This window comes from Acomys minous, assembly GCF_964271855.1.
Source record: "Acomys minous genome assembly, chromosome: 17".
Taxonomy (NCBI): Eukaryota; Metazoa; Chordata; class Mammalia; order Rodentia; family Muridae; genus Acomys; species Acomys minous.
This window is the reverse complement of record NC_140500.1, coordinates 53,003,429-53,073,419: the sequence shown is the minus strand read 5'-3', so window position 1 is coordinate 53,073,419 and position 69,991 is coordinate 53,003,429. Positions and strand designations below refer to the sequence as shown.

General features: G+C 53.3%; 1 protein-coding gene across 4 annotated transcripts; it reads left to right on the top strand.

The window, feature by feature from the left end:
• Nucleotides 1-10,352: 10,352 nt before the first annotated feature.
• Nucleotides 10,353-68,608, top strand: FBLN2 (fibulin 2). Of its 4 annotated transcripts, XM_084766768.1 has the most exons (19): nt 10,353-10,511; nt 14,168-14,228; nt 30,365-31,657; nt 47,081-47,192; nt 48,981-49,110; nt 50,990-51,170; nt 52,771-52,980; nt 53,480-53,593; nt 54,163-54,264; nt 56,060-56,200; nt 59,688-59,822; nt 60,922-61,059; nt 62,262-62,405; nt 62,522-62,650; nt 62,908-63,033; nt 64,673-64,789; nt 65,203-65,331; nt 66,392-66,515; nt 67,689-68,608. In XM_084766768.1, the coding sequence occupies exons 3-19, from the start codon at nt 30,379-30,381 to the stop codon at nt 68,044-68,046; spliced, it is 3,669 nt and encodes a 1,222-aa protein (XP_084622894.1). In that variant the 5' UTR covers nt 10,353-10,511; nt 14,168-14,228; nt 30,365-30,378; the 3' UTR covers nt 68,047-68,608. The 4 variants fall into 4 exon arrangements, with proteins under 4 accessions (XP_084622894.1, XP_084622893.1, XP_084622896.1 ...); XM_084766767.1 differs by lacking the exon at nt 14,168-14,228; XM_084766769.1 differs by lacking the exons at nt 10,353-10,511; nt 14,168-14,228 and adding an exon at nt 15,021-15,580.
• The last annotated feature ends 1,383 nt before the right edge of the window (nt 68,609-69,991 follow it).

The window sequence follows — 69,991 nt, the reverse complement described above, 5'->3', positions numbered from 1 at the left end:
TGGTCCAGCCTAAGGTGGTCAAAGACCATGGGAGATGCGGTCCCTGGGTTCTGATTGGCTGGTTTGCTGGTGAGTAAAACTCCCCTGCTGGGAAATAGCCCCCCCCCTCCCCCACTTCCCAACCCGAGGAGCCTGCTGAAGTCCTTTGTGCTTGTTGGGAATTTTACAGAGACTTCTAAAATGTGCGTTAAAATATAAATGTCCTGAAACAGAGACGGTACCACCTCAAAGTCAGGCTGCTGATCTCAGCATCGTCAGGACCATGCATAGATTCCTGCAAAGCAGCTAGCATTTGGAGGTTCATCCCAGCTCCAGCTCTCTGCCTCAGGTCTTCGGAAGGGCAGTACTCTTGGACTGAGCTAATCAGCACAGCCCATTCCCACTGAGGTGATGGCTTCAGGCCTGGGTACCTTAAGCCTAAGACTGTGGTTAGTGCTTCAGGCTGATTTTTGTCATCAGAAAGAGTGGCCTTGGTGGAAAGTGGAATGAAGATCAAAGATGAGAGTAGAGAACTGCATCCTGATGACACATTTGAGCGTCTGGATCCAGCTGCACTTGAAGTCCACCCCCTACTCTCAGTACCGAAGCTCTGTGTCCCGTTTTGGCATAAGCACTTTTGAGTCAAGTGCTCTGTGATTTGCAGTAGAAAGTTTGAACCAGCCACTTTCCCAGCTCATTAGTGATGGCTCTGTTCCTGAGCTGAGGAGTCCACCCCTGCTCCTCTCTACCCTAGCTTCCAGCATCACTCCAGTGTGTGCCATCTCTCTCATCAGTGTCTTCCCCATCCTTCCTCTTCCCCAGAAGCTGCCCTGATCTGAAGTCCATAGATTGTCTTTACCTGTTTCCTTGAACCAGCCTTTTCCCACAATTCCCTTGATGCTCAGAAGAAACACAGTGCAGGGGCTACCTTCCTCCTCTCTTCTCAACCCTCCCTCCAAATGACTGGCCTTCATCTCCCTATCCATGGACCTAGCTACTTCCTAGGGTACCTTCTGCAGCTCCTCTTCTAGCTGGCTCAAGATGACACTGGAGGACGTGGCATCATTGCTCCCACTTCCTAGAGGCCTGGGGAGGACAGATGTGTCTAAGGAGAGACTTTTGGTCCTCTGGGTTGGCCCACCTTGATGCTTCCTGGTGCCTCTCACGGCTTGTTTGAGCTTCACATGGACAGAGACAAGCCCTGGTTATTGCTGGTACCCTCAGGGCTGCACAGAGCCAGGCACAAAATGGCTGGCCAGATATTGCTTGATATTGAGCACTCACTATCCACAAGCTGTGTTCTGAGCAGCACAATCTCTCTCTCTCTCTCTCTCTCTCTCTCTCTCTCTCTCTCTCTCACACACACACACACACACACAGAGACATGCACACACACTCATACGCAGACACGCACACAGACACAGACTCACACACAGATATACACACACAGACAGACAGACACGCACACACACTCATACACAGACACACACACAGACACAGACTCACACACAGATATACACACACAGACAGACAGACACGCACACACACTCATACACAGACACACACACAGACACAGACTCACCCACAGATAGATATACACACACACACAGACAGACATGCACACACACTCATACACAGACACGCACACAGACACATACAGACACACACACACACACACACACACACACACACATACACACTCCTGAACACAGATCATTTTCCATGGAGGACCCCAGTAACTCAAGCACTTCCCCTGAAAACAACGTCTCCGGACCACAGGGTAGTGAGTGCAGAGTGAGAGCTCAGTCCTGTAGCCAGGTTGCCTGGCCACAGCCTTGACTGTCACTGCATGCTCAGCCATCCTTGTACAGATGGGTGGTAGGCAGATGCTGAGCCTATGCTCCTTTGGGAGGGGGTCTGGAGCAGACAGCAGGGTGTAGAGCAGAGACTGATGTCAGAGCCCAAACATTCAGGATCCTATGATGACCTGAGGGTGATGAAGGACTGAAGGACCTCACTAGGGGCTTCTTGGCTTATGGGGACTGGAGCCAGCTGGTCAGTGTGCTCCCCTGAATATGGATCCCTGCCTGGTGCCTAATTTGGGCTTTAGTAGGAGGCCAGGAGGAAGAAGAGGTTGAAGCAGCTTTCAGAAGGAAGCTAGTGGGAGTAGACCAGAAAGCAACTTAGTACAGACAGCCAAGACAGATGGGTGGACCCATATGGGTTGTTAAGCCAAGGAAGGCCAGCAAGTCTGGTATGTTATCATGGCCCGAGAATTGTGAGGGGAAAGACAGAACCCACGATCGTCCAACTGAACTTAGCTTTATTAAATGCTGGCTAGGAAGATGGACACTGGCCAGGTCCATACCTAGGATTCCTAGAGAAATGGCACTGAGCTAGATCAGTAAGGTGCCTCCTTTCCACCTTTGTCCCATCAGGGGCAAGTGTACATCCTGATGTACTCCTGCCAACATGGGATCAAACACATCCTGTGTGGTTGGGGCAACCAACCTTGTTTATAGAAGTGAAAACATGTGGCTTGTTTTCTTACATGAACAACAGCCCCAGCATTCCAGGAAGTTATCTGTCCTTGGGCAAGTGGGGCTTACAGGTTAACCTCAGCCCTTGCAGGTCACCTCCAATAACTACTACCAGCTTGGCTCCTATTACCCTAAAGCCTAAAGGTTGCGGTGTGGAAGGAGAATCTTACGGGCTGTGCAGGCCATGCCAGAGCCCTGCTCTGCTCAGACCCTGGTGTTGCTCTGGGTCAGGGACAGGCTGAATGGGGGTTATGGTGGCCCATCCAAAAGGAAACAACCTTAGCGTCCAGGCTGGGAAGGATACAGATCTGAGCAGCAGGCAGATACAAAGGGTAAGAGAGCATGTCTGGACCCCAAAACTGAGTAACCTCTCTGTGTGAAGAAACTGTCTCCTATCATTGGGGTTACCGTATCATATATGAAAGTGGCCCTCCAAGCCCCATCTGACTCCTTCCTCTGCGCTTAGTTGGGTTAGGGAGCCTGAGCTTCTCCCCAAGCCAGAGAAGGGGCTTTGCAGCTCTGTTATGCATTCCTGTGGTCCCCAGGATCCCAGGGGTGTCAGAGTTGAGGAAACATAGCTTGCTGGGTTGGCCTAGAACCCAAGGAACCTGAGACTCCAGAAGGACATGGGCCATAGCGCCTCAGTTTTGTCACCTGTGAAGTGGGGCCATGCTCTTTAAGCTCCGGTGTGGTGGAGTGAGACCTGAGGTGCCTGTGCTCCAACATGGACCGTATGAGCTGCTGATGTTGTCATTGAGTGAGCTTGGCTTGCGGAGCCTGAGGAGAGTTGGCCAAGTGAGTCAGGAGGTTCAGAGCATGTGAGCCTTGGGGAGCAGAGGAGCTGCTGCCAGCTACATAGTTCTGACACTTGCTGGGATGGGGACAGACACTCAGGGAGGAAGGTCAGGAATGGGGCTCAGTTCCAGAAAGCTCTGGCCAGGATGCCCAGGCCCCCAATGCTAATGGTACTGTGTTAGTGGTACCCTGCTAGCTATTAACTGGCAGCTGCTTATGAGGGCCTCAGCTCAACTGCCAGTGTGGTCGTTTAGAGTCCATCACCTCTGTGGAGATAGATGTAGTCTTGTGGCCACTGTAACCTTTAGATGCTTATAACCCCAAACTCATCAATTTCCAAAGGTAAGTTGGGTAGCCTGGCAGGCAGAAGGAGGCTGTTTGTAGAAGCCTCTGTTTTCTCATATTCTTGGCGATTACTTCCTGTCATGCTCAGGCAGCATGCTAAAGGATAAACCTTAGCATGCAGAACGCAGCTGGAGAGGCTGGGGTCATGTTTAAGGGCAATTGATTGATGGATGGTTGAATGTATGAGCAAAACAGCTCACCATGTCTGTCTCAGAAGGAGGAAGCCACTCTAAGCAGAACCCCAGAACCTGAAGCCTTAGAGCAGTGGTTGGTTCTCAACCTGTGGGTCGCGACCCCTTTGGGAGGTCAACTGACCCTTTCACAAGGGTTGCATATCAGATATCCTGCTTATCAGATCTTTACATTATAATTCATAACAGTAGCAAAATCACAGTTATAAAGTAGCAACAAAAATAATTTTACGGTTGGGGTCACCACAACATGAGGAACTTTTTATTAAACAGTTAAAACATTAGGAAGATTGAGAACCACTGCTTTAGAGGGAAATATTGGTGAGTCTGTCTTCATCAACTGAAAAAAATCCATACATTAAAAAAAGCAAGCGACCAAAGTGTAAGAGGGTCTGCAGAGGAAAGGGTGAACCCTATTCTGTGCAAAGAATTTCAGAAAGGCAATCTGCTGCTGATGCTGAGGTATACTCCCCTGAGTGAAGGTAGCTTGGAGGCTGGTGGCAGGAGTGCAGGAGGAGTGAGTCGGCTCTTGGTAGGGTAGAGGAAATCATGCAACCTTCAGGGGTCTGCTGACACAAGTATCAAAAGCATCCAGGGATGCATGTGCTCTGTGCACCAAAAATTCTTGAGGGGTGGACAGGTGCCCAAATCTAAATCCAAAGATGCTCTTCAAACCATTTCTTTAAATAATAAAAAAACATTTAGAAATGGTCTAGGCTGTGTCAACAAACCAGTTGGAACAGAGGAGAATCCTGAAGAGTTGCTGACTGTAGCTGTGGGTGTCTGGGTGAACAATTCACAGGGAGTCAGTAAGCAGCAAAATGTTGTGACCATGGACAGGCATCCACATGCTCAGGCACAGACACACACACACACACACACACACACACACACACACACACACACACGGAAGCAGATGCCCATCTGTACACGTATCGATACATTCCTACGTACATTTGCTTGTCATACATACATTTGCACAAAACAAAAGTGATTGAAATAGATTCTTCTGCGAAGACCTTTGCTGGTACAGACAGTTTGGTGGATACACTCGAACGTATTTATTAAAGTCAGAGCCAGCCTCTTGCATTTTATAGGTGGAAAAACCAAGGCCTGGAGTGCACAGATGCTGGCCAGGACTTAGGGTTCCTGGCTCTGAACTCTCTGACTGGTGTGTTATTTGGTCTTTGGCAGATCACTTCCCTCTGGGCTTTTCTGGAAGGTGGTGGGGCTCCGGGCAGCGCCAGCCTGCTTTCTAGCCCATGGTGAGAGCTTCACTCTGAGTTCAGCACCATTCCCCACACCCGTTTCCCGCAAGCCAGGAGAGCTGGCCTGAATGGCCAGGCTGGACCAAGTCTTGTCCTGGATGACCAGAACTTCTGATAAGTTCTTCTAGAAATTTCATCACACTAGGCAGCTGGAATGATGAGATGAATCAGTAAGGAGCTGAGCCACAGAGGTGGAAGCCTACCATTCCCAGACAGAGGCGTCAGGCCGTCATCAGCTTTCCTGGACTGTGCAGTGGACTCAGGGAAGAGTAATGGCTCCCCTTCCCCAGGGGGTCCATGCATTTCAGACTCTATGAGCACGTTGCCGAGGGGCACCTGGTCCCTGTTCACAATGCCTGGGACTGTGGAGGAAGGACAAAGTATGGTGCTTGCATGGGGCCCTTCAAGTGTAAAGCAGGAACAGTGCTGAAAATCTGTACCTTGTGAAATGTGGGGAGGGGCCTGGGAAGGTACATGGGGTGCGGTGGGGCTGCACGTGGTAGCCATTTTGCCTTACGGAATCAAGTTTATCAGCCGAGCTTTTCTGAACGAGAATTTGTCAACAAGGAACTCCTGGTCAAATTGGCCAAAGCCTCAAATGAAATAACTGTTTCCAAACATCACCTCAGAGGGGCAGAAGCTTCCAGTAGCAAGTATTTACTGGTTCCCGTAGTGAAAGCCTGAGATTGTATGGCTCTAGGCTGAGCTTAAGCATCTGCTATCGGGAGTCACTCCAGAGTTTCTGGGATGCTTAGAGCTGATCTCTGTTCATTCCTGGCCTGTCACATGTAAGGTAGTAGCCACAAGCTCAGTCTCCAACAAGCATCGGGCATAAGCGTTTTCTTTGGGGTCCCTGCAGAGCCCTTACTTAGTTACTTTCCTTCTCTGATTCAACCCTTGACAGCTGGGGATAAACACCTCTAAAAGGGCACACCTGGGCCAGGTGCCCAGCCAGGAAGTTGGGGATTCTCTCAGTCTGAATGCATCACGTGGACCCAGGATAGAGACAGGAAGGTTCTGCAGAGGCCCCAGCACCTGGGCATGTACTCAGGCAGAAAACTGAAGAGCAAATCGCAAAGGTCTTGTCGGATCCACAAGCTCCGCCTCCAGCTCCCCCCAACCACACTGGAGACTCCTGTGTGCAAGTACTGCACTTCTGGGCTCTTTAGCAGAGATCTTAGTTAGGTACAGGCCAGGCTGCTATAACAAAGGGGCCTGTGCTTGGTGCCCAAGTGAAGGGCCAGAGCACGGAGGGCAACCTGTGTTATCCAAGGTCTCCTTCTACCCAAGCAGGGCATGGCCTGTGTCCAGCTAGCTGGAAGTAAAGAAAAGAGCGGATTTGTTCTTTCCTGAAACTGGTAATTGCTGTTTCTCTCCAGTGGTCCAGAACACTTGCGGCTGTGGTGGAAGGAAATAGGCTCGTGTGCCTATCTGAAATGAAAGACGGGGATTGGGGGGGGAGAGGGTTGAGGGGGGTAGGGTGTCTAGTTCCTGCCACGGGTGGAAAGGGTTGAGGTTGAGGGGATGTTCCAAGGACATCTGTTCTCACATTTTAGCCTTGAGGATGGGAGCATGAGTAGGTGAGGGGCTAGAGAAGTGACCAGAGAGGCCCTGAACCTGGGCCTAACCACTGACTGTGTTCCTCTGCGTCTAAGCCTTGCTCATGTCAAGTGCTAGTTCCTGCCCAGGCATCCCTGGGGCCTGAGACGCGCGTAGGCTGGCAGTGCAGCCACTCTGGGGAGGAGGCAGAGGGAGGGAAGGACATGCACAGGCAGGAATCCCAGGTGCTGGCATCTGGAAGGCTGACAGGATGGGGGTGGCGGGGGCGGGGGGCTCAGGGTAGCCTCAGGGGGGCTCCAGGTGGCCGGTGTCCTTTTCCTTGCAGACTCTCCTCTCTTTCAGAATGGATAAATCTGGGAAGGCCTTCTGCCCTGCAGTGGCATACCTATCAGGTGCGTGGGGATTACTGAGAATTCAGATGCTCCACTCCACTCGCTGCACTTAGGCAGTAGAGACATTTGTATTTCAGATAAAGACATAAAAGGACTGGAGTATTCTGTTCATTGTCATACATGGCTGTCTGGGGTAGTGGTGCCAAGTGTCTTTGGGGGACAACAGGATGGTGGGGGGATGGGGTGTCTTACCACCTCAGGTGGGTAAACTGGCCTCTGGGGAAAAAAAACCACCGGCCACCATCTCTGAAAGTTATTTCATTCAGCTTCTGCTGCTGTATGAAGAAAAGAGTTTTATGTACCTCAGAATCGGGGAGAGCCGAGATTACTGGGCCAGCATCCTGGAGAGGGCCCCTGGGCTACACCACATCATGGCAGAAACTCTGTGAGAGGGACGGATCACGTGTCCAGACGGGAAGCCAGAGGGGGTGGGGGGGGGTGGCAGGCAGGCAGGGTCTTAACAACAAAGTCTCACTGAGCAGTGCCTGAGAGAGACTCATTAATCCCATCTGAGGGCGGAGCCCCCACAACCTAACCACGCTCCACCAGGCCCCACTTCCTGAAGATTCTATCACTGCAATGCTTTAGCCTCCAGATCACCTCTCCCCGGGAGCCCCAGGGATACTCAGGGCTCATGAGCCCAAGGACACTCAAAGGGTATTCAAGCCACAAGAGAGAGCCTTTTCTGATCTGGGAGACAGCAGACTCCCCTGGAGAGTCATGGGGACACTAACATCTACTGTCCTCCTTGTCTGCACTGCAGCTGGGGAACCAACCGACTGGTGCAGAGGGGGTAGGGAGTATGGACGAGCGAGGAGGACATCTCTCCACAAGAGTCCTGGACCCATGCTTTCTATACCAGGATGACAGCATCTGGGTGCCCATGGTAGCTCTTTTCTCTCCGAGTCTGAGTCCTGATAACATTTATTACACCTTCTCTTCCACAAATGGCCCAGGGTGAGGGTTTAGGATGACTAGACTAGCAGCAAACATGAAACCGAGGGCTTAGCACGTTCGATCGCCACTTTTACCGTCATCTGCATAACTGCAGTGTCTCCAAGGGGACCACTGAAGCTAAGACTAAGGGCTACTCGGAAAGGACTTTAAGCCAAGGCTGTCTCGCCTCAGAGCCTGCCTTCCCAACCCTTAGATGGTGGCTTGTGGTCTTCCAGAGGCCACCAGGTATAGACGCAGTTTCTTCCCCCAAACACTCTGAGCCTTTTGTCCCTATCCAGTTGGCCAGGTGGTGTAGGTGATCTCCATGCCTGCTGGCTCTGGCGCCTCAGTGCCCAGGGAGGCACTGAGATCTACGCTGGTGTGAATAACACCTCTGCCCCCTGTGACACCCTGTCTGGGCCTTATCAGACTATAACTTCCTCCAACTTTGTGTCAGCCAAGCCCCAGCCCCAAATTCCTGGTGGGTGATGCATACTCTGTCTTCGATAAGAGTCCTGGCAGGCTCTCGGTGAGCCACAGTTCAGGCTCAGATGACGGAGATGGGAAACAACCTCTGCTTTATCTGGTGGAAAGACAGCCAGGCCCGGGCTCCTTGTCTGCTGCCTGAGCCTGAAGTTTGGCTGCTTGCCGTCCTCCCTGGACCCGGGACCTGTAGTGGGAAAAGGGTCCATGCTTGCTGCATTTTTTTTTTTCCTTTTGGCCATAGAAGGAAAGATTTCATCTGCTGTGTATTCTCATATGCTATTTACTGAGCACACTCCTCTGGGGCTTTGGGATTTCAGCTCAAACCCTTGATATAAGCTTTGATGTCTTCTTGTTCAATTTGCAGTTAAGGAAGTAAGTCAAAGCTCAGAGGGAAGTGACTTGCTCAAGAACACACAGATACATGCGACAGAATTCTTAGCTGATAAGTTATTCTACCAATGATCATTGATAAATCAATCTCAAAAAGGCAGCCAGCTTCCCCCACCTCTGTTTTTTTTTTTTTTTTTTTTTTTTGAGATAGGGTTTCTCTGTGTAGCCTTGGCTATCCTGGACTTGTTTTGTAGACCAGGCTGGCCTCCAACTCATAGTGATCTGCCTGCCTCTGCCTCCCGAGTGCTCGGATTACAAGGCTGTGCCACCGTGTCCAGCAAAGCTTCTTTTCTTTTTTCTTCTTTTTGGTTTTTTGAGACAGGGTTTTTCTATGTAACAGAGCCCTGGCTGTCCTGGACTCACTGTGTAGACCTAGCTGGCCTTGAACTCACTGAGCTCTGCCTTCCTCTGCCTCCTGAGTGCTGGGATTAAAAGTGTGTGCCACCTCCCTGGGCTCTTACATAAATCTCAAAGCAAGGATGAGCAAGCCCTGGGCCCCTGTGGGGAGGTGGGGGCAGGTGTTCAGGTAGAGGTTAATAGCACTTGTACATGCAAAGGCCTTGAGAAAGGCTTTGAAAGGACCCATAGAATGAAGGCCTGTCAAGTTTAAAATGAAACCGGGTCAGCCTGGGCCAGACTTTTCCAGTTGGCTTTGGTTCCTACATCCCACCCTGGTACCTCTGTCTGGCTCTTTCTGGCTTCATCTATGTAACCCTAGGCAGAGAGCCTCCCTTTTCTATCTTTTTATTTGCTTTTGCTTGCCTCACCCCTATCCTGGGCCACAAGGGTCTTACTCTTGGGCCACAGCTGCTGCTAGGATGAGGGGCAGTGACTGTAGGGGCATGCATCTCTGGCAGGTATAGGAGGCGTTTATAGTTTTGGATCCCAGACAGTGAGGCTCACTGACTGCTTTCTGTCATACACAGGCCCTGGGTTAGCTGAGAGTGGACAGTCACAACCAAACACTAGGATCTCTGCCTCCTTTTGGGGGCAGGGAGCCAAGGACCCAGTAATGATATGCTTTGAGTTTATATCTTTACAGAGCGTTGACCGCCTGTTGGGCACTGTGCTGTGGATGACAGGGTTCTCCACATCTCCCTACGCACATGGGGTCAAGGGCATTGGCTGAAGAACAGACTGGAGAACTGAGGTGGGGGTGCGGTCCACACTTAGTTTTTGCAGGCCTGTCCCTGGGCACCTCTGGCCAGTCCAGTATACTTTACGGTGCTATGGCCAGGAGGAGAAGCTGAAGGGTGGTGCAGTACTGAGAGATCTGAGACTTCAAATGTAGCCAAAGCGTGGAGAGGGGGCGCAGAAAGGGGGCTCAGAGGCTGGGACAGGAGAGCCCAGGCTCTTAGGCTCCCTATGCGCGCCGCTGGAGCCTTGGGCTGGGCTAAGATGTCTTGGCAAAAGCCGAGGCCCCGCCCTGAGGCGGGACCTATGGGGCGGGGCCTCAAGGCCTGGCTTGTCCCGCTCTTCTTCGCCCGCGCCGGCAGCGCGCAACCCGGGCTCTGTATTCACCGACAGCGAGTGCAGGGACGGGACGACGGACGGAGGAGCAGCGCACCGCAGTGCACGGGGTGAACACGCCCCTCCTCCCCCTGCGTTTCTACGCCGCTCTCCCTCCAGGTCGGTCATCTTCTCTTAATCTTTGGCTGAGTTCCCCCATCCTCCAAACCCCCTAGCCTTGTCCCTCAGGGTTTCCCAGGGTCACCACTTCCCCCCAGAGCAGGGAAGACAGGGCCTCTCGGTCTGGTACAACCCCACCGGCAATCACACACTGCCACACACGCACTCATGCTGGCAGAAATTACTACAAGCTTGCAGAGGCGCAGGCCACCCCAACCCCCAGTCCAGAATCTCTCACGCAGGGGCTGTGTGCACTCACCTCTCCCACATGCCTCTGCACTCGCGTGTGCTTTCACACACACACACCAGCCTATCATTCAGGCATCCCTCAGACATGCAAATGTGTCCGGGTTAAACACGGGTGTGTTCCACACCCATAGAAAGTTTGGCCCAACACTGCTTAGTGTGCTGTGCTTGTCTCCATCTGCTGCCTCACACACATCTCCTCCACAGGCCTGTGTCTGACACAGGCTCCACACTCAGGTGCACAGACAGCATCATGGTCCCTAGCACCTGTGTTTCTCTTGGTGAGTGGGAGCCTCAGCTTAGGGAGATGGAGGCGGCTGCTGGTGTTAGTCTTGGCTCAATCTTGCTGTGGCCTGGGGGGGCCCAGGAGGGGTTCAGTCTTCAGGGGTGGGCTTGGCTCCTCACCACCTCTCGGTTTCTCCACTCCGTCACCCCCAGTCTCCTAGGCAAGAGTCCATCTCTTCTTCCTCTGCTGTCCTGAAATTTTTTTTTTCCCATCTGCTTTGTAGTGATGGGCACTTGGGTCAGTCAGAAGGTGGTCGGAGCCAGCAGGTGTCCTGTGACAGGCCAGCGAGACAAAAAGAAATTTGTGGTGTGGGTGTGTGGTGTTGCTCAGAGGGTGCTGAAACGGGCCTCTCCAGGAGAGCCGAGGGCTGGCTCCCTGGGCTTGGCACTGAGGGAAGCTGGTGCATATTTGAGATGGAATGACTGACGGGAGCTCTGTGCCTCACCTCCCGGAGGTGCCAAGTGTGTGTGGGAGGGTGCGAGACCCCCAAGAGGAAAGGCAGGAATGGGAGTGTTGCCAAGGGTGGGCAGCCCTTTGACTTCCCACCCACCCTTCCATCTAGTATGCAGAAAGCATTTGACGTGAGGCACAGCCCCGCCAGCCTCGCCTGTGACTGGCTCTGCATGTTTTGCTTGGCTCTCAATATGCTATTATTGTTTTTAAAAATTTAATTAGCTGCCAGCATTTACTAACTGGCAGCTTTCACAGAAAAGTCCGGATTTCCGTCTTTTCTTGAAAAACACCAGCTCCGAGGGCTCCGGATTCATGTGCTTTTGTGGCGCGCTTCGGTTAGTCCTGCTTGCCTGCCTCCCTTAGGGATGGGCCAGGCGCACCTTCGGTCGTAGTCCCCACCAGACCCTCCTTCTGGGCTCCTGCCTGGCTTTTGGAGACCTGTTCTGCCTGTAGCCCCTTGGATGCATTGCCGCTTCAAGGGTAAGCCCAGGCTAGCTCTGCCGTGCCTTAAGTAAGCTTCCTACCATTCAGGACCTCGATCACTATAGAGGTAGGCATGTCCATGACTCAGGTCCATGAGGGATCCTTGTGATTGGGTAGATCTTTTGTGCTGGTCCACAGAGGTGATGGCCGGGTGTCCCCACAGGAAGAAGATCAGAGATCCTGGTGGAACTGAAGTTGGCCTCACATAGCATTTTTTCTTCTTGGATCCTGAGAGTTACTCTGTGAAGCCACATAGGTTCTCCTGACTGACACATGGAGAAGGGAGGCTCAGAAAGAATTCAGCAAGCAGGGGAGAGTTTTCATCCCTTGGGACAAAGCTTCCTGCCCTTCTAGGATTGACTTCTGAGAGAGGAAGACCTTGATGTCAGTGACTCGGAAGATTCCCGAGTATCATCCATAAGTGGCACACAATAGGTGCTCAATTAGTGCTCCCGGCATGCTTAGGGCAAGGAAACTTCTCCTTGGGGTAATGGTGGAGCAGAACCCAGGGCTCAGGAGTCTGGCCCTTTGATGTCTGATGAGAGTGACACCCTCCTTCACTGTGACTCCTGTGGCCATCAAGTGGAAATCACAAAGTCTGGGTAAATCCATGGTACCACTGAGGTGCACCCTCTTGGGCATCTGCTGGCCTTGTTCCTTACATTTAGAAGCTAGGCTGTGAGCAGTTTTTTTTTCTTATTCCCCTGGCTGGCCTTGGCAAATGTGATGCCACACAGAGAGGGACTCAGGATACCACACAAGCCAACCTCATGTGCCTGCAGGCAGCTGCTGGATGGATGGATTAGGGTGTGGTGTCCACTGTGTTATTCTAAGCTGAGATTTCTGTGGCCTTCCACACTCTACCTCTGCATGTGGCTGATTGTAGGTATGCTAAGGCCCCTGTGATATGTGGTTGCATGTCCACGGCTCCAGAGTGAGCAGTCACTCACTGGCCTCTCACTGGATTTGGAGATTTCCTGCTAGGGAAGTGGTCTAGAGCTGGGGCCCTGCACTGTCCCCCCTTCAGCACCCCCCTTCTCCCTACTCCCCCCCCCCCCCCCCCCCGCCACCTGAGATCCCTGGGCTTTGGTCTTCTCTCTCGTTGGTAGAGATTTCTTGCATTTTCCAGTGCTTGTGAGCTTGCAGTGAGGAGGCAGGGATGGGAATGGCTGTCTAGCATTTTGTCCTGGCCAGGTACAGATGCAGAGCTCATGGGAGCTGGGGGTGGGTGAAGCAGATGCTCTGCCTGTTGCTATGCAGCTGGTTTTCTAACTGGAGGGGTGGGGGTGGGGATTCAGCCGAGAACATATTGTGGAAAGAGGGAGAGACAGCCAGGTGTATACTGGGGCGGGGGGGGGGGGGTGAGCAAGAGAGAGAGCATGCGAGCTATGTAGAGGAATGGCCTAGACCTTACTCTGGCTTAGAGGTCAGGGTAAGGGGTTCTTTGAGGAAAGGTTTCTAAACTGAGATATGGTAGCAACGGTAACAGCTAGTGCAAGGGGCCTAGGGTGAGATTCCCTTTGATGTCTGTGAGGGAGGAAAAAGGAGGAGGTGGAGCTTTTGTGGGAAGGGGATGGTTGGGACAAAGAAGGTATGGGGTGTGCAGCGGGGAGTTTGAAGTTTTGTGTTAAGTTTGTTTTATTTTGCTTTTTGAGACAGGATCTTGCTATGTAGCTCTGGCTGGCATCAGCTCACTGTCTGTAAGTTGGCCTCAAAGGCCCAGAGATCTGCCTGCCTCTGCCTTTCTACTCTTCCAATTAAAGGAGTGTACTAACATGCGTGCCCCAGAAGTTTCTGGAAGTTTTGATCCAGGAGGCCCCAAGATGCAGGTCCCTGTAAAGGTGCTCTGGATGTATCCAGGTTCCAGAGGCTTCATGCCTCTGCAGAGTGGCTCCATGTGGCCGTTGAGCCAGGCCTGGGATTAGTAGGGCAGGTCTCATCTTGAGAAAATACATGCTGGGCCTGACAGGGGATGCTAAGCGTCCTGTGACATGCCGTGGTCAAATAGAGGGCAGCATAGTTTTTTTTTTATTATTATAGCACACTATGCAGCTGTAATAATTAGAGAGTAGGTGTGTGGAGAGATCTAGAAGGTCAGCTGTGGGATGAAAATGGGGAGCCACTGTGTTGCCATGCTGCCGTGCGTAAGGTCAGAATACACATTCACATGAGTCTGTATATGCTGTAGCCAGTACCCTGAGAGGAAAGGCGTGACCTGTGCTCACCCGGGAGGGGACAGTGCAAGAGAGGTGAGTCTTTCCACTGTGTGCCTTGCTATATTTGGGGTTTTGGGCCTTGTCAGTGTTGTAGGCTGAGGACATACAGGAGAGGCCGGGGGTGTTACCAGTAGCAGCAGAGGCTGTGGTTAGTGTGCATAAGGCCCCGGGAGCCACCCCGAGTGACACAGACAGTAGACCTCCAAACATTACACAAAACTGAAAGCCATTGAGCGGGTGTTCACTTGTGAGTGTTGGGTGACAAGTGAGAGTTGCTGCTCACATGCCTGTGTTCATGACCTCGTTGAACAGACTTGACTTCTCTCTGGCACAACCTGTGAAAGTTTCCACGGTGATTACATTGTATGGTGCCAAAGTCACACTTGGCAAAGTCCAGCCAGTGAGCAAAAAGGAAATCCCTCCCCTCTCCCCCTTCCTGATCTCTCTCCCCCAGCCCCAGCCCCCCTTTCCTCTTGCCTCCTTTCCTGGGGTGTGCACTCCTGCTTAATCCCTGAAGGCTGTCTGGAATGGGCACTTGGCATTTGATTGGAAGCCTGTGTCCTCACTTGTCCTAGGCACAAAGCCTAGCCTAGGGGGCCTGCTCAGATCCCACTCTTGCATGGTGAGAAGCTGGTGCAGAAAAAAAAAATCCCACTTGGCCTCCTACAAGGTTCACTCGCAGCTCTCCGCCCAATTGTATTTCTTCAGGCTCGCTGCTCACTCAGCATCTGACCTCGAGTTCCTTACCGGGAAGTGGGCATTGCAGTCCTTCTCGGTTTTGTCAGAGAAGACATGCCTTCATGCAGCAGGTGTTCTGGGGCACCCACTGCGTGAGGAATAATTCTGAGTGCTGAGGATAACAGTGTGACCTGGGACACTTCTTCCACACCTCCCACCACTTGATCTGGTGGGAGACACAGACAGGTCACAGATGATATACACGTCTCCATGAGCAGAAGGGTCGATGAGCATGCCCAGGACAGGGACTGAGGGTGGGCTCACCATTAGGGACGTCACCCTGGGTATTGCTGCCAGGAGAGACATTCACATAGAAAGCTGCAAGGAACAAGTGACCAGCATCGGCTACAGGATGAGACCTGTCCCTATTCCATGACAGACGGTTATAGAGCTGGACAGTCATGGGGGGTGGGCGCGGCTGGCCACTGGAGGTGCTGCACCGCTAGGGCGTTCAGATGGGTCAGTGAGAGGTCTGGTGGAAATGCAAGATCCCCAATGGCTGCAATCGGGAGAGAGGGCTGGAGGTGACGTGGAGATCATCTGCCCCTTCCCGCCAGCTTATCTCCTACTACAGTTGGAAGTTGGAGCTGGGACCACGGTGGTCATGTTGGAAATGAGAAGTGATGAGACCCTGGGCTCCAGTGAAGGTGAGGATGCTGGGATTCCTGCTGGCTCAGAAGTAGAGTGAGGGAAAGGAAAGGCTGGTACAAGACCCAGGGGCCCCCTGATGACAGATCAGAATCCTTGTCTCACTTGGGCCTACAGTGGTCAAGCTTCCTTTCTGAGGCCTGAAAGCTCCTCTCTATACTCTGTTTTTTGGTTGTGAGCCTAGCCTTTAATGGCTGAGCCATCTCTCCAGCCCTCTTCTGTACTCTATACTTTTCCAACGGCTGGAGCCTGGTGGTGGTGGTGGTGGTGGTGGTGGTGGGGAGACTCTGCATACTAAAGGGGTGAATGGAGACTAGGATGGGGGGCTTCAATGGAAGCAGCGAAAACTGGTAGGCTGTGGCCACGCTAAGGGATGGTTGAGGGTCTAGTGGGCATTTCGTGAAGATGTTCAAAGAGGTGCTTGCTGGAATTGGGGTTCGATGAGTTAGCTCCCCAAGCTTCTTTGCCAAAGCAGATGCACAGAGGGGAGGAAGACAGGAGTCCTCTTGAGGCAGACTGGAGGGCTGCGGGCTGCAGCACACACGGTGTGGGCGCACAGTCAGTCTGGAGGAGAAAGCGGGGAGTTGAGAAGCCGCAGACGCTGACAGCCAGCTGCCACATCCAGCTGAGCCTCAGGGAGCTGGAGAGATTCCTGGATGGGGTGGGACCACCATTTTGATGGGAAGGGAGAATGAGAGAGACTGGGGCCCTGAGAAAGTCTGACTTTTTTTAATGGAGTATATTAATTCCGAAAAGGAGGTAGATAGAACCCTGGGAAGGCGGAACCCCAAATTTTGGACAAAGAGCCAGTGACAGGCATCTCAGAATACCCTGAACTTGGGAGGGACAAGGCCAGAACTCTGAGATGACAGAGGCAGGTAGACTAAGGCTGCCACATTAAGGAGGAAGAATGGGCTGGAGCCAGCTCTGTCCACCTCCGTGTCCTCAGTGGTGGGTGCTACTGGCCTCCCTTTGGCATGCTCCCCGCCCCCCCCTCCCAGGGTCCCTTGAGGGTCAGGCTGTACGTGATTTACAGCCATTGTCTTCAAGCTACTGTAACCTGGAAGCCGTACAGAAATGCCTCCACATGCGGGCTGATTGTTGCAGAGAAAGTGCAGGTCTAGGGGAAGGCTGCTTCCTTCCTCAGGGCGGGAGCCTGACTGTATTGTCCTTGGCCAGGGTCCCCACCCACTTCTTCCAGCCGGTGAGGAAATGGTGCCACCCATCAGTACTGGGCAGAGGCCAAGGGGATGGTGGGATTCTCAGGAGGTGGGGACTGGGGCCCTGACACCATGTGCTGCACCCACAGGAGGACATCGCTTGAGGCAGACCTGGTTTCCCCAGGTCTCTCATCCCATTGGGCCTCAGCGGGCTCATCTCTAAGATGGGGGCAGCAACACTCTTGGCTCTGCTGACCTTTGGGCATGCGGCGGAAAGAGGCTCTAGAGTGTGAGGAGGGCCAGGCAGTTTGTGGAATGGGTGGGAAGGGCTGGCCACTTGCCTTTGGCCTTAGCCACAGGGCATCTCTCCCAGCGTCAGAGTCTTCATCTGGGGAGGGATTGAGTGACAGCCGCTCCTGGGGTTGATGGAGATGGAAGGATACTCATAACCTGCATGCCTAATCCCCTGCGCACGCTGGGTAGGTGGGCAGCACTTGTCACTTTTCACTCCTCTGGTTGCTGAGGTGTCATTACCAAGCTGATCTTTGGCCTCATGGCCCTTGGTGCCCCCAGAGTTCATTGTCCCTTACCTGTCTACCTCCAGCCTGAATGCCCAGCTCTTTTATCCAAGGGAACAAACCTAGAAAGTTCTACTTTTAGGGTTTTCTCAGCCTTGAAGCACATTGGAAAAACATTGCTCCCTTGGGACCGCTGAGCACCCTCCCTGCTGAGCACCCTCCTCGCTGTGCACCCTCCCTGGGTCTGACCTATATTCTGAGAACTGATTTTAAGGTCAGTGAGATGAGCCAGAAATGGGAGGGAGGGAAGGAATAAAGGAGGAGGAAGGGAAGAGGGAAGGAGGGAGAGAGGGAAGGAGGGAGGGAGGGAGGGAGGGAGAGAGAGAGAGAGAGAGAGACAGAGAGAGAGAGAGAGAGAGAGAGAGAGAGAGAGAGAGAGAGAGAGAGAGAGAGAGAGAACAGTATGGAACATGTGGAAAGATAGGCAGCCAAAGGTCCTCCTGAGATCCAAGGATCAGGGCATCAAGAAAAGGTGGTATTGAGACATAAAATGTCTTGTAGACACAACATGCCAATACAGCAGTCCACACACACTTACACCCCCCACACAAGAAAACACAGGAACACACACCCATTGTCACAATGTACCCATAGACAAACACTCCCTCTTTTTACAATTTACCTTTATTATTTTGAATTATGTGTGTCCCTGTGTCCATACATGTAAGTACAGTTGCCCTTGGAGGTCAGAGGTCAGAGGCATCAGATCTGGGGTTACAGGTGGTTGGGAGTTGCCTGCTGTGGAGGTTGGAAACTTGGGTTGTCTGGAAGAGCAGCAAGTGCACTTAACCACTGAGATATCCCCCCCCCCACTCGTTCGTTATACACAGACACACACATCTACAGACACTCACACACAGGCCCACATGTAGGTTTATGAAAACACCCATGCTCAGTTGGGGTACTCTTACACTCAGCACACACTCCTACACACAATACAGGCTCTCTCTCCCTCCCTCTTCCTCCCTCCTTCCCTCCTCTCTCTCCTCCCTCACTCCCACCCGCCTCCCCCCTCCCCCTGCAGAGTCACACACACACATTCACATGGAAAGATCCTGTGTGTTTCTGGGCTCCTCAGGCAGTACCCCTCTCCTCAGGTGATGCTCCTGTCCTCTGTAGTGAGTCACTGGGCTCTTCAGCCTCCGTACTACCTCCCAGTCCTCACAGGGTTGCAGGGAGGTTGTAGGGGATGGGTTTTTCTTCAGGGGAGAGTGTTGCTGGGGTCCTGGGTCACCTGCTTTGAGTTGCCTAGCACTCAGGGGTTTGATTTTGAGTCCTACTTTCAGGAGCACCCAGCTTGGTCCTGATCCCTTGTGTCTGCTTCAGCATGATGTCTGACTGTCTTGGCAGGGTGGGAGGTGCGGGTAGGGTTTCTCAGATTCTTGGCCTGATGGTCGTACCACGGCTGGGGCCAGATCTTGCCGGATTTTTCATACCACCTGCATCTCTGGCAGTCTTGAGAAAATACCCAAATTCCATGTCTGTGCCAATACACTGTTGCTTGGCAAGGACCCTTGGGAGTCGCAGAGGCCAGCTGCCCTCTCCTTTGGCTGGCTTCTCCGTCCAGCTGTGTTGGCAGCTGAGGAAGATGGGTGCAGAAAGTCAGCCAGTCACTGAACAACCCAGAAGGCTGTATGGGCAGAGAGGTGTGTGTGTGTGTGTGTGTGTGTGTGTGTGTGTGTGTGTGTGTGTGTGTGTGTGTTGATGGGGAGAGGGGAGTAGCTGTGCAGCCAGGGCTGGAGGGCTGGCTCTTACTCTGAAAGGGTGGGAAGTGCCCAGGTGAGGGGAGCCCGTCGCATGTGTGGCTATATTCATGACCCTGAAAAAGAATTAATCTTTAGGTTTCCCCCACAAAGGCCTTGGGAAAGAAGGAAAGACAAAGCACAGAGGGAGTGTGGGCAGGTGAGAGCCTGACCCAGGCCCTGAGGGGACTTTTTCTCCCTGTCAAATGTCTGAGTAGCTTGTTACATAGTGGGCTCTTGCTGGACCTGCCATGTGTGAGTGGCGGAGGTCTCTGGCCCTGCAGCCTCCTGTGGCCTATGAGAGACTATGGGCCCATGTCATTGGCTGCCATGCTGCTTCTAACTCCATCCTCTAACAGCCAGCCCATCCTTTAGGAAGAGATAGGCTGGCCCTTCTCAGAGGCTTGGATTCCACAGCATTGGATTTTATTGGTCTTTTTTTCCCCTTCAGGATCTAGGGGTGTTCGTGTTGCGTTTCCTTTCAGCTCTTGCCTGGCAGTTATGGCGAGCCATTACTGACTTCCAGCCTTGTGTGGCTTCTGGCATCTGACGCCTTTAGCGGGGAGTGGGCAGAGAGGAGGTCTTCTCTTGTAGTGTCTGAGTCTGCTTTAGATTTTAGGATTTTCCTGGTTTTATAATGGGAGGAGGGGGGAGACGCATTCCATTTTCAAGGCCTGGAGCAATTTTTTAAAAAACAATCTTTTAATAGGATGGAAATTTTGAGGGGCCCTGTCTGTGCTGTCTCACGCTGGCCTCTGTCAAAAGGCTTTCCACTGCGTTTTCAGTCTCTCCTGTGAGGACAGTGGTGTTCTCCTGCAGCAGGCAAGGGCACTGAGCCACAGCCACAGCCTCTGCCTGTGGACACACAGCAGCAGGGGACCTCTCCAGGGCCAGTCCCCTCAATGGCCTGAGCATTCCTGCTAGTCCCTAGGGCAGGGAGCTGTCTGAGGTGCTGGCCTGTGGTAGAGCCTCAGGCCTTGGTCTGGGGCTGTGCTGGGGGAAATAAAGACCTTTGAATCAGAACGTCCCTTGCTCTATGACATCCATGGGCAGGCCTGGCTCTTTTCTCACATCCATACGGCCACTGTCCCCTGGCCAGTGACTCAATCCACCCCATAGTGATGTACTCAGCCACCACCCACCTCCGTCCTCCATCTCCTCACCCACGCAGCTACCGCCCGCCTCTGTCACCTATGTCCTCATCTGCCCAACTGCCACCCACGAACTTACGGAGACACCCATGAATCTACCTTGTATACGTTCTCACTCACCACCACCAACCCGCCTGCCCTGCTCCTCATGATTTGCTCACCGGCATCCACTTACTTACTAATTTTTGATAAATTTATGTATCCATCCTACCTTTTCACCCATATATCTACCTTCCGATCCACTCACCTAACTAGCCACTCACCCATCCACTGATTCACTCATCTCCCCACCAAACTATCTTTCCACCCACACACTCACCTTTCAACCTGTCCACTCCTTCACTTATCTGCTTATCCACCCACCCAGTAACCCTTACATCTATCCGTATACCCACCCGACCATTCGCCCACCTGCTACCCATATATCCACTTATCTCTTCATTTGTCTACTCACCTCTCCAGGTACTCACCCACTTTCCCATCCCCCCATCCATCCACCTATATTCACCCAGCCATCCACCCATGCACCCACCTGCTCACTACCTACCTACTAGCTCCTCCCACCTCTAGCCACCTCATAACCGTTTGGGCTTGGCCCTTAAGCATGGGATGGGATTAGGGGATGTAACTTCAGAAAAGAGGTATCTCAGATTGAGGTAATGATAAGAGGAGGGTTTGGGAACCAGAAGAATCTTCTAGTTCGGTAGGAACTGGTTCTTTGCGGGGGACTCCAGCGGGAGACGGTTTGGGAGATATGACTGGCTCGGTATAAGGATAAAGGGCTTGAGAAGCGATCCTTAGAGTTTTTTTTTATTTCAGTTGGGAGGCCAGGCAGGAATCCTTGTCTCCACAGAATATGCCTGTACGTCTGTTAAGACTTGGCGGCCAGTGACAGGCTGATTGGAGTTAGCTAGCTTGAGGGTTAGCTCATTGCAAGGTTTGGCTTTTCAGTTAGCTTCAAGTGCCAAGTGGGCCCCCGGTAGGTAACCGGGAGGCTGTTCTTAGAAAGAGGGGGGTGTGCTGGATAGTCACACCCATCCTTTGTGTCCCACAGAGCCCTCTGAGGAGGATCAGTGGAGACACCCAGGGCAGGCGGGACCTTGAGATAACTACAGAGAGGTCAAGGGTGCACAGTCATAGGCTGGATGGAGCCCCAGGTATGAATGCTGAGATCAGCCTTGGCCCAGGCAGGCTCTTCTCACTGCCCCACCCTGAGACTGCTTCCGCTTTGTAGGCTAGTAACAGGGGAAGGCAAAGATGGAGCACCCCAGAGCCAAAAGCAACATTTTCTTTTCTCGAAGGTTAATTAAGAGTGCTGGGCGTTAAGCTGTGTAATTTTTCACCTGCTTGTCCTAGTTATGAGACTTAGCAGTTCATACCCATGGACCCAAGGGTCAGCCTTCATCCGACACTTGGCAGGATTCTATTCTTTTTTTTTTTTTTTTTTCCTTAGGGAGGAGTGGGAAAGGAGGGTAAGGCCCGGCTATTCCATTGAGAGTTTGTTTTTCCAACATTCTCATGAGCTCACCCCTTGAAGGAAAGCGCAGGGGGCTGGAGAGTGAGTGAGGAGCTGCCCGGCACCCTAAATCCCACATGAGCTCACCCCGTTTTTTTGTCTTGTTGTAAGGCTTAGTTTATTGTTACGTAGCCCAGGTTGGCCCCACGTGCCTGGGCTCCAGCATTCCTCCTGCCTCAGCTAGCTTGGACTACAGGCATGTGCCATCATGCCTGGCCCTGGGGCACTGATTTGGACCCAGCATTCCCCTCCTTCTCTCCTCAGGGTACTGGGGGTGGGGTGGGTGCCCTATTCCCTTTCACTCGCTGTCTTCAGCCTTAACAACACTTCTTGGCCTGCCTGTTGCTCAAGTTCTGTGTCCACAGAGGTCTCCAGACCCTTCCATGAGCCCCTGCTGTTTCTTCCCATGAACAGCCAGGCTTATCTGTGACCAATAACACCGTGCTGTGTTCTGACTTTGGGTCCCAGGAAAGGAAGGAAGTGTAGCTTCAGGTAGAGGCCAGACCGGAAGACATTTGGCAGTCATGAGGCTTCACGTCCCTTCCCGCCTGCCCACTCTTTTCCTCTGTTGCCTTTCTCTGAATGACTTGGCTCTCTTTCTTTTGTACAACATCTTGCAGAGGAAAAGCACATGTAGAAAACGCGCTTCAGCGTCAGTGCAGAGCAGGAGGGCAGACCCCTGGGTGGCACCACCTTCACGATTCAAGAGGATGTGGCTGTCCCTGGAAGGCATTGTGGCTCTGTGGACCCTTCTTCCAGACTTGGCAACAGGGAGGCATGGCTCCCAGTTCAGCCTCCTGCTTCATTCTATAAATAGGGGTGTCCAGCCTTTTGTCATTGTCACCTACAGTTGTGTGGGCTACAGCCACAGATCTGCTGGAACCATGTGGCCTGCAGGCTGGAGTCTGGACATGCCCATTTGGCAGTCTGGGTTTTTCTAGATTTCCTGCTTTCTAGGACTGGGATTGCCCTCAGACCTTGGAAGGGGATGTAGGCAGCTTCTCTGAATTCCAAGCCTGCTGTTACCCAATGCCCTTATGCAGAACAGTGCTCTGCCGAGCTTCCCACACACTAGACCTGTGGGTCTCGCTTCCCACTGCTTCTCTCCCTCGTCCCCTGAGCACCTGCTTTTTGGCTGCCTACTTCCCATTCTCTGCTGTCTCTCTTGCATGGCACTCACAGCGTGCCACACTGATCCACACCTTGGGGCCTTTGCATATGCGTTTCCTCTACCCATCGCCGTTTCCCAGACCTTTGGACGACTGTACATTTTATTTTATTTTATTTTATTTTTTGCTAGATCTCAGGGCTGACAGGGGTGGGGTGGGGAGGTGCTTGCTGAACTGAAGGTCATGGCCCCCCTCCCCAGCCCACCCCGTCACCATTCAGGTCTGGGTACGTGTCCTTCATCGCTTCCTGATTGCGGGTCCTCATTAGAGAATTATAGTTAGAAGAGATGAGCATGTCCGGACCCTCGCAGCCTGTGCCATTGTGTCTGTTCTGAGGAAGTCGAGTGGGTATAAACCTAACCAATGCTCAACTCCTGACTAGTGGCTCGTGCCAAGAACAAGCTTATTTTCCCAGGGAGCTAATGACTTCCTCTTATCAGACGAGGAGCGCCGGGTCACGTCTAATTTCCCTTTTGGCTCTGGCTGCCAGGAAGCTTACTACTAAGGGCAGGCTTCAGGGGTAGTACTTGTTTCCTGTTGGTCTTCCCTGTCTCCTTGCTGTGACTCCATCACTCCCTTTTGTCTTTTGACTTTGGAGAATTTTGTGAGAATTTCTTTTTGTAAGCATGCACACAATTGTTATCATTTTTGAGTGTGAGGAGCAGCTACAGTGATGTGCAGCTGTCACCACTTTCGCCTCTAGACCCTTTAATCCTGAACAAAACTCTGGCCATTCAATCCCGGCTCCCGCCACTCTCCCGTGTCCTGGCACCCACCGTTCTGCACTCTGTCTGAGTCCAGTTGTTCTATATAGTTTTGTAAGTGTTCATAGTTTAGTGAGTGTCCATTTTGATCATCTCGTCACTGGACCTCATGTCCTCAAGGGGCATCAACATGATGGCTGTGTCAGACTGTCCTTGCTGAGGCTGGTGGCTTGCCGGGAATAGTGGGCTGTTTTTAATTGCCTCTCTGCCAGTGGGCGGCATGCAGTGGTGAGCGTGGCCATGTGGGATTAGTTTTATAGACACAGTCTTAGCTTTCTGGGCTTTGCGTGAACCCAGGATAATCTGTGCATTAAAAGTAGGTTCTGGACAATTTTAGAACCAAGTCATTGTCAGTGATTTTTGCATTTGTCTGTCTGTCTGTCTGTCTGTCTGTCTGTCTGTCTGTCTGTCTCTCTCTCTCTCTCTCTCTCTGTGTATGTATGTGTATTTAACTCTGTGTGTGTGTTTGTCACTGTGTGTGTGCTTGTCACTGTGTGTGTGTCTGTGTGTGCTTGTCTCTGTGTATGTGCCTCTGTCTCTGTGTGTGTATTTGTAAGTATTCTGTGTGTCTGTGAGTCATGTGTTTGCTTTTGTCTCTGTGTCCATGTGTGCACTAGACACGGCTCTGTATGACTCCAGTTCCCTCTCACCTGGAGACCCCAATTGTCAAGGGTTATCTGCTAACATCTCATACCTGTACCTTCTCCAGCTGCTGGCTCTTGGCTGGCAGGTGTGTCCTCATCTTGGCATGCTCTAAGGTAGCTCTTTTCCGGCTTTGGTAGGCTGAGGGCGGAGCTCCGGGGCCCTTATTCTGCAGTGATTGTTGGCAGCCTGGGGCTGCACTGAGGCTGAGACCCCAATCCATCTGTTCTCTCCTCCCGCCCCCGCCCCCTGGAGCTCTGGCCTGGTGAGGTACATACACACGTCCGTATCGTAGACTTGAGGTTTGAGGCCAGTGGGAACATGGGGCACATTTCTCACCATTGAGGCTCTTGTGGAACTGTAGGCTGTTGTTGGATATGAAGAGACTGACATACTGAGGGTGACCAGTGGATGGACACAGTGGCCACCAGGGAGAGGGTAAAGCTGTCAACGTAGAGGAAGAATTAGCCTGAGGTTTAAGGCCATCATGGTCTACACAGTGAGCTTCAGGCTATCCAGGGTGACGTGGCCAAAACGTATCTCAGACAAAGGAGTTCTCAGATCTCATAGAGCTAGTGGGGTGCAGTTAGGCCAGGGCAGCTCAAGACAGTGTGGACAGCTTGGTGCTGTAACACAAAGTCCCATGGGTAGAACTGTGTATGGATGGGCTGGCCGTTGTCCTCTGGTAGGATGTGGGGATGGGTCTGGCGTTCTTCAGGGTGGCACGCAGGCCAGGTTCAACTGATTGCTCGTGTTCTAGCTAGCCAGAGAGAAGGGCTGGTGTGTTTATTTTCCTGTCATCAGCCCAGCTGTTTGCAAGCCCCAGGGTTTTCTGTAGCTGCCTGTCATTGAAAGGAGATTCCCTCCAAATGCTTAAGAAGTTTTAAGGCATTCAGCACTGGGCTGAGGTTTCCACCCAGAGCTGCCTATCTAGTGCAGGCTGCCAGTTAGAACAGGGTTTCAGACACACAGCCAGTGAGTGACTATGTCTTTCACACCACAGAGCTGTACTTAACTGTAAACTAGTATTCATGGCTGCTCTGGAGTCCCAGCATGACTGCGTGCTCTGGGTTTCTATTTCCTAGTTCTAGCAGGGTCTCTTCTTGTCAGATTCAAAACTGGAGAAGCAAAGGACTCATCTCACTGTGTAACTCGAGTCACATGCAGAAGTGCTCCTTTGTTTGTTGACAGTTTCATCTTCCATAACCAAAACACCAAGCAGAAAGTCTCAGGAAAAAAACATAACAGGTTTGAAATGAATTCTGGGGCAAGCGATGACATCTAGTGCCCTCCTGCCTGGGACCTGAGCCACTCTGTCCAGTTCTGTGTTCCCTACCCTCTCGATAATCACTTACTAGGTTATAGCATTGCTATGGAGCTTGTCCTTAAGTGGTCCCATGTCACTTAACCGTGGCCCCAAAGCACAGAATACTGACAGAAGAGCTAACAGTGGTAATAGATATGCCGAAGAGAGGCATGAGACGCCCGTTGAAGGGGAAGGAGTGAGGTTTGCAGTAGTGGAGGAAGGTGGCTTGCTGGTGAGGATACTTTCATCTAAAGTCACAACATGTAGGATTTGGAGGTGATAGAGGTCTCAGGCATCCCCCAAGGACCCAGGGGTGCTTTCCAAGAGATTGGGGGGTATTGCTAGGGACTGCTGTAGGGGGGAGGTCATTGCCCTTGTTGGGGCAGACCCCATTTTTACAATGGCAGGATACTATGTCTTCCTGGGGCCACTCTTGACCTTCCAATGCCCTTGCCAGCTCAGAGTCATGGAACAGTGCAGAGGTTAACTTGTCAATCTCTTCATTGGAGGACTGTGGTTTGTAGAGGGTCAGAGAACAGTGAGGACACAAGGAGAGGCTGTGCCCAGTCACAGAGACCAGCAGAAGTCTAAGCAATGTCCTGAGCATCTGTGACTGGTATGACAGAGACCTGTTCCTCTTGGGCATCCTGCTCACCCAGGGGCCTGTGGGAGAAGGATGTGGAGAGGGTATCTCCATTGGGTGCCCTTGGAGATAGAACTTTGCTGAGCGGGCCCTTACCCATAAGGCCCTGTCCATTGTCAAAGTGTGTATTTTATAAAAACAAACAGAAAAACTGTGTGTGCGTGTGGTATATGTGTGTGCACATTTGTAAGTGTGCTTGTGTATGGAAGCCAGAGGTCAGCAATGGGTGTCTTCCTCTTTCTCTCTCCATGTTACGCTTTGAGGCACAGTCTCTCAGCGAACCAGGAGCTCAGTGATTCAGCGGGGTGCGCTCAGTGCTGGGATTACAGGCATGTGTAGCTGCACCCAGATTCTTAGATGGGACCTGGGGGTGTCAAACTCAGGTTCTCATGCTTGGAAAGCAAGCAAGGCTGGCCCAGCCCCCGGCTTCCTCAGTGTGCGCCCTTCTGTCTCAGGAACACTTTTGCTTTGCGCATGTTTGGGCTGCCACAGTGACCGTCCTGTTCTCTTCCCTCCCCTCCCCACTTAGTGCTCCATTTTGAAGGTACACTAGGTCCCTGTTTTCTATGCTGTGAGATCTATCAAGGGGTGTGGCTCTCGGGCTGCAGGTGGGACAAAATGGATCTGGAGGACAAGGGGCAGCCAACAATGGCTATGACAGTAGCAGGGAGAGTTGAGGGAACAGGAGTTGTGGCCGTGGGGAAAGGAGAACTGCCACAATATCCCAGAGGGCAGGAGGGACCCAGCGAGGAGTGGACACCCCAGTCTTTCTGTACCTCCCTTTGACTGAGCAGGAAGCTGGAGAGCCAAGATGGGGTCACAGCAAAGTCCAGCCTCCGTGGCCCAGAGCTGCACAGCTGGCTTGGGTAGGGAGACAGTGACTTGCACAGTGGCTCCACAAACCCGCAGCCCAGCCCAGTACTCGCTGGCTGTGGAGTGTGTGTCAGCTGCGTGTGGTGCCTTGTAGCGTGGTGGCTTCAGGATGGAGCTGTCCTCACATGCTGTCCTAGCTTATGTCCCATCTGCATCTCACCTCTGGAGGGTGGGGCTCACAGGGGAAACTCTGGGAGACCCTGGCTACGTGTGCTTGAGACTTTACTGTGGGGCACTTCATCCATGCATGTAAAGAACCAACTGGGAAAGGCTTGTGAAGGGCCCTGGAGGCCTGTGGAGTCTACTGGAGGCTTGTGGAGGCTGGAGGCTGCTTGGGTCTTCCTTCCCTTTCCTGCTCTGTAACCTTTTTGAGGGATGAGGACTTAGTCGGTTAGGGTAAGCCCTCAGGGATCCAAAGATCCCTCAGATGCTGTACCTGGCATGCGCACAGGCTTCCTCTTCCAATGTCATCTTTATGGGTGCTTCCAAGCTTCCCAAACCCTGCCTAGCCCAAATAAGACTTCACATCCCCCAGGGTACCCGTGGCTTTCCATCTGTTGCTTCTTCTCCAGGCTTCCAGAATACTTACTCCTTTCGCTGCCTGACCAGCTCCTGTGTGTTTATAAACTCTGTCTTTGTGCTGCACTCAACACAGGGCATCCACACGGTCGTTGTCATACCCCTGGGCTGCTGGCATACCACATGTCCCTCCATCACTCAGCAGAAGCCTATCCTGCTTTTTGCCACTCTGTTCCTTGGTCACCTGTTGCCACCCACCCCACATAGCCCTTCCTGCTCTCATCCAAGCTCCTCACCTGCCTCTGGCTGCTTCTGCTTCAAGCCTGTGCACTTGCTGTCCCAAGCCTGAAGCACTTTGCCTCCAGCAAGCTATCCAGCCTCAGTGAGATGACACTTCCTATCAGAAACCTTTCCTGGCCTCGCAAGATAGAAGGCAGACTTCTCACCGAACCCTTCCCAATTTCACACACATACACTGTTTTAAAGAGCCACGAGTGCCTGGCACAGGTGGGCACATACCATCCCCCCCCCCATGGCCATCAGCTCTGGGAGGTCAGCCAGGTGGCCCATCTTATTGGCTGACAAACCGCAGTCCCTGGATATCCCTAGCACAGATTCCTGGGCAGCTGGTGGCTGTAGCTGGTGGTGACCAGCCTGCCATTATCCCATTGCTACTTTCAGGGTTCGGGCCGTGTTGATAGGCCATACTTACCCTGTTTGGAGGGTAGCTAGGCAGCTCAAGCATGTCCATTCTCTGGAGAGCTCAGCGCTCTCTCTGCTCCTCTCTCTCACCCCAGACCTTCAGGAAATCCCTATCTTCTTAATGTTTGAAGTGAGAGTTGGGTGTGATGGTGCAGACCCATTACTACCCCAGTACTTGAGAGGCCAAGAAAAGAGGATTCTCTTGTGTTCAAGGACAGCTGTGACCACCTGTCTCTAAATAAATAATAAGAAAATATCCTCTCCTAGAAAGAAAAATATTGAGGCTCAGGTACTATATCCTTTGTATGTATTTTCTAAAATATAGAAAACAGGGTGGGCTTGCCCATTCAGTAAGGCAGGGACCAGGACCTAGCCTCAATCCCTAAAGCCGTGTACAAATTCTGAGCTTGGTACCATGGCCCTGAAATCGCCGCTCTGGAGAGGCAGATGGGAGGAGCCACTGAGGGACCCTGTATCAAAGGGAAGTGGACAGCGTTTCTGAGGATAACATCTGAGGTTGTCCTGTGTCATTGCACACCTGTGCGGCAGGCACACTCATACATATACACACATGCCCCCACCAGGAACACACACAAACACACGCACGCACGCACGCACGCACGCATATGCGAGTACTCACACAGGCAAACCCACACGTGTGCAGACATCAAACAGGCACCATCACAAAGAACTGATTAGTGTGGGAGCCACCCCCGCCCCCCTTTAGGGATTCTGCCGTCCAGACGCTGGCTTGACTCTGAATCACTGTGCCTTTGGGGACCTATAACTTCTGTAGGAGTGAGGATTGGTGGAAAAAGATGGCACTTGAGTGGTTGTGGGAGACTTTGAGGAGAGCAGGGAGTGGGAGTGTGGAAGGTCCTGGCAGCTTCGTGATTGGTAGGGGAATCCTGCCAGTGCTGAGCACAGGGGCGGGGGGGAGGGGGGGCGCCTCTGGCCTCTTCTTGCTGGTAATGGAAGCCAGACAGGCCCTATGTATAGGAGTGGTTCTGAGATCACCCTAGTGTCCTAGGGAAAGACAGGGAGGCATGATGGGAGATGGATAAGCTTGGCATAAGGCAGGACAGGTGGGAGGTAGGGCTTGGGGCAGCAGAGCAGTGAGAGCTGGTCTTAGGGACGGACAGGACAGAGACAGCGAGATGCTTCAAGGAGGGGGCAGGAGAGTTACAGGTTGACTTCAAGTTCCCAGGGTTGCCGGGAGTGGTGGCGCACGCCTTTGATCCCAGCACTTGGGAGACCGAGGCAGGCGGATCGCTGTGAGTTCTAGGCCAGCCTGGTCTACAAAGTGAGTCCAGGACAGCCAAGGCTACACAGAGAAACCCTGTCTCGCAGAAACAAAACAAACAAACAAACAAACAAAAACCCAACAAACCAAAAACAAATTCCCAGGGTCTATGGGATAGCCGATCTTGAGTTCTGGAGTCTGAGGTCTGGGGAGTGCAGTATACACACGGTTAAATGGCTGTGCCATGCTGAAGGGGGTCTGTTCCTGCACAGCACCCCTCACTACAACCCCTGACTAGCAGCCATGACTGGGAACACACCCAAGTGTTTGGGGGAGGAAAACTGTTCTGGTGGCTGTGTGCAGACTTGGGTATGGGAGTGTGTGTGCAGGATGACCCAGGGGTGTGTCTGGGTGACTGGGAAGGGTGAAGTCACAGTGATAGACTGAGTGAGCATGCACTCAGGCGTACTCACTTACTTTTATCCGAGTGTGTATGTGAGATTGTGGGCCAGATGACTCAGAGGGCTCAAGTCACCCTGAGCACACTGACGTGGAGCCACATTGCTTCAGCATCTGTGGCACCCGAGTGACACATGCTCCCTGTCCCTGTATCTTCCCTGCATGTGGCTGTCTGTATGTGTGTGAGAGAGCAGACCTGAGGGATGCATGCCTAGAGGCGGAGTCGGCTGTGTGCTGGAGGATGCTGGGACACGGCATGCACATCACCTCTCTGTGTGTGTCTTTGGTGTGACAGGCTTCCTTTCTATCCTTCTAGGGGCCTCTTGAGACATGATGCTGCTCCAGGAGTCTGCAGGAGTGTGGCTGGCCCTGGCCCTGGTCATGGCCCTGACTCTGAGCCCAGGCATGGCAGTCCCATGGCAGGACTGCACAGGTGCCGAGTGTCCGCTGCTGGAGAACTGCATCGAGGAGGCTCTGGAGCCAGGGGCCTGCTGTGCCACCTGTGTGCAGCAGGGCTGTGCCTGCGAAGGCTACCAGTACTACGACTGCGTACAGGAAGGATTCGTGGATGGCCGTGTGCCAGCTGGCCAGTCCTACTTCGTGGACTTCGGCAGCACCGAGTGCTCCTGCCCTCCGGGTGGTGGCAAAATCAGCTGCCAGTTTATGCCGTGCCCCGAGCTGCCGCCCAACTGCATTGAGGCAGTGGTGGTGGCTGACAGCTGCCCGCAGTGCGGCCAGGTGGGCTGTGTCCACAGTGGCCGTAAGTATGCCGCTGGCCACACCTTCCACCTCTCCCCCTGCCGGGCCTGTCACTGTCCTGATGCTGGTGGTGAGCTCATTTGCTACCAGCTTCCTGGTTGCCATGGGAACTTCTCAGCTGCTGAGGAGGGGGATTCTGAGAGGCAGTATGAAGACCCCTACAGCTATGACCAGGAGGTGGCTGAGGCAGAAGCCACTGTGGCCATGGTGAGTGAGGTCCAGGCGCCTACAGAGGGCCCACCAGCTGCTCTGGGAGGTGGGAATCTGCCACCATCCTCCATCCGAGCAACGCCTTGGGCAGGTGCCCTCCCCAGACCCACGGCAGCTGCTGCCCTGGGTCCCCCAGCACCTATGCAGGCCAAAGCCAGGAGAGTGATAGAGGACATTGATGAGGAAGAGGAGGAAGAAGTGGAAGAGATAGTGGTCACTGAGCTACCAGCAGCAGGTGGTCCTGGCAGTCTGGAAAGCTTTCCCACACCATCCTCAGCCAGACCTGGCCTCCCTGTCCAGGAGAAGGAGGCTGAAGCCAAGGCAGGACCCGAGGAAAACTTTATTCCTGATGTGCAGGCCACTCCTCGCAGTGTTGTGCAGGGGGGTGATGCACTCCTCCCTAGGTCAGGCCTGGCTGCTCTCAGTCCATCTTTGGCCACAGACAGCCCTCCTGAGGATCCAGTGCAGTCCAGCAGTCACCCTACCCTATCCACACTGCCGCCTGACAGAGCCCAGGTCTCACCCTCTCCGGAGCTGCCTGAAGAAATACCTCAGCGTCCGCAGTTGCAACCTCGATCCAGACCAGAAGAGGACACAGATCCCAATTCAGTACATTCTGTCCCCAGAGGTGACCCTGATGGTAAGGTCCTTTCCTGTGTCCCTGTAGGGCCACTCGGCTTAGAAGGAACTGTCGCTGCCTATGGGCTCCTCAGAGCTTCCCATGGCTGCTCTCTTGCAGGCCAGAGTGGCCTGGGCCAGCGGAGGTCTCAGCAGCCGCCCTTTCATAGGCCTGAGACAGAGGAGTACAGAGAGGTTCTTGTTCTTGGAATTACAGGGTCCCTGGTGGGCTCTGGTTAAGGGCACAAAAGGTTTTCTTCATGAGAATAGAGCCTGCTCCTGCCTACCGGAGCCCAAGGGTGTCTTAGCAGGAATTAAAGGGCTCTGCTGGTCAGCTGCCCATGAATGTCCTCCAGCTGTGGGCTGGTGGCACAACATGTTCTATTGTGCCTCTAGCTCTGCTGCTTCTTCCAGCCAGGAGTCTGGTCAGCCTTCCTTCCTCAGTGCTACTACAGCGGCTCACACCTTATACAAAGTGGACGCTAAGGTCCCTGTGGTGTGACCTTCTCAGCTGTCCAGTGGCCTTCTCACCTCCTTTTCTGACCCCTCACATTCTCAGCTCAAGTCAACTAGGGTCTTGGCCAGGCAACCTCCATCTCGGGGACCTTTGCACTTGCCTATGGTGCCTGTGGTTCCATCTGTCTTCTGCTTGAGATGTTCTTGCAGGTGTCTGCATGACTTGGTCCTTTGTGCTGTGCCAGGTCACCTACCCAGGGTGCCTTCTCTGCCCCACTTCCTTCCTTCTTGTAGCTTTGATCTCTCTCAGCCAGAGCAGAAATTATAGCCAGAATTACTTGGGCCCTTGCTTACTGTTTTCTGATATTTAGCATCACACTAGCCAGATGTGGTGCTGAGCCCAAGGGCTCCAGTGTCACGTGCATACAGTCGGCACTATATAAATGTTGGATGATGGATGGAACTGGTGGGAGACCCCTGTCTACCTCCTCTCTTCCTCATTCTTCTTCACCCCAGTTGACTCATTGTCTTCCCCAGCATCCGCTCTCTCTGATGTTCTCAGTGTTTGCTAACATGGTTCCCAGCTCAGTCCCCGAACAGTTGAGCCTAGTCTCCCTTCCAACCCACTAGCTCTATTTCCTCCCCCCTTTCTCTGTGATGGTACCTGGGAAATCGTGTGCTTTCTCCGCACGGCCAGAGCCTCTTCCTTGTTCAGTCCCATACTGTTCCCTCTACACACCCTTGTTAGGGGTTATTTATGAGCAGGTCCTAATGGCCCTGGGAAGGCAGGAGTGGGCTGGTGTGGCTCTGGGCCCCAGGATTTGAGGGATAAAAGGGAGGGTCTGGGGAGACTCTCAGGCAGGGTGGATGTGAGAGACTCTGAGATAGTCACATTGTGACTACGTTCCTATCCTGTTGCTTCCAGCTGTGAGTGGCCTGTTCATCTGCTGGGTGTCTGCCCATCTGTGAGGGCTCCCATGGTACTTGCTGGTCACAGGGTGTGTTTGGAACCTGTATGTGGGCAGTAAGGGTGCCACTGGGAGCTGTGAGGCTCCTGTGGCCCTCATACCACTAGCATTTCTGCTTCCAGCCTGCTTTCCTTCCTGTGACTCCCTGCCCCCAGCCTGCCAGGGAGGTGTGGCTATAGGGGAGGCCTGGGACTGACTGGGACTGGGGCCCCAGTTGTTCTCCACCCAGTGCAGAGCCTGGAATTGCGGGGGGGGGGGAGGGGGGAGGAGGGCAGGGAAGGCCTAATGGAGTGCACGTGTGTGGCAGGGCTCAGTGCCCTTGGCCAGCGGTCTCCGGGTTTCCAGAATAGAAACAGCCGTGGCTTTCCTCAGCTTCTTGTTGCCAGTGGCTCTGTGGGACCTGGGACCAACTTTGCTCACCTGGTGGATCTATGTGCAGGTCTCTCTCAGCTGTTTGGGGTTATGGCATCGATGAAGGCTGGTGGGGGCTTGGCCTGGAGTACCCTCATCTACTGTGGGGCCACCCTAGCAGGGTCCAAGCTTGGGCAAAGGCCCAGAAGACCATAGTCAGCAGGACCAGGCTGGCGCTGAAGCCTCAGCTGGGGAGGGGGCCTCAGCCACTGGCCTCCGCTCAGTCTTTGGTTAAGCTCACCATTACTACTGCTTCTCATGCTGACTCCATGACCACGGGCAAATGGTCCTTTATGCCTCAGTTTCTCCAACTGCACACAGCATAGAAGCCCTGCATCGCGGCTGTTCTAAGGCTGCAATGAGCTCCTCTGTGGCTGTGGCTGGCATAAGCTGAGTGCACCGCGGATTATGAGATGGTACTGATTTTACTCCCGTCTGCTTTTCAGTCACAGCTCTCTCTTCTTCAGCAGGCATTTGTGGGGCCCTGTCTATGCCAGGAGCGGTGCTAGAGAAAAGGCAAGCTGTTCCCTCAGGGATCTAACAGAGTGGAGTGCATTAAGCAGATAAAGGCGCAGCCAGCGGGGCATGCAGCTGGAGAGGATGGTTGACAGCAGGCCTTATGGGTGGGGCTCTTGATGGCCTGCCAAGCATCTGAGGAAAGTGGGGTCTTCAGGCTGCTATTGGAGGGAGGGTTTGGGGAACATAGATAGAGGGGTGGGGGACGACATTGAAGAAACGGCTTTGCCCTACTCAACCCTCTGGGCTCACTGAGAGGCAGACGGGAAATGACCCCAGCCCTGTTGCCATGGCAGCGCTGGGGCCTGGGGAAGGTGGTTTTCATCCTTAGTCCAGGCCTAATTGGGGTGGGGGTGGGGTGGGGTGGGTCCTGCCTGGGAGTCATAATTGTACCAGGGATCCCCACTGCCTCAGCTGGGCTGTCCCTTCCCCTGAGCGTGTCCAGATGTGGACTAAATGGAAGCCACATGCCTGCCTCTCCGGGCCATGGAGAAGGAAGGGCTCTGACGTCTGTTTTTGCTGTCCCTCAGGGGACTTTAGGATGGGGCTGTCTCTGGTGTGCTGACGTAGCAGAGGGAGCCACAGAAACAGCAGGATGTGGCCCTGACCTTGAAGAGGCTGACAGAAAGTCAGGCAGGAAGGAGCCCGTTCCATGTGGCCTCACTCCTCAGGCCAGGTGTCTATACATTGGTGTTCAAGTTCAGGTGTCATCTTCTCTGTCTCAGGCACCATCTGCTGGGCACTCAGTGATTAGTAAACCCTTTCACCCCACCAAAGCCCAGAGGGTTCCAGAGAGCTGGACCTTCTGGCCTGTGGACACAGTGACAGGAAATGACAGAATCAGGGTCGTCTTGAAGCCTGCATTTCTCTGTCCTGTGATCTGCTTCTGAGACCAGATCACCTTCTTTAAGGCAGATACTGAGCACAAAGTGTTGAGCAAAATCCATGTCTCTGCCCTAGGGGAGCTCTGGGTGACCTGGGTTGCTGTTAGAGCCTCAGTGGCCACAGGTGTGAAGGCCTCAGGGAGGGGAAGCTGGGATGAGGTGGCAGGGCTCTGTGCCTTTCTGGGGTGGTGGTGGTGGTGTCTGACTTCTCTTATGGGTGAGGAGGCTTGCTAGGGGAGGGAGTGGCCTGTGTTAGCTTCATGGCCACTGGAGGGCTGTGAGACGAGAGGCTCCAGACGCAGGGAGGTGTTTATAAAGGTCCCTGCAGCCAGTTGGAATGAAATTTTGGTAAGAGGAGACCCTGTGGGGCAGGGGCAGGGGCAGGGGCAGGGGCAGGGGCAGGGGCAGGGGCAGGGGCAGGGGCAGGGGCAGGGTACCAGGATACCCTAACCAGGATACTATGCCTTTCCTAGGACACAGATCTAGGGCCCAGAGCCAGGTCCCATGGTGCAGAGCTATAGTCCTTTACTTGGACATTACTGGGGCAATGGGCCTGCAATATCAGGGCCAGCCATAGCAATGTATTGACACCCTGTTTCAAAAGGAAAAGCCAACAATAAAAGAGCATGGGCTGTAGCTTAGCGGTGGAGTCCTGCCTGGCATGTGCAGGGCGCTGCCTAATGCTTAACGCTCCACTTACTGAAAAGGTTTGGGCCTGTCTTAGCCCGTAGGGGTTTTAAACCTTGTGTCTCAGGATGAACGGCGATGTATAAATTGTCCCTTGAAGAAACTTGGGGCTCTTCTGATCCTAGTCCTCCCTATAGCCAGCTCATTAGGCCTAGACATAGGAAGTCCCAGGGTCGGTGGGGGTGGTGATGGTTCTGGAAGCTGGCCAGGGTTTCCCCAGTTTCTGCGGTCTCTGCTGTCATTGGCAAGGCCCTGACTGCAGCTCACCAGCTGCAGTGAGTGTGATGAGCCTCCTTGTCAGAGCTTCGGAGACACGGAGGACCTCATGCTTTGTGCTTCCACCAGCTTTGGATACAAAACATTTGAGAAAAGAGTTGGAGCTGTAGAGACCATGCATTTTGGTCTTTATGCTCGAAACAACAGAGTCACAGCTGTTCGCACAGCACAGTGATGTGTGACTGTAGTCTAGAGATGATTTAGAGCATACGGTGGCTGTGCGGAGGCCAAGCTGGCTCAGGTACAGGACTGGAGCCCCTGCTGTTTGGGGGCTCGGCTGGGGTCTCCTGGAGTCAGTGCCGTTAGGATCCTGAGGGCTGACTGAGCGGTATGATCCTGCCCCTGTTTTGCTGACCTGCCATCCTGGCCCTCATTGGTCCACCTGTCAGTTTCTTGACAGAGCACGCTTGTGATCATCAGGGACTGCAGATACTGGAAATGAGATGATGATGACAGCATTTTGATGTTGTCGACTGGTAGGCAGGTATGGCCATGCTGGCTCCTGGGTAGGCAAGGAGAGGCTGCCTTTCCCACTGAACAGACCAGTTGTTGCTGACTCTCCATCTCCTCTCTGGTGTCGCCACCAATGGTTAGCAGTTAGAGTTGGGCCTGTTACTCTGGGTCCCTGTTTGAAGCATGGAGTGACAGCTCTGGAAGACGCCATGAGGATATCCTCCATCTATGGAGCCGGAAACTGTCATCCCAGGTCAGGGGATTTCCTGGAGGTCATAGCAGAGGTGATGACAGGTAGACTCTGCCTCCTTGTGGGGAGAGTGGGGTCTAGAACCTGTGACGGACCCACAGGTAGCTCATCTGGGTTTCCTAGGCTCTATCCTCTCCATAGGCACTGATTACAGTTTATGGTTGTCCCCACAGTGAGGGTCTGAAACCAACACTGGGCCCTTGGTGGGTTCTTTAATTGTTTTTTTAAAAAATTATTTATTTATTTACTTATTTATTATCATGTATACAGCGCTCTGCCTGCATGTACACCTGCAGACCAGAAGAAGGTTGTGAGCCACCTTGCTGGGAATTGAATTCAGGATGCCCAGACCCACCTGCCTAGGGATGGTGCTGCCCACAGTGGGCTGGGCCCTTCTGCGTGCATCAGTCTTCATTCAAGTTAACCTCTTTCAGACATGGCCTCGGGGCCCGTCTGATCAACTGAAATTCCCTCTTGCCAGGTGACTCTAGGTTATGTCAGGTTGACAGTAAAACCTTCCCAGCATAGTTGTGTACCACCACGCCTTGGGAAGCAAGACCATGGGGACCAAAGTTTCTCTAAATTTTCTGCCGTCTCCATAAGTGGGATGTCTTCATGGTGTCTCCCAGGGCTGTCATGCCAACGGGGACCAGGTTACGTTAAATTTTCTATTTCTTTAATGTCTTTCTTTTAAAAAGAAGATTTATTGAGATCATATTTACAGCCATAAAGTCCCCCTGAATTGGAAGGCTTAGTTCAGTGGCTTCTAATATATTCACAGTTATGCAAAAAATCATCTAAATCTAATTCCAGGGTATTCTCATTATGGTCCACGTCCTGCCCCAGCTGCTTTCTTAGCCTCCGGCTGCTACTCAACTCCTTCTGCCCATGTAAGTGTGGATTCCAGCTGGCCTGGAATAACCAGGAATCTCTCCACCAGGGTTTCCAGGCCATGTGCCTCCCCCAGCGCTGTGGGCTTGCCTCCCTGTCACTCTCCCAAGCCACATTACTCCGAGTTCTTCACAGATGTCCCCCCTGCCCTACATGGTCTCATTTCTGCTGGTCTTGTCTCTGCTCTGTTGTCCTGTCCCTGCTCCCTGTCGCCCATATTGACTTGTCTGGGCTCCATGGCTTCTCATCCTCAATTGGTTCCTTCCAGCCTATCCTAACCTAAAGCTGGAGTGCACGATGGTCCTTGTGTGCAGGCTCGGCATCAGCAACGCTATCAGAAGGCTGGCCCAGGCCCAGCGACCTGATGAGAGCCGCTGCAAAGTCCTCAGCAGGCCCTGAGGAATGAGAAGTCCGTGGGAGAGTGGGTGAGGAGTCTCTCTACCCCAGAGTGTCAGCCCTCAGCGCTGTGGCAGGGGCTGGAGGGGACACCCATCGTATGTGTTCCCCACAGCAAAAGCGTTTCCCCCAAGATCCCCACAAGGACAGAGGATGTGTTGTCCCTTTTGTCTGGTCCTGCTGGGAGCCTCCCTATCTTGGATGACTCAACTCTCTCATTGTATAACCATCAGGTAAATCACTTGGCTGTCCTGTAAAAGGGGTTTACAGCGGCCTTCCTGCTACCCTTCATCCGCCACCGGAAGGCAGCACTGACTGGACTCTGCAGGACCCTCACCTCCATGACCACCAGCTTGGTGGGAAGTTATGCTGGGAAAGAGCCTACTTTGACTCTCAGAGTGGATTTTTAGCTTCTGCTCCTCCTGGCTGTGTGACCTCAGACAAGGGACTGACCCTCTCTGAGCCTCAGTTCTGTATCTGAAAGATGTAGGAAGTCCTGTTAGGGCTACTGGTACAATGTGGGCCAGCTCAGAGTGGCTGCCCAGAGCCGTGTGGTGTGCTCCCCGCCCTCCCTGCCGATGGGGTTGCTGTGCTCCATCCGGGAGTACAAAGAGGATGGGTTTGCACTTTTGTTTGAACAGATCCCTGTGTGTTCCTGCTGGTCAGAAGCCTGTTCCTTTGGCGACAGAGCCAAGGGCCAGGCCCTGCTGGGCTTGGGTCAGGGTATTTAGCTGCTCACTTCCTGCCCCGCCCGTGTGTTTGTCATTCCAGCTGCCTCCCCTCCAGATGTGCAGCTGGATGCTCCTCCCTGCCTGCCGCTCCCTAGTCGGTGCTCCTGCTGCCAGCTGAGTCCTCCCTGCCTGTCTCTCACACTGTACTCCCCTGAGACCACTTTGCCAACTGTGTGCAAATGCCCAGCGTCCTTTCTACCTATAGTGTTGCCTGGCTGAGAGGTGACACTCCGTTACCAAGGGCAGGCGGGTGGGTTATGTTTCGGGTGTTGGCTTCAACTCTGGCTATGCAGGGATCTAGTCGTTTTATGAGACACTCTCAGGGGTTTGCCACCACTACACCCATTTTATAGATGGGTGACTGAGATGCAGGGAGTTGAGTTTAAAGATACTGTCCAAGGTCCCAAGGCCAGTGAAGCAGAGAAATGTGCTGACCACCCACTTGGTCTTTTGCCCTGGTGTTTCCTTGCCCTGTATGCCATCCTCCTGAGTGCTCAACTATACTGTGCAAGCGGATGTGCCCCTATTGTCCAGATGGAGTCTCTGGAACTATTTATTACAGGGCAGCGGCTGCACTGGGCAGAGCAGCACTGATGCGTAGCTGGCGGGCGGCGGGCTCTTCTCTAGCCCCTGGCCTCCCTTCAGAATGCAATCTAGGACCCAGAAAGCCACAGTCTCTGGGGTGTAGGTGGTAAAGTGTGGGAGGCTGAGCACAGGGTCACAATGGTCCTGCTCATGCCCAGAGAGCCAGTGAGCTGGTTTGCTTTCAGGGCCTGTTCTCTCCTCTTCTCCACTCACTCACTGACATGATTGTGGGCCACGCCCCTCGGTGGTGTTGGGTTCCTGGAGGTCAGTAAGATGCAGTGCTGGTGGGAGGTCAGATCCCACTTGCATGGGGATCCCACTTGTTCCCTGGGCCGCAAAGGCTGAGCATGACTGCTCTGGGCTTTCTTCAGAAGCCTGGGATCCAGAAGCTCCCATCATGTAAATACTGGCAGTTCATTCAGCCACATCAACCAGAACTCTGAAGAGGTCAGGGATAGGTAAAGAGGCTGCCGAAGGCCAGCGAGCTCTGAGATGGAGCCGGGAGTCCTGACTGCTAGTCAGTGCTCTCTTCCCTGTGATGAGCCTTCCCAGCTGAGCAAAATCTTTTTGGGAAGCAGCTTCATGAAGGGTCCTGATTGGTCTGAGGGGACCGATAGGATCCTGTGAGGGATGTGGGGACTGCTTGGGTCTGAGGGGATCAGTAGGATCTCATGGCTCAGGGGCTGCTGGCAGTTCAGCGGCCACTACTTAGGCTGAATGGAAACCTGGAGAGGCTCGGCTCTGCTTGGGGAACAGAAACAGTCAGGCCAGCATGTCACGAGGGTTCCAGGTTCCTGCTCCTCCAGGCCATCTCCCTGCTGAGCAAAGAACAGGGTAGAAGGCCAGCTTGGAAGAAAGAGGAGAGGGGAGCAGGCTGGGAGGAGGACAGTCAAGTCGGTGCAGTTGGCAGGGGACATGGGACCTTCTTGTGCCACTTCCCAGGTATGGGCATCGCGGCACACTTCCTCATATAGTTAGTCTTTAGGTGCGCGTTGGCTGCTCATGGCGTGAAGTGTGGACATCTGGAGACAGGCCATAGGATCAGGGGGAGACTGAAGCTGGGGCCCCCCAACAGGCTGACGTGGGGAGGCTTCGTCCAAGTTCAGTGCCGTGAGAGGTGGAACTTTCAAGACGTGCAGCCTAGTGGGATGTCTTCAGGTCCCTAGGCATGTGCCCTTGGCCATAGGATGTAGGCTTCCTCTCACTCAACCCCTGGTGGGCAGCTAGGACCCTTTACCATCCACTGTAGACTCATTTGATAATTCACAGAGGCACATGGTATACACGTATACTCACATTTGTGCTAACGTTTCCTGGGGAGGCATGAGCAAAGGTCTGTTCATCCCAGTTAGGACCATGACAGACCAAATGGTTCCACCCAGCTCTACCTTGGTGAACCCATGGGTTTACCTGGGGTTACAATAACAGGAACAACTTAACAGGGCGTGTGTCCTCCTGCAGCAGTTGTTAACTATTGGTACATCCTTGGGAAGCTGGCAGGGTCCATGCCCCACAAAGGAATGTTAGGAGGCCCAGCCTTCAGAGGGCATTGTGTGTACAGTGGACGCAGCTTTGATTTTAAGGCAGCAATAGTGTTGTCATGCCTAGAGGACAGCATCATTTTTCTTACCACCCCCCACCCCCCACCCCCCATGCCCTGTCCTGGCTAGTTTTATGTCAATTTGACACAAGCTACAAGCTACAGTCATTTGAAAGGCCGGGGGCGGGGGGGGGGGGGACCTCAACTGAGAAAATGCCTCCGTAAGATCTGGCTGTCGGATGTTTTATTAGTGATCAATGGGGGAGGGCCCAGCCCCTTGTGGGTGGTGCCATCCCTGGGCTGATGGTCCTGGGTTCTATCAGAAAGCAGGCCGAGCAAGCCATGAGGGCACTGAGCCAGTAAGAAGCACCCTTCCATGGCCTCGCATCATCTACTGCCTCCAGGTTCTTGCCCTGTTTGAATTTCTGACCTGACTTCATTCGATGATGAACAGTGATGTGAAAATACGTGCTAGACAAACCTCCTCCTCCCCAACTTGCTTTTGGTCATGGTGTGTCATTGCAGCAACAGAAACACTAAGACACTTACTTACCGAGAGTTACCACTCGGTATCTTCAGGTAATTGATTCCAAGATCATCCCCCTCTCCATTTTGGGTACCAAAGTTTGAGGATGCTTACATCTCTTATGTACAACCCGTGCACAGAAGCTACGTGCATCCTACTTCAAACACCTGCAGATCCCTGGTTATCATGAGGCAGGGTGAATGCAACGTGGTGATAGCTGCTACATTGCACTGCCTTGGGGGGAGCAAACACAAGAAGGATGTCTCTGCACCTTTGCTCAGTACTGTAGAGGTCTTTTGGAAATATTTTCCCGTTTTGAGTTGGTTGAGTCCACAGCTGGCGGGGTCAGTGGATAGGAGGGCCAGATTATAGCCATGTGCATGCAGGAAACATTTCAGTCTTGGCCCTGTTTGTTGTTGTTGTTGTTTTGTTTTTTGAGACTGGGTTTCTCTGTGTAGCCCTCGCTGTCGTGGAATGGCACTATGTAGACCAGGTTGGCCTTGAACTCACAGAGATCTGGCTGCTTCTGCCTCCTGAGTGCTGTGATTAAAGGAGTGTGCCGCCACCACTTGGCTTTGCCCTGTCTCTTAAAACTTAAAACAAACAAACAAACAAACAAAAAACAGATAGAACATCTAACCCAGTAAATTCCCTAATGCCATCTAATGCTCCACTTTCTCTAATTGTTCCCGAGGTGGGCTGTAAAGCTTGCTTTGTAAAGGTAATGCCTCATCAAGGATGATTAGCTAGCACTTGGTTTACCGTGGTGGTTACATCCCCTGGGCTTGTTTTTCTGAAACTCCCCCATGAAACACATGCTCTGAAGTGTCTTTTGATGGAGCGTAATGGAACAGGCCTTTGCCAAACGTCCTGTGGGAACGTAATGTACGGACTGCAGGGCTTTGGGTCTCGGCGGACAGCTCGGAGAGAGCTCACACCTGTGCTGCCTGAGCAGATGGAAACCAGTGCTCCCTGGTGTTGCTTCCAGCTCGTTAGCTCTGACTTCCCCCTGGCCCCATTAAAGTCATTGCTCTGACTTGCCAATGCCCTTGCCTATTCTTAAGTTTACTTTGTACAATGGGAATGATCTGTGTCTGGCTCTTTTGGAGGAAGAAAACACATCAGTCCCTATCTACGTTCTTGTACGGAGCAGTTACATTGCTTTTTAACATGGTTAATGGCAGTCCTCGCTGCCATGGCAACCGGAAGGTCTCAGTAGCCTTCTGCTGAGGGAGTGAGTCACAGCTTGTTGATCTTCTCCGATGCTGATGATGCTGATGGACAGTTGGGGCTGCGCTGCTGCTGGCAGTGTTCCTCTGTGTCTTTGGGAGCGGGAGTTGTCCCCGAGTATTAACTGTGTACCTAGACGGGCATCTGCTGACTAGAGGGTGTGTGGCGTTGACTGAGGTTTCTCGGTGTTTTCCCACAGCACCCCCTGGAGTTTACATGCACTCAGTTTACATGTATGTGCAGGGTGGGGTGGGTTTCCCACCACCCCTATCTCTCAGGCTCATCCCAGTTGCAATCGTCTTTCATCCTTGGCCCCAGGGTAGAGCAGCGTCTCCTCTTGGTTTTAGGTCACATTACTAAGAATGGTAGCACTGGGTACTTTTCCTTGGTAGCTGGCCCTTTTTTGATCTCATTTGTCTATGAGTGTGTGTGTGTGTGGTATACGATAGCTCAGGCCTCTGTCTGGTCATCCGTAAAAGTGGCAGTGTGTCAGCACAGTGCACTGAGAGCCTGTGTGGGGGAGGGGCCACAAGTACAGCTGCAGGTCAGCACACAGCAGGGCCAGCCAGGCTTGGGTGAGCCTAGTGGAAGGCATGGGGCGCATGGCATGTGTGTGTGAACAGGGCTGGGAAGACCAAGGGGATGGAGAGGTAGACGTTGAGAAGCAAGGCTGCTTGGGCTCAGGTTGAACCCCCATCCTGGTGGCTCCTTCTGGGCTCCCCATCACTCCTCTGCCCCCCCCCTCCTGTGCATTTGGGGCAGAGAGCAGAGAGGAGGCTAGGACCCTTGCTGCTTTGTCTACTTCACATGCCTCAAAAATATACTCAAGGCTCCTGGGTGGCCCAGAAAGGCTCACCCTGGGTTTTGCAGGAAATGCCACCATGTCCCTCAAGGTTGGTGGGACTTGCAATACTGTGTCATTCTCTGGGTACTGTGCTGAGGCCCACAAAGCAAACATCCTGTTCATCTGGGCCCTGGTGGAGACTCCTGCCAGGAAGAGAAAATGCTCTGCAGCATTTTTCAAAGCCAGGATTCTTCAGGGCTTTTATGTCAGGGAAAGGGGACTGTCCAGGGGTCTTGATGTCTGGGCTAGATTGTTTGGGACACTCATTGTTCTGTGATCAAAGGAGGTTATAGTCTCCGGATCTCTGAATCTATTTACAAGGCATGGGCTTTGGAATAGATAATACTTGCCTCAATATACAGAAGGCTGGGCTCCTCCCGAGACAGCATCTGTTGCTGGGGCTCGGGTCTCCACTCAGATGCTTGGTGCCATATCCATGTAATCCTTTTAAAGACAAATGTCGGTTTATATAGCTCCTGAGCTCGGCCTGAAATGCCTTCAGGAATGATTTCATTTCACGCACACATCTGCCTCTGGCTCCTTCACACCTGTGTGTGATTGGCTGGGAGCAGCTTCATGATCTCATCTCGGACCGTTCGGTATTTCTGGAATCCTTGCCGTCACAAATGGCCTCGTGCGAGCGCGCGCGCGCGTCTGGGACCCTCTTGTCTGGGTTTATGGGGTGTCTGTCAGTATGTTAGATTTCTGGGAGGGGAAGTGCCAGCTCACAGGTCTTTGTGTTGTACTTCAATGCATTTTTAAAGAAAAAATAACATCAAATTTCTTAGGCATCGAGCATCTATCTCAACAGCATTAAACGCAGTCACACTGGAGCGAGGTCCCTCCCACCCTCACTCCCCCTCCCGTCTTCCCAAGCTGCAACTGTTCTTACGGAACACTAAGGCCCAGCCCCTGGTGCCCGCCACACTACTTTCTGTCTCTGAATCTGAGTGGAAACACGTGTCGTCTATAGTCTTTGTGTCTGGCTTGCTGCGCTATCATTTCTAAGTCTTGGGCCACAGTCTTCGTTATGGGTTTTTCTAGTCCTGTTGTTACCTTATCCATTCATTCCCCCCCCCCCCCGCCCCCCCCTTCCTGCAGGCAGTGTCTTTCCTCCATGTCAGGCTTGTGGGATATGAGCATGTCACACGGTGATTGTGGTCATCATTGGTGACTTGTTACAACATAGGGACCATGCCTTAGGAGGCGTTTCTAGGATAGGTCAGTTCAGTGGCCTGGGGCCCCTGGGACATCTTTTTATGTTTTTCCTGATAACAAAATCTCTATAAAATGAGTCTGCATCTTCCCTCTCAGCAGGTGGCAGGTTTGTCACACTATCTCTCTCTGTGTCAGTCAGCAGTGTGAGAAGTGGGGTTTGGTTAAGCAGGTGGGTAAAGGATGCATCATACTGGTTGGCAGGACCCTGAAACCTGATGCTCTGAAGACCGCACCAGAGTGGTCCAGAGCCAGGACAATGCCAGGCCATGTCACTGTCCAGCAGGAGGTGAGGAACCTCACTCATCATTAGGGAGGCCCAGCCTACCCAGAGGAGGCAAAAGGGCAGACCCAGTGGCCCTCCCAGGCATTGGCTGTGCTCCTGTGACGGTTTAGTTCACTCAGGAAGGTGCAGTACGCCACATCTCGGTGTGAAGGACCAGCGTAGCCCCCCACTACACACACAGGCACCAAGGTCTGGTGTGAACCGTGGGGTGGAGTTCTCGGTGTGACCTTGGATGTGGAGTCCACATTAGACCCAGTCCCCCTCATGCTCCAAGTGAGTTAGCCTTCTAGTACGAGGTCACAGCTCCAGATGCCTTGGAAGTGAGGGAGCTAGGGTGGGAAAAGCCAAGGGAGTAGTGGAAGTTCACCAAGCACAGGCTAAAATCTGGCCTGAGATCAAGAAACTAGACAAGAAGACTGCCGAGTCCATGTGAAAGCGGCACCTGGGCCTGCTAGAGGCTCTGTTGACAGAGAGCTCTGTCAGGTCTGGCTGGATCAAGTTGCTCATGTTGCCTGGAAGGGGAAAGGGAAGAGGGGAAAGTGAGGCTGGGATATCTAATCCTCCACTTCCTCTGGGCAGAGGTAATAATAACAGTTGGAGTGTTTGGCCCTGGGCCTGGCTTGTTACTGGCACTCAGCACACTGGGGCTGCCACTGTTATCTCTTAGGGCATTCGTCATATGTTGCCTGGCCAGGACCCCAGATTCTGGCGCAACCTGGTAATCCCATAGGGATTTCTTAGAAAGGCCTTAGGGAGGGAAGATTCCAGCAGAAAGAAGTTCAGGTGTTAGGGTTTAGATAGGAAATGTCCCGCCGAAGGCTCACTATTGTCTTAAAGGCTGGGTCCTCAGCCAGTGGGCCATCTCTTCGTATCTTCCATATACACATTTACACCCTCTTTTCTTCTTTTTCTTCTCCTCCTCCTCTTCCTCCTCCTCCTTCTTGTGACAGGCTCTGATTAGTAATCCCCCTGCCTCAGCTTCTAGAGTGCTTGGTTTACAGACATTCTTGTAACTGGAGGCTAAGTGGAATGAAGTGGTAAAGTCGGGACACACACAGTCAGAGAGACTTTCTATGAAGATATTTGATCCCTGAAAAGGGAAAAGAAAGGAGTCAGCCTGTTTGAGAGCCATAATTCTGCCCCTTTTTGTTTTTAAGTTTTCATTTTGAGACAAGCTCAAAGGTTGCCCATGCTGGTCTTGAACTATGATCCTGCTGTGTGGCCTTCTAGGTACTGGATGGGTCTACCAGGCCTAGATATTTATGTGGATTTGAGAATCACTTGGACAAATACCGTAAACAGATTGGGTGTTTGATCATAATTGTACTAAAGCGGAAGCTCGCATACAGGAGAGTTCACACACTGAGTACACTGACCCTCTACTCAATGTGCATAAATGTATGTGCTTCAAATAAAGTGGTTAGAAGCACTTGCTTCCCTAGCAGAGAACACTGATTCAGTTCCCAACACCCACATAGCACCTCAAGACCTTCTCTAACTCCAGTTCTAGGGACCTATTGCTCTCTTGTGGTCTTTGTGGTCTCTGTACTCAAGTGATGCACATACATGCACACAGGAAAAATAGCATTAAATAATTCTAAAAAGAAGGAGCAGGAAAGAAAGAAAGAAAGAAAGAAAGAAAGAAAGAAAGAAAGAATAGAAAGATTCCCTTTTTGTTGGTCAACATGCTCAGTGCTGATTTCTTTCTGGGTTTATCTTTCAAAAGGCATTTTTTTCCCTACTACTTTTCCTATTACTGTATTAAGAAGAACCATCAGTTTTGGTTTTGGTCATTGTGTTATACTAATTGTTAATTAGTATTAATTTTTATTAAACTTTATTATTACAACCAAATCCCAGAGAAAAGCAGCTCAAGATAGTTCTTAATGGAGTCCCACAGCCCCCTTGCCTCAAGGCTCTTCTCGGTCTCCTGTACAATCTGGGCTACTTGGTGTAGCAGAAACCGAGTCAGGCCTTCAAGTGTCTTCAATGGGTCATTTAGAGACATGTCTTGGCAGAAAGTCTTAAGGTTGGGGAAGGGGCTAAACAAGTTACAGGTCAGCTGCTGCCTGTGCAGTCTGCCCCTGTGGGCTCTGGAGTGAGCATCCCGCCCCACAAGCCCTTGAAGCCATTGCTCTACCCACCCTACAGGAGGACCAACACTTACAAGGGAAGGGCTGTAAGTACAGGGCAGGGGAGGATGGAGATTGGGGTGAGAGGTCCCCCTGCCCAATGCCTGCGGTATGTACTGCCCTTGGTGGCCGCCAAACCCAGCCACACCCCCTCACTGCAACCCACAGCCTCCACCAAGGACCTGATCGAGACATGCTGTGCTGCTGGCCAGCAGTGGGCCATTGACAATGACGAGTGCCAGGAGATCCCCGAGAACGGTGCCGAGAGTGACGTCTGCAGGTAAGTGGCCCAGGGTGGCCAGAACTGCTCTTGCCTTCCCTGGGCCCCAGATGGGTGAGGGTGGCCAAACCATTTGGCCAGGCCAATACTGGGAGATTAACTGGGCCTGAGAGTCAGCTGACCCCATGGATCTGGAGCTGTCTTGTGTGCAACTTAGAGTAAGTTCAAAGGACCAATATCACACTGGGGTTGCTGGGGCTCCCCACTCACAGTGGCTGTCCCTCCCCCAGCTCATCCACCCTAAATACCTCAGAGCCTGACTCCTCTCCGCCCTCCTCTGCCACCTGTGCTGTGGCTCAGACGCTGTTCTCTGCTTCTCCTGCCAGGATTGGCCTGCTGTTATCTCCCTTTCTCATTGTTTGCAACCTACCCACTTTTTTTTTTAACAAAGGAGAATGAAGTTCAGAGAGGCAGTGTGATTCACCTAGAGTTGCACAGCTCATCAGCAGTATGTCAGGATTAGAACCCATATTTTCTAATGTCTGGCTTGTTTTGTTCCTGCTTCCTCCTCCTCTTCTGGCTTCTCTTCCTCCTCTTCCTCTTCCTCTTCCTCCTTTTCCTCCTCTTCCCCTTCCTCCTCTTCCCCCTCCTCTTCCCCCTTCCTCCTCTTCCTCTTCCAGTTCTGAGACACAGTCTTACTGTATATCCCTACTGACCTGAAACTCCCTATGAGGACCAGATTGGCTTCAAACTCAGAGATATGCCTGTCTTTGCCTCCAAAGTGCTGGGATTAAAGACGTGCACCACCATGCCTGGCCCCACTCTTCTTTCTTTAGAGAAGTTTAAATTCTAACCTTGTCCCTTCTCTTTCCTTTTTGACACTCCCCCATGAGTTTTTTCTTTCTTTCTTTCTTTCTTTCTTTCTTTCTTTCTTTCTTTCTTTCTTTCTTTCTTTCTTTTCGGTTTTTGGTTTTTCGAGACTGGGTCTCTCTGTGTAGCCTTGGCTGTCCTGGACTCGCTTTGTAGACCAGGCTGGCCTCAAACTCACAGTGATCTGCCTGCCTCTGCCTCCTGAGTGCTGGATTAAAGGCGTGTGCCACCACACCCAGCAAAGGTTTATTATTTATTTATTATCATGTGTACAGTGCTCTACTTGCATGTACACCTGCAGGCCAGAAGAGGGCATCAGATCACATTATAGATGGTTGTGAGCCACCATGTGTTTGCTGGGAATTGAACTCAGGACCTCTGGAGGAGCAGTCAGTGCCCTTAATCTCTGAGCCATCTCTCCAGCCCCGTCCCCATGAGTTTTGAGCTTTGGAGCCATAATGAATATTTACATCCCTCTTGAGATGGACTTCAACTCTATCACTGGACTACTGTCCCCTGAGTGTGTCCCACCCAAGTAATGCTGAGTCCTGTCTCCCATGACCCATGCTTTGCTGGTTCATCAGCCTCTTCTTCCACAGGTCACACATGTGGGGAGGGGCAGATAATGACCAGAGACCCAGACACCACTCTATCTGGCAGATCTAATCTGTCTTTTCTGAGGTGGGGTCTCTAACTGTCTCAGGATTAGTAGCGGAACTCTGAATGCCAACACCTTTCCCCAGAGGTCAAGGACACAGCTCTGAGCCCAGTGGGTCCCAGACCCCAATCAAACCTATGTGACTTGGTAGGGGTTGTGTCTGCCCTGTGGCCAGTACTGGCCTCACTTGCTGTAGACCTCAGGTGGGGGCTTCCTTTCTCTAAATTCCACTCCATCTCCCTCCTGTGAGGTGGGGACTGTCACTCTCCTGGGGGGGGGGGACCCAGGAAGACAGGTACTGAAGCACTCCCCTGTTTCAGGATAGCCCAGAGGCACTGCTGTGTCTCCTACCTGAAGGAAAAGAGCTGCGTGGCTGGTGTCATGGGGGCCAAAGAGGGTGAGACCTGTGGAGCCGAGGACAATGACACCTGTGGTGTCTCTCTGTATAAGGCAAGTCACACCTGCCACAATCGTGGCTAAGATGTGTGATACCACATCTTGGAGGGGGATGGCGGCCAGACTCACCATGTGCCCAGGAAATGTTAAGTCATGGCATTGGTAAACAAGTCCACCAAATTTGCATTGAACCCCACCAATAACCCGGTGACATCTCTCTGAGGTAGGCCCGGTTGGGTGTGGCAGGGTGTGGTGTGCTTGAAGGTAGTGGCTGAAGGGGTGTGTGGGTGGAGGCTGTGATGGAGTGCACAGCGCTTCTAGGATCAGTGTCACTGCAAGCAATGAGGAGTCCTAGGATTCTGGCTTTCTCTGCACATGGAGGCTGGAGGCAGGTGGGCCCAAGCTGCACTGGGGCCAGGGATGGAGCAAGAGGAGGAGGAGACGGTAGTAGGCGAGGATCTTGCTGCAGGTGGGAGCAGAGTCCGGCTTCTGTGGTTATCTTTACCTCTAGCCCAGCTCCCTTTTCTCAGCCTCAGTTTCCCCATGCATAAAGCACGGGCAAGGCATCCTCATCCTTGGGTAGGCAAGGTTCGGTGCCAGCACGTGGGGCTTGTGTTCATGTGGTCTTCAGCAGTGGGCATTGCAGCACCAGATGAAAGACAGGGGTGTTACTCACCATAGCTGGGCCTGTGGCTGGCTTGGCACCTGAAAATGTCCAGCTGGGTTTGTGTGGCTGCTTCTGGAGCCAGATGATGTAGAACTGATGGTCTCTGTTCCCTGCAGTCTCTCCCACAATGGGCTGGCTGGGCCTGGCTCAGATAGGGCTCCCTGAAAGAGACTGAAAGCCTAAGTGTTGCCCAGCTTTCTTCACTGTGACCACATGCCGAGACAAACTTTTCTTGAGAGTGAAAGGTTTTGGTTCGGTTTGCTCACTTGGCAGTGCTGCCTTTGGGCCTGTGGTGAAGTGGCACAGCGTGGCATGGTGTGCATGGTAGAGCCAGTTGCTTACCCAAGAGAGAAGAGACTAGTGTCCCCAAGTCCCCTTCAAGTGTATGCCTTCAGTGACCTAAGACCTGTCACTGGACCTGCCCTGGGCCCTGGGGTAGGCATATGCCAACTTCAAACTAGAGTTGGCATGCAAGAAGCCTAGGTTCAAATGGGCATGTGATCAATTTTGTCTCACCCTAGTGACCAAAGCAAGTGACTGGGCACCTCAAGCAGGAGCCACATGCTCGCTATCTGAGTTGCTGAGCTGTCCAGCTACAAACTGTGGATACTGGAGAGGCTGGTCAGCCGGGGCTGCGGCTCCACCCAGTCCACTGCCCCAGTTTGACAATGTAAACCAGATTTCCCTGTGGCAGTTGACAATCTGTACCGGGTGGGTCAGAAAATCCTTGGGAACCCAACCTCTGTCTTTTTGTTGAATTGTCAGTGTGGAGTGTTAGCTTCAGGTCTCTTCATGAGACCGGTACCTCTAACACACATACACTCTAAGGAGAAGGACCTGGAAGAGCAAGACAGGTCGGCTTCCAAGTAGACCCTGTCCTGAACACTTTATGAAGTCACCGGGATTGCAAGGGCTCTTGGAAAATGCTGTCTTTTTTGCTGAGCTAACAGGATTAGCATCTGCTTCTAAGGGTGGGGCATGGTGAGCAGGCCTGGCCTTCATTTGTAGTTCTTTCCAAAGGAGTATTTATTCATTCATTAAAGAAAATTAACATTAGTCCTACCCTTCTCCAGACTTGGGATGTAGGGGTGGGACACCCTCCACCCTGGGAGAGCACACAGGCAGACAGAGGACCTAGACAATGTTAATCCACCCCAGAGACTGCCCCAGGCTATGCCCACGGACCCCGAATGAGTCACAGGCACGCAGACCGTGGGAAGCCAGGCAGGTTCTGAGGGCCTGGTGGTGATGCTCTGTCTCCCTCAGCAATGCTGTGACTGCTGTGGCCTGGGACTCCGCGTGCGTGCTGAGGGCCAGTCGTGCGAGTCCAACCCCAACCTGGGCTATCCCTGCAACCATGTCATGCTCTCCTGCTGTGAAGGCGAAGAGCCCCTCATAGTGCCTGAGATCCGCCGGCCGCCAGAGCCCGAGGCCACCCCGAGAAGAGGTGGGTGCTGCCCTCCCAGGTGGAGGCAGCTGGAGGAGGACAGATGGCCTCCTGGGATGCTTGGGCTGGGTGGCCTTGGGCTTCAGTGGGGACCCTGGTCCATTGTTGTGTGTGGTTTGAGGTTTGAGCTCTGCTTTATAGAGTTCTGTGGCTGTTGACTGGATTCCAACCCTGTTTGTGCTAGCATGGCACTTCCACAGTTCCCTGTAGCACTCACCAGGCACTAGGGACCATTGTCCTCTTACCCTTCCACTGTTTCCCCATCTGGTGCCATTCATGCCTGCCTTTCTCTTTCTCCATCTGATCATCTGTCCATCAGTCTGTCATCTATCTGTCATTCTTGTATCCATCCATCCATCCATCCATCCATCCATATATCCAAACACCTTCTTCATCCATCCACATTCCTCTGTCCATCCATTCATTGTTCCACTTCCTCATTCATCCCCTGATCTATCCATCATTCACCCTCCCCAGTTATTCACCTATTTTTCTCACCTCTCCACCCACCCACTCATTCATTTTCATCCATCTTTCTCTTCATCTGTCCATTGATTTGCCCATCCATTTTCTCACTCACCCATCCGCCAGCTCATGCAAGGTCCTGGTTGAAAACAATAATTTCCGAAGAACAAGCTATTAAGCAGAGAGTGGCTCAAAGGTAGAGTTGAGGAGGAAACCCAGCATCAGAGGTCAGGACAGGGAGCAGGGGGACCACACTACTGGGAAGGGTCCATCCACTTAACCATCATAGTAACATCGTGTCTCCATCGTGTGTGGAGCTTCTGAGTAGCTTGTGTCTGGGAGATGCGGGTGGTGGGAGAAGACTGTTCTGCTTCAAATCCTGTTTGAAGTGGCCTCGGGCATATCCTCTCCTTTTATCTTTAGCTAGGAGGGTGGGTAGAGGCCTGCCGATGACCGTGAGCTGGGCCTAGCCCATGGAGGTATATGCTAGTGTAATCAGAGACCCCCCACCCCCAGGCCTTGGTCTGCCTTTGTCCTCTCACAGTTCCAGATCCTCAGGACAGAGCTGTGGGCACCGGCCAGGGCTCCTCAGGATGGAGCTCAGTGCAGATGCCCTCCTTGTGACATGCCCTTGTTGCCCGAGGCTGATGGCAACGGCTGAGGCGTCAGGCCAGAGCAGAGTAGCCCAGCAGAGCAACCTTCACTTCCACTCACCTGCTTCCTTCTGCACAGTAGGCAGTGGGGCCCAGGACCTGGAGACACAGAGAGACCTAGTGTTGACACAGCTATGGAAGCTGCGATCAGACATCACATCTCGATCTGTCTCCGCCCAGCCTAGCACTCTTTCTATTACTCCAGTCCAGCACTTTCGTAGGAACCTTCATCAGGCGTGGCCCTGTCCTATTGAAGGGGACCCAGGTGATGAAGACTCAGACCCAGCTACCATGGCTTCACTACTTTTCATTCACCCCCCACCCACCTACCAACCCATCTGGCCATCCCTCGCTCTCTCCCTCCCTCCTTCACATCTCCATCTTTACCTTCTGTTGAGCCTCTGTGGCTTTCCTGGATTCTGTGGGCTCAGCTACCCATTGGCCGAGTTGGCTATGTTCCAAGTGCTGACCAACCACCCCAGTTTCAGAGGCGGAGATGGCAAGCCGGGAGGCCCTGACACTGGGCACAGAGGCTGAACTGCCCAATAGCCTGCTGGGAGATGACCAGGACGAGTGCCTGCTGTTCCCGGGGGAGCTTTGCCAGCATCTTTGCATCAACACCGTGGGCTCCTACCGCTGTGCCTGCTTCCCTGGATTCGAGCTGCAAGGAGATGGCCGAACCTGCCGCCCAGGTGAGCTGTAGGCAGCCCAGGTGCAGGCTTGCCCTGCCAATGCAAGACCTTGCTAGGCTGTCTCTCTTCCTGCTGCCCTGTGTTGATGCTGGCAGAAGCAGAGGAGGATCGCAGCTTTGGGAATTCTGAAGAATTGCCTGGCGCTCCCTCTGAAGAGAGGCCTGGAGTGGGGTTCAAGCTTTTGAGACTCTCACCAGGCCTTACGGTGTCCTGAGCACCAGGGCTCTCTCCCTGACAGCTTTGTTGGGTGCAGCTGTTTTTTAGTCGAGACACCCCCTAACGATTCCCTTCCTCTTTTGCCCTTTCCTAGCAGCTGTGAGATAGTGCCTGTCCAAGGTGTGTCTGTACCCTGAGCCTCAGTTTTCTCCCTGGTGAATGAACAAGGGGAGTGGTCATTGAGGTCATTAATCATTGCCTGGTGTGGTTGGTTGCCTGTGAGTGTCCAAGGCCTAGCAGAAGATGCAAGGCTGCCCCCTGCTGTATGCTCTGCCTATAACAGATGGAGGGGCCCCACAGTTGGACAAGGCGAGGGAGTCTGCGCCAAGGTCGGGGTCTGCCCAGGTGTCTCCCAACACTATCCCACTGCCTGTGCCACAGCCCAACACCTGCAAAGGTGAGTGGAGGCATGTGCTTCCTTCAGGGCCCGAGCTGCAGAAGCCTGGGCCGTGTGGTGTGGTGGGATCTGGGGCTGGGTGTGTGCACGCTGGCCTAGGCCTTTGGTTGTCTTTGCTTTGTGGGAGGGGGTGGGACCTGCCTGGTGATGACTGAGGAGGGGAAGGGACACCTGGGAAATGGCCCTAGTCAAGTGGGTCACCTGCCTGGTGATGACTGAGGAGGGGAGGTGACATCTGGGAAGTGGCCCTAGTCAAGTGGGTCACCTGCTCTGTCTTATTCCTGCCTTTTGCTTTTTGTTACTCCCTGTTCCCCTAGCCCCCCAGGGACGGATTGGCATCTGAGTGGTGGGTGGGAGGAACCCAAGACATAACCTTCAGTTACAGCTGGAACCGGAACCACTTACTGGGGACCCTGTGAAAACAGGCATGAGGCGCTCATCTTTTTCACATTCTGCCTCCCTGGGCCTGCAGTGGAGGAGACCCCAACCTATATCTCAGAACCGGGGGGATGAACAGTGTGGCCAGGGCCAAGGCCCGTATGTTCTGACTCCAGGAATTTTTCCCTCAGACAATGGGCCCTGCCGGCAAGTGTGCCGTGTTGTTGGGGACACAGTCATGTGCTCCTGCTTCCCTGGCTATGCCATCATGGCGGACGGCGTGTCCTGCGAAGGTGAGTGAGTGCCTTTGGGAGCACCCTCTAAGCCTCGCAGGTCTGGTTGGCCTATGGTCATGGCTTAGCCTAGGGGAGACCAGAGCTTCATCCTCACCTTGGTCATGAGGTTCGGCTGTTGTGACAGAGAACCCCAGCAGAGCAGTGTTGGCACTTCCCTCTGGTATCACTGAGCATTTGGTATGGGCCCCCACCCACCCATACCACTGCAGAGGTCCAAAGTCCAGGCTGCTCTGCTGCTTTCTAAGGACTGGGTCCTTCTCCGAACTGAACTTGTACCCAAGTCACCTGGAGGCCCGCTGGACACAGATTCCCAGGAACTCTGCAGGCTCCCCATGATCCTGATTAGGGGGGTTCTGGGTAAGCTGAGAACTTGTGTTATAACCAGGACCCATGTCAGATATGGGCCATAGTCAATTCACGGATCCCCGAGGGCTGACCTGGTCTGTAAGGCTGAGCTTGTTCTGTGATCTCTGAGTTCATCCATTCTCCAGCTGAGGTGGAGAGAGGGAGAAGGAAGTGGTGTGTCACTGTGTCAAGGACAGCATCCAGAGGTGGCCTCACCTCCCCCTACCCCACCTCACATGCCTACAGTGGGAAGAGAGGGCCCCAGCCATGGAGGGAGAGTTGGCATTGGTGACAGTGAACTTCCTCTGCCATTCACAAGTCACAGAGTCCGTCCCCTTCACCTCTGTGACCAGCGTAGGTGAGGTCATGCCTCGGTGGGGCCACTGTGGACTAGGGCCTCTCAGTACACAGTGTACAAGGGGAACAGTGGTTCCGACACCTGCTGGTTGGCTTCTTTAGTGAGTTTTGCTTCAACCGGCCTGAAGGGTCCCAGGATGTTACCCCCTCCTATCTGAACAGAGGTGGGCTAGAGAGCTACAAGTCCAGGTGTGGATGGGCTCTGAATGTCTGCGTATAATGATCAAGTCTGTCCAAGAGAGTGCCCACAGTCTTCTCTGACGCTCAGATCCCATGGTCAATCATTCTGGAGACCCGGAGGGTATATGTGAGTAACACTCTCCTGCGAGTCCAGAGAAGACAGCTGAAGCACACAGCATGCTGGCGACTGACTAGCCTTTCTCTCTCTCTTTCTGATGGTAGACACAACTGGCCCAGGGGATTATGTGTTTTGGGGGGGGCTCTGACCTCCACCCCCCAGGAGCACTCCAGCAGGAAGATCTGAGGGGTACAAGCCAGGGGGTGCAAAGGAGCATCCATGAGGGTGGGTGCAGCTCCCACACAGGAGGGGTCCCCATTCTGTTCTCAGGAATAGTCGCAGAAAGTCCCAATCGGGACAGCCTGGGGATTTTAAAAATGTTTCCAGATTTTAGTTTCTGATGAAACTTCACAAACCTGTTCACGGAGTACCTTTTGTGTATCCCTTAGCCTGGCGGCCTCTGGAGGCCCCCACCCCCACCCCGCCCCAGTGCCCTCTGTGAACGCTGCCAGCCTGGACCCCCACAGCCCTTGAACTTGCAGACCCTTCCGTTGCTATTTCCTTGGTTATTGCAGACTTCAGCGTTACAGAGCACAGGCTGTGGAAGCTTGCTGCCTGCAGTGTGTGACCGTGGGCCGGCTGCTTGCCCTCTCTGAGTCTCACTCTATCTGCCCTTACTGGGAAACAGGGGCAGCTGTAACATCATTGAGATTTACAAACTCAACTGAGGTCCAAGGCTCGGCTGTCCCACTGACAGGCACACATAGGGTCTCTTCCCCTCTATCCCCGGATGCCCCTGGCAGCCGTGCCTCTCTAACAGCCTTCTGTTTTTCCTTCCGTGGCTGTCAATAGACCAAGACGAGTGCCTGATGGGCACTCATGATTGTAGCTGGCAACAGTTCTGTGTGAACACCCTGGGATCCTTCTACTGTGTCAACCACACAGTGCTGTGTGCAGAGGGCTATATCCTCAACGCACATAGGAAGTGTGTGGGTAAGCTGGAGCCCCTGCCTGCCGCCCGTGTCACGGCTGTCTGCTCTGCTCCACGCCAGCCCACCACATAGTGCTACATGCTAAAGGGCCCGCCCTTTGCATGTGAGCTCCACACAGCAGCCTGCTGCGCTCTGTGTCACACCTTTGTGTCCCGGTGTCTTGTCCCGCTTATCCTTGGTTGGCTGCGTCCCCAGATGTGCCTATGACTCAGAAAGCTAATGGGATATCTCCCTGGTGGCTCAGAGACAGAGAGGCCAAATGTGGGCAGTAGGGTCATGTAGCAGTGTGGAGGTCTGGCTTGGGAACAGGACCCAGTGGCTCTGAACCTTGTCTTTTCTCAGCTATTGGAAACTGTTGACACCAATGATGACTGTGGTACATGTGCAGTGTGCACATAGTCTCGGTCATGAAGCCTGTTGCCTCAGACACTTAGGTTACCTGTAGATCTATCTGGAATCTTCTAAGAGACAAGTAGATTGTACCGGGTCCAGCTGATACAGTTCAGCATCCTTTTGCTGGGTGACCCCGAGCACCAAGCTTCTGAGTCTTCCCTCAATGGACTGGGAGAGTGTGGGTCCTGTGTCGGCCTGCACATAGTTGGGCCTCTTGTCTACCTATGCCTGTGTAGGCCAGGCCTGGGACTCTGGGATTCTGTGGACAAGGAAGAGCTCCACGATGCCTTATGTTTGGGTCATTTGGTATTCTCACGGGGGAAACAAAAACCCCGACCTCCTTCATCTCAGAGATAACCCTGAGTAGAGGGAAAGTTGGGCAGACTGGCCAATGCTACTACTATAGGGACCAGGCAAAGGGAGATGTCACCCCTGCAAGGGGCACCCAGGGGAGGAGAAGTAGCTACACTTGTTTCCAAGAATGGGCAGGAATTGATGAATTGGAGAAAGGCACAAGGCAAGAAGGAGACAGCTGAGACAAAGGTGTGGAGGTGGGAACAGGGCAGAAAGTGGCTCAGGGCTTGCAAACAGAGTCCTGTCTGTCTTACCTGTGCTTGGGGACCATGTCCAGCCTGGACATGTCCTCTTCCTCCCCCTGCACTGCTAGGCAGCAGTGTTGGCTGACATGTTTGCCTGGCTGCAGTCATGGTACAACATGGCCCTCCTGATGTGCTTGCCGGTGGTGGCAGCTCCTCCTGGGTGGGCTGGGTCTGTGTGTGCCGGTTGGGAGGCTTGTGAGCTCCTCCTCAGGATGTCCTCCCTGGCTCGGCAACTAAGACCTATGCCACAGGGTCCTTAGCAGCTGAAAGATGGGCCTGAGGATGGGAGAGCCAAGATACATTCCATTCAGCAAGATTTATGAGCACGCTCTGTATTTCTTCCCTCTTTATGCTGCACAAACTATCAGCGCATTCTCCTCCTGTTCCATGCAAATATTACTTGAGGATTTTGGGGGTTCCCCCAGGTACTCCACTCAAGTGTGCAAACGCGGGCAGGGGAGGGGCAGGATCATGCTGGGGTGCAGTGTGGCTTTACTAAAGTCCACTGACCACTCTGAGCCTTAGATTCCCACTCCATGAAAGAGATAGAAGGTGGCACCTGTCTCTGAAGGTCGCCGTGGAGGTCAGGTGTATTAGTCCCCATGAGAAACCCTGGCAGGGTTTTCCTGAGTCACTGAGGCATGGATGCTGGGGACAGCACTAGGTGGGGTCTCTGCCAGGGCTCCCTGATCTCCAGCTGGGCTGGACGGCAGGGAGCTGTGATGGTGCAATCTGGTGCCTCTCTGCAGCAAGAAGCAAGCAGTGTGGAAAGGGTGTAGCTTGGAGCAAGTGCCCTGGCTTTCATCTTTGCTGGCTGTGTCACTTAGTCCATTGACATCCCTTTGGGGATAGAGATTTCCCCATCTGTGAAATGGCCACCCCCGTATCACGAGACAGTGGGTCTGACCCCCCACCCCCGTGATCCTCCGTTGGGTGGTGGCTGTTGTCATTCAATATTGTGAGGCCTCCCAGATGTGGGAAACTCCTGGGGTCCTGGGTACCTGCCTCCCTGTGCCAATCCAGCTGTAAATCAGAAATCTTTGTGCTGCCCGATCTTACCTCCATGGTAAACGTGGCTCAGAACTATCACTTCCCTATCCTGCTTGGCAGGGTGTCTTTCTCTACCCCATTTTCCTACCTGCGCCACTAGTTATCCTCAGAGATTCAAGTCAAATGTTACCACCCCTGAGGAGCAGCGGGCATTGCAGGACTAGGGCAGACACACTTCTGATCTGAGCCCAGGGCCTCTTCCTATGTGTCTCTACCTCCCTGCCTTGATCCAGATGCTCAGCTGACCATTCATGAAGGTCAGGGGCTGTGCTGACCTATTGTGTGGCCACAGGAACATGGCACAGAACAAGTGCTGGTCAGTGTGGCACTGAGCGAGTAGGCAGTGCCTAGTGCCATTACTTGACAGGGACAGGAAGGAGAAGCCGGGCTTGGTGGAGCCTCCAAGGGTCCTTAGCTCTGGCCCTGGAGGTAATTATGGGTTGTGACTATTGCTTCCTTTGGCCTCAATTCTCTGCTTCCCCTCCCTGCTGCTCATCCCTTAGAGTGTCCTAATGTCTGTCTCTGGCCTCTTCTTCATGTCCCTATTCTCTCAGGTGACCTACCTCAGCCACCTGACCACCTCCCTCAGCTCCTTCAGTGAGCCCAGAGGTAGGCCTCTAGCTGCCTCCTAGCCCGTAAGAACTCTGGGACCTTCCTCTGCACACCTGCTCTCGCCAGCTGCCCCATCCCATGTGCTGGCTCTAGGCTTTACAGATTTCCTGCTCTCTCACCCTCACCTCTGTCACCAGCGGTCAGGTTCCTTCTGTCCTCTCCCACAGCCAGTGGTCCCAGCCACCACCCCTCTATGGATAATTACATTTCCTTCAAATCTGTTCTCCAGCTCAGTCAGGGTGCCCTCACACCTATGCCAGGAACCCTCTATGGCTCCCATCCTCCTTGTAACCTCATCTGTTCACATTTTCTTCTCTCCTACAGCCACACCTGCCTCTAGGCTGGCCCCGAACCCACCTGGGCTGTCATATAACTGTTCCTTCTGCCTGGACTGTCAGAGTGGCTCCTGCTGTCACCTCTTCACATTCTTACTCAGATGTCGTCTTCCGACAGTGCTCCTCGTCCCTGCCTTAAACTTGCTTGCCCTGTCTACACCTCAGCCCACCTCCCTCCTGCTGTGGTCCCCATAGCCCTCTTGAGCAACCTCACTGCCTATGCGTCTCCAAGTATCTGCTCCAAGAGCAGGTGTTTCTGTCTTGTCCATTCGCCTGTCCCTCTTGCCGAGAGCCCCGCTTGGCGCCTAGAGGGGTGTGATAAATCTTTGTTGAATGAAGGGCTACTTGGATAAGGGACATCACAGCTGCGTGCTTCTCCCTGCATGGTGAGTACCTGAGGTCTGAGCCTGGTGCTTCCTGTGTCCTGGTGCCTGGTTGTGCTAGGCCTATGAACCTGGAGCCCCTGCGGGCCCTGACAGCTGCCTCAATCTCCATGCAGACATCAACGAGTGTGTGACGGACATGCACACGTGCACCCGGGCCGAGCACTGTGTGAACACACCAGGCTCCTTTCAGTGCTACAAGGCACTCACCTGTGAGCCAGGCTACGCCCTCACAGACGGCGAATGCACAGGTGAGAAGGTGCTGAGGCCCAGCCGCACTTCTGCTCCCCAGGCTGACTGCACCCCAGGGATGTCCCTACCCCTGCCCGTCCCTTCCCTTCCCCCACATTCCTTCACTTGGATTTCCTTGAGATGGGGGTGTTTGGGGCAGGGAGCTCTGAGGCTGTCCTGAGAGTTGGGACAAGGCCAGCATCTGCCCCTGACCTTCCTGCCCCCTGCTGGCCTCTCTGCCAGTCGCTCCCCCTCACTGCACCTCAGTTCTCCTGTTTGCACACTTACTTGGAGCCCTACTTATATCCCTTTCACTGGAAAGTTCTAGCTTTCTAAGAAGAGGGACTTTTTTTTTTTCAAGTGTCTTAAGTATTTCTTAAGTTTCTTTTAATGCCAGATGGGGTTCTGGGTACCAGCAGTAACACTGGTGTGAGGTGACCTTTCTGTGGCTTTGTGGTAGAGGATGTGGGGAAAACAGAGAAGGTGGGGTGACCATGGGAGGTGGAAAGGTGTGTCTTTAGAAAGGCTCCGATAGAAGTGAGCGTGTAGTGCAGACCTAGATGACGGGAGCCTGCCTGGAATCGTGTTTTGGGCACAGGGAACACTAAACATGAGACCTATGGCATATGGAGGGAGGGCCGTGGTAAGGGCCCCACGTGTGAACCTCTGTGCTCCAGGGACACGTGTTGCTTGACTTTGGGATACGGTCTCTCATGCATGTTTCTGTCTGCTCCTCCCGACTGTGGTGTGATGAGTGGTAAAGAGCCAGACCGCCTGGCATTCCATAGCAATGGAAGCTTGCCTGTGCCTCAGTTTCCCCTAATTATATGGGCCAGCCACAGGACCTACTTCTTGTGTTGCTGTGAGGATGAGGCAAATCAAATCACCCCATATGCTTTGAATAGTGTCAGGGGCCGTGAGAAGCTTGGGGCTTGTGGTCATGTCATTTTTACTCCTTGGACATGGGCCTCCCCAGTGACTCTGCTCTGCGACCTTGCTGGGATGTGAATCTTTGTGACTACTGAGGGTGCAGTGGTGGGAAGGGTGCCAGGGCTGCCGGGTGTGATGGAGTGGGGTCCACCTGCCTCCCACCCCTAATCCCCAGCCTCTGTGTGGCAGATGTGGACGAGTGTGTGACAGGTACACACAACTGCCAGCCAGGCTTCTCGTGCCAGAACACCAAGGGCTCCTTCTACTGCCAGGCCCGGCAGCGCTGCATGGATGGCTTCTTGCAGGACCCTCAGGGCAACTGTGTGGGTAAGCAGGCTGTGGGCTGTGGCTCTTGGGATCCTTAGAGGGCCTTAGTGCTGGTGGGTCTAGCTGGTTGCTCCTTTTTCCCAGCCTCAATGCCTCCATCTGTTGAGTCAGGGGTGGGGTGGGGCATCTGCAGAATGGTAGCTGCTCTGCTTGCTGCCTTGGAGTTATTTCTCTCAGGGCCTCAGTTTACCTACCCATGGGACCAAAGTGGATGAATGCAGATCATGTGTTTTTGACCCAGATGACTGACCTAGAACTGTCTGTGACTCAGTGTCACAGGGTTCCCAACTGAAGTGAAAACAGTCACGGTCACTGTCCATGACCACTGCGAGGCTTCTAGAGCAGCTCCACGCCATGTTTAGGGTTGAGACATGCAGTGTGACAGATGCTGGCCTCCTTGTCCTGAGAGAGTCTGAGATGTTACTCATTCCTTCCAAACATCCAGGACGGGCCATGTCCCCAGAGCTAATGACCTGGATTCTGCTAGAACACAGGTGGCAGAGGGGACAATGACACAGAGAGGCAAAGTGGTGACAATGTCAGGTGACAGGCAGTTTGTGTGACAACAGTAGCTTATCACGAGGAGACCATATGGTGAGGGGTGGGGTGGGGTGGGGGTGGGGGTGGTATCTGCCTGTTGAGGCTTGACCAAGATTCTCCCAGCCAGCCTGATTGTCGGAGCCCTCCCTGCCAAAGTGCTGCCTTTAGTGGCTCGCACCACTATGCCTCACAAGGCACATGGGATCCTTGGTGCCCTAGGACCAGCCCTGGAGGCCAGAGTAGGCAAGGAGGGGAGGATCTTACATATCCACAGGGCTCTTCAGTCAATCCTGTGGGCAGCATCTTCCAAGTACCTACTGGGTTCCAGGGTTCTAGGTGGGAGCAGCCATAGCATTTGCTGAACCGTTTATTGGGGAGGAGACCAGATAGGCAACCATGTTCATAAAAACAAAACCACCAGTAATTAATTTATACTTTGATAAATAATAAACAACCCACGACCTGCCTTGCCTTCCCCTTGCTTTAGCTGTTGCACCGGACAGATGTGTACAGATGTCAGCCCAGTGGCTGTGGCTTCCAGAGGTGGGACTCTCAGGTGCCAGGTTTTAGGGAGTGGGACAGTCTAGGCCTAAAGCCCAGAGCTGGCCAGATGAAGGTAGGAGGGGCCAGTCGGGCTTCCCATCCTCTCGTCCCTTCTGCAGACATCAATGAATGCACGTCGTTGCTGGAGCCTTGTCGCTCGGGATTCAGCTGCATCAACACGGTGGGCTCCTACACCTGTCAGAGGAACCCACTGGTCTGCAGGCGTGGTTACCATGCCAACGAGGATGGCTCTGAATGCGTGGGTAAGGTTGGGGCTTCCCCGCACCCACCCAGGCTCCCCATCCAGCTCTCTGCTCAAGAGGCCCCCCGCAGAGGGGCCGTCCAGACGTCAGGGTGCCCTGCTTGCCTGCCCCCGCAGATGTAAATGAGTGTGAGACGGGTGTGCATCGCTGTGGCGAGGGCCAGCTGTGCCACAACCTCCCTGGGTCCTACCGCTGTGACTGCAAGCCTGGCTTCCAGAGGGATGCATTCGGCAGGACCTGCATTGGTAAGGAATACTGGGGTCTGAGGTCCCCTGTGAACAAAGAGCCTGCCCCTCTGTGCTCTTTCAGCTCTAGGGCCTGGACCTTCCCAGATGGCTGCCTTCAAGCTGCCCCTCTCCTCATGGCTCAGATTCCATGCTCTAGCCCTCTTATCATCTTGCCCTCCTGTGCCTCTGCACCCTTTGGTGACTCTGGGTGACTCTGCCTCTGGGCCACTTTCCCACTGGCTTCCCACTCTGTGCCTGCTGTTCTCCCCCTGCAGATGTGAACGAGTGCTGGGTCTCGCCGGGCCGCCTGTGCCAGCATACGTGTGAGAACACACCGGGCTCCTACCGCTGCTCCTGTGCTGCTGGCTTCCTTTTGGCTGCAGATGGCAAGCATTGTGAAGGTACTGTCCACCCTGACTTCTGACCCCTGGCCTCTGACCCCATGCACCTGGCTCCCACTTGGACAGATGGCCTCTGATTCCTACTGTGGTCACAGGGAGTCTTGCTAGTATGGCGCAGGGTAACCATGAGAGCTCAAGAGCCGTGAGGGTGCAAGGGTCACATGGTTCCCATAGATGATGCCATCAAGTAATAATGTCCAGGGGAGTTTAATTTTTCTGGCTTCTCATAAACCAGGAACGTCACTACATATGTAAAATGAGCTGCTGCATACACACATGACCGGTGTAAGCCTCGAAGTGTGCACTGAGATAAACCAAGTGTGGGCGCAGGCTCTGATTCAAGTCTTCTGAAGTGTGATGGGCCTGTAGCTAGGGAAGTGACATCACACTGTTCCCACAGATGCCCCTAGTGCGGTTGGCTCAGGCCACTGGGGAAGGAAGCCATGAGGCAGCTCGGTGAGGAGCTGAGCCTCAATTGAGAGACCATGGCATCTTTGGCTCCATCTTCTTAACACTGTCTCTCTCACTCCCTTCTACATGGGACAAATCTGCTGAGACTTCTGTGGGACTCCCAGCCCTTTGGTCCTGCTGTGTGTGGGCAGCTTTAGCCGTGGCAGGGCACTGGGACATCACCCTTACCCACTGGTGCCATTATACTGTGGGCATGCCTCATGCCACGTTGGGTGTGGGCATATTGGAGTGGACAAGGGCCTCTACCTCCCCAACCTTCTGCCCAGGCACAATTCACCTCTGTGCTCCCACTGGCTGCATGTTGGAGGCTTGGAGGTAAATTGAGCATGGAGTCTGCCACCCAGAAGCTTAGCCTAGCAGAGCGGAGAAGCCACACGGTGACACATGGCTTGACTTTCACAAATGACATGAGGTTCAACAATCAGCCAGTCAGATGTGGCTCACTTCCTTTCACATTCCCCTCAATTCCTCAGCCCCTGCCCCCTTCGCCTCATCCATGTTCCTTAAAACCACTCAGCAAGCTCCCACCTGCAAAGCCCCTTTCCCAGATGGCTACATGGCCCTGCCCTCTCCGATCTGACTCTCCCTGGTCACTTCAGATAAGGCTGCATCCCACCACAGGACCACCATAAGGCATCCCTTCCCATTTCTCTGATGTGTTTCCCCCCATGCCACTTGGCATACTTAAGCCTGCTGACGGTCTTGTTCACCACTCTCTCCCCTTCCTTCTTTCCACACGTGAGCTAGCTCTTCCAGGTAACGATCTTGCCTGCCTTGTTTATGCTTGTTCCCCCAAATCCACTGTCGGCCTGGCGCAGTCTACTCTGAAGCGACTCAGTGGGCAGATACTCCAAGGGAGCCATGAGCTAGCTCTCTCTCCTTCTTTACCCCCGCCCCCCCACCAGCTCCTGCACCCACCCACCCCCACCTCCACGCAGTGTCATCTCTCGGGGGCTGTGCTGCACCTAGGTGACTCAAGAGTCATCTGTTCCAGCAGTTGTGTGCCCCTAGCAGGGCAGCACCAGGCTTTGCCTTCGTTTGTCCTGCCCTTGCTGAGTGCCCTGCCTGGCTCCACCCTCCTCAAGGGGTGAAAGATATTGGTGAGCCAGCCCAACCCATTACACGGGTTGGGAGGATCCGCCATGGTTGAAGACTGTTTCCCCCGCAGACGTGAACGAGTGTGAGACCCGGCGCTGCAGCCAGGAGTGTGCCAACATCTATGGCTCCTATCAGTGCTACTGCCGCCAAGGCTACCAGCTGGCAGAGGATGGGCATACCTGCACAGGTAGGCACTTGTCCCCTCCCAGGACTCTCACGAGGAAGGGACCCTTTCCTTACATGCCGGGAGCCCAGGGGATTTAGGGTTGGGTCCGAGTTCGTATCCCAGCCCATGGTTTTCTTGCTGTGGGACCTTGGGTTGCTCCCCTCTGTCCTCACGTTCCTGGTCTGTAAAGTGAGATAACCCTGAACTCAATGTGAGTACATCGCCCCAGTTGGGCTGGTACTTGGCTGTACCATCATCATTAGTAATGCAGAGTTCTGGGAGGCACCCTCCCGTTCCAATCCTCATCTTCTATATGGCTTTGAGCATCTCGCGCCCACCATTGGAGCCTTCATGTCTTCCCTTGTAAATGGCCCCTGGGCGTCCCGGCTGTGCCTGTGGATGGGTGAGGCTCACCAGCTGACCCTTTCTGGCAGACATCGACGAGTGTGCACAGGGCGCCGGCATTCTCTGCACCTTCCGCTGTGTCAACGTGCCTGGGAGCTACCAGTGCGCATGCCCAGAGCAGGGCTACACTATGATGGCCAATGGGAGGTCATGCAAGGGTGAGTGACAGCCTCCACTCTACCGGGCCTTGGGCAGCTCTGTGCATGCACCAGGCACTGTGAATTTCCTCCTGCTTAGGGCTTATCAGTAACCTCATGTGCTTGGAACAGCTGTGCTGAGGGCAATAGTCCATGTATCCAGGCCTGGGATGAAGAAGGCAATGGGCTTCCTGCTATTTAAGCCAGCATAGAATCTTCCAGGCTTGGCCTTGAATCTGCACCCTACCCTGGTATGAGGAGGCAGGGGGCTGCCAATGAGCACACTGGAAGCAGAGCCTCAGAGATCTGAGCTGCTGTCTTAAATCTCGGCCAAACTGTCCAGGGGTATCTGGGACAGGAGTGTGTGTGACCCAGAGGCCAGGGTGTAGGGAACGCATCCCAGGGAGGCCAACGCTAGTCTGGTGTGGGTTGATATTCCCCTGCCACAGCTGTGAGGGTCGGGAAGTGGGGGAGGTGGCTCCTGTCACTGAGGACACAAGCCCCAGCTTCAGTAGCTTGTCAGATTTGCTGTCGAGGAGACGGTCCCAGCATGGGCCAGACCTGTGGCATTGTCTATTCCTTCGAGCTGGACTCTGAGCTATGGTTCTCAGGTCAGTGCCCCTGACCACCAAATTCTGGGCCTGGCAAGCCAACAAGGCAAGGTGGGTGTGGGAGGGGTCCTGACTCCCCCACAGGAGGGACTTGGGACTTGGAGCCTGCGTGGCCTTGCTGTGCAGTGAGCTGATATGTGGGCCTCAGTGGCTAGCTCTCACGGCTCCTGTGTGTCTTGAGGGAAGAGCGCTTTAGCTGTAGGCAGCTCTGCACTTAGGGTGGTGGCTCTGCTGCTGCGGGGTGCATGCCAGTTTTGGGTACTCAGAGGTGGACCATGAAATTTGTTCTGAGAGGCGTGCAGAGTCAGGAGCCCCTGCCGCTGTGTGTGGTGGTGAGGTGGGGCTATATATGAGTGAGGCTCTTAGACATACTGCTGCCCGGAACCCAGACCTCCAGTGTGTGCGGGAGAGGTGCAGGCTGCGTTCCTAAGCCTGAGGACTCTCTTAACAGCCCTACTCTCCCCTCTCAGACCTGGATGAGTGTGCACTGGGCACCCACAACTGCTCTGAGGCTGAGACCTGCCACAACATCCAGGGCAGTTTCCGCTGCCTGCGCTTCGAGTGTCCACCAAACTATGTCCGTGTCTCGGAAACGTGAGTGCCTTCCGCCCTGTGTGATCCGGGGCCCTTCACTGCTGCCGCCGTGCCACAGGCCAAGTGGCAGGTGCTCCCCACCATGAGCACCCACTAGCCTTTCTCAGAAAGCACTGTGAAGAGAAATGTGGGACTAACCATGCAAAAGGACGGCTGTTACCTCAAAGGGAGAAAGTTTGACCTAGAGCCAGATATAAATGGACACATCCCAGGAACCTAAATTCAGGCTGACTCAAATAGCATGTGCATGAGTGCATGAACAGTTTTATGACACTTTTATGGTAAAGGAACAAAGATTTATAAACGAACATACTTTTAAAATATACCGGTGGACACATGCAGGTTGCACGAGGTGGGGAAACCTCTTGCCTATTATTTGGGGGGCATTTTTAACATTAGTTAGTTAAGTTAACTTACCTGTACGTTAGTGGAAGCTAGGAGTCTGTTTGTGCATTTCCAAAGGGTTTACCCAATGACACGCGCAGGTCACAGGCAGAGATGGCCAGCGAATGGTTAGTAATTGAGCTGAAGATAGCCCACGTTAATTTGGTTACAGGACCTGTAACATTCCAACTCTCCAGAGACATAGGTGTTATAACTAGTTAATCAGCCGTGTAGACTCTTTTAACACAGACATAGTCTTTGCTGGGGACTTCAGTTCACAGCCTCACCTCCCCACGCATGCACGCATGCACCTGTGTAAAAAACTCCCAGTATTTGACCATAGATTCTTACCATAGACATTCATTACTTCCTGAGGGGTTGTGGGAACCCACAGACAGCAGGCTCTCACCAGAGCAGCTTCATGGGGCAGCCTCCATGTCTGGTGGTACTGAGCCTGTGTTGGGAAGAGGGGCGTGATGGAAGAGGGAATGGGAAGAAACGAAGGAACAAAATGGCTGCAAAAGCTGCCGACAGGCCTGCTGGGCCCCTGTGCTGGGCACTGTTAGCCCCCCACCCCGCCATGGGAGTCCATCTCACAGCTGTTGGAATTGGGGCCCAAAGGGGTAAAGCAACTTGCTTGTGCTGGACTCCTCTGGGTAGAGTTCGCGTTTGGCCCCCAATTCCACTGGTTCCTGAGCCAGCTGCTGGGGTCTGTCTCATATCTGGGATGGAGGAGAGGGTCCCTAACCACTGACCAAGCATCTCCTCCCCGCCCCCGCCCCCCCACAGGAAGTGTGAGCGCACCACATGCCAGGATATCGCGGAGTGTCAGACCTCGCCGGCTCGCATCACACACTACCAGCTCAATTTCCAGACAGGCCTGCTGGTACCCGCGCACATCTTCCGTATAGGCCCTGCTCCTGCCTTTGCCGGGGACACCATCTCTCTGACCATCACCAAAGGCAACGAAGAGGGCTACTTCGTCACACGGAGACTCAATGCCTACACTGGTGTGGTGTCCCTGCAACGCTCTGTCCTGGAGCCCCGGGACTTTGCCCTGGAGGTAGAGATGAAACTGTGGCGGCAGGGCTCTGTCACTACCTTCCTGGTCAAGATGTTCATCTTCTTCACCACCTTTGCCCCATGAGGTGCCACGTGAGGCAGTCCCTCAGGTGGCACCTGGGCCCGTGGGCAGCTGTGCCGCTCCTGAGTGGCTTTTGCTGTGACTCTGTAACTTAACTTAATCGTGCTGACCTGCTTGGTCTTGGTTGGGTCTCTGCCCCGGAGGGAGGGAGATGCCAACAGGCATAGAATACAGGTCAAGATCACCCGCGGCTGATGATGGCCTGAAAACTGGAAACAGCCATAGGGGGATTAGGAACTCCACTCCTCGACTATGGCTAAAGCTGACACTCCATTCCTGGTTTCACTGTGTTTTTCAAAGAATAAAAAATCAGCTGTGCATGGTTGCACAGGCGTTTAATCTCAGCACTGAGGAGCTAGAGGCAGGCAGATCTCTGTGAGTCCCCGCCAGCCTGGTCTATGCTGGGAGTTCTACCTGTCAGAGCTATATAGAGAGACCCTGTTTCAAAAAGGAAAAAAGAAAAAAAAATCACCTTAAAATTTTTTTTTTGCTGTTGTTGTTTGATTATAAGAATAGTACATATACGTTATTAAAAATGATCAAATAGCACAAAAATAGTTATTCAGCCTCTTTGTCTCCTTCTCTTTGTAACACATTGACCTTTGACATTAGTACCGGAATGTCACAGGGTCCCCAGCCTAACTGATGAGCTCGGAGTGAAAGCCACAGGTCAGCTAGCTGGCCTTTTCTGTCATGGTTCCTGCCTGATCCTCCTGCCCCTACTTGCCCTCTCTGGCTGCCTCTTCCTCCCCGGGTGTGGACCCCAGCTGCTTGGTGGGTCACCTTGGATGTGATGATGGCAGGTCTGGAGTGGACATGGGCGGGGTTGAAGGAGACCAGTTTTCTTTGAGCCCACGTGAATTTCAGCTCTGTTAGGCTTCGGCTAAGGAGGAAGTGTGGAAAAGGGGAAACTGATGCCTGAGAGCAGAAGGGATGTTCCTGAGGTCTACAGTGAGGGTCAGAGTGGCATGCCCACATGACTCTGTGTCCCCTGAGACAGGATTTCTTTCTGTGAGCATCCTGAAACAATTACATGTGGCAGCCATGGCACATGGCTATTACATTATATTATAATACACGTGGCCCAGTGTGTTAACTATGGTATGGTAGCTGGGCTGGGTTGAGCAGGTCTGTAATCCCAGCTTACTTGGGACACTGAAGCAGGAGGATTGAGAGCTAATGAGTGGTACCCTGTTGCAAAGAGTTAAAAAAAAAAAGATGGTATGGGCGGGGGCAGGGCTGAGGATGTAGCTCAGCGGTAGATGTGGTTGGTGTGTGTGTGTGAGGGTCAGGGTTCAAGCTCCAATACCACAACAGGAGAACCCAACCACGGGGACAGAGTAGACGCAGCTGAGGGCTTCACACGTCACAGCACTGAGGGTGTCTGTGCCACCAGCTCTGCCTGGGGACAGAACATTCTTACTGGGAGTGGTGGGCTGGACCTGAGAAGTGGCCTGCTGGGGACAGAGGCACGTAGCCCCCAATGAGTGGGCATTTTTCCAGACACTGCAAACTACGTTTTGGTGTAAATTCTCCTGTTTTTAAGCTGTGATTGGAAAATTTAAAACAAACAGGCAAACAGAAGTTAGGCATGAGGGCCGGCAAGATGGCTCCGTGGGTAAAGGGACCTGCTACTCAACCCGATAACCCGATTAACTCCCAGGGTTCCCATGGTGGAAGGAGAGAACTGACTGATGCCAGCAAGCTGTCCTCTGACCTCCTCTGCACCACAAGTGCTCGGGTACACAAACACACAGAAGTGCATGCAAACATGTATGCACACATGTGTGAACACACACACACACACACACACACACACACACACACACACAAACTCTAAACATTTTAAAGGAAAACAATAAACACGCGAGCTGGCAAGATGACTCTGTGGTTAAGGGCACTCACTTCTCTTACAATGGACACAGGTTTGGTTGACAGCATCCACACG

Excerpts from the sequence above, each read along its gene's own strand:
- FBLN2 (XM_084766767.1), top strand. The coding sequence starts at position 30,379 with ATGATGCTGCTCCAGGAGTCTGCAGGAGTGTGGCTGGCCCTGGCCCTG. Across the intron at positions 52,981-53,479 it reads TGGCCGAACCTGCCGCCCAG|ATGGAGGGGCCCCACAGTTG; the intron begins GTGAGCTGTAGG and ends TGCCTATAACAG. Across the intron at positions 66,516-67,688 it reads TATGTCCGTGTCTCGGAAAC|GAAGTGTGAGCGCACCACAT; the intron begins GTGAGTGCCTTC and ends GCCCCCCCACAG.